Source organism: Carcharhinus amblyrhynchos, chromosome 6 (genome assembly GCF_965287045.1).
Source record: "Carcharhinus amblyrhynchos chromosome 6, sCarAmb.v2.hapA, whole genome shotgun sequence".
NCBI classification, from domain to species: domain Eukaryota; kingdom Metazoa; phylum Chordata; class Chondrichthyes; order Carcharhiniformes; family Carcharhinidae; genus Carcharhinus; species Carcharhinus amblyrhynchos.
In genome coordinates this window covers 62,915,577-62,987,665 of record NC_137329.1, presented here as the reverse complement: position 1 = coordinate 62,987,665, position 72,089 = coordinate 62,915,577, and the positions used below count along the sequence as shown (strand labels likewise).

General features: G+C 42.4%; 1 protein-coding gene across 1 annotated transcript; it reads left to right on the top strand.

Annotated features, from left to right (window-relative positions):
* Positions 1-18,507: 18,507 nt before the first annotated feature.
* LOC145344345 (intestinal mucin-like protein) lies at positions 18,508-53,739 on the top strand. Its single transcript, XM_080191473.1, has 18 exons — positions 18,508-18,615; positions 19,630-19,804; positions 26,251-26,501; positions 28,381-28,564; positions 29,690-29,942; positions 32,673-32,854; positions 33,009-33,078; positions 33,209-33,318; positions 33,785-33,816; positions 33,924-34,101; positions 41,547-41,651; positions 41,776-41,816; positions 42,246-42,368; positions 42,453-42,551; positions 45,031-45,159; positions 45,296-45,335; positions 46,577-46,694; positions 53,529-53,739. The coding sequence occupies exons 1-18, from the start codon at positions 18,508-18,510 to the stop codon at positions 53,737-53,739; spliced, it is 2,409 nt and encodes an 802-aa protein (XP_080047599.1).
* Positions 53,740-72,089: the final 18,350 nt, after the last annotated feature.

Here is a 72,089-nt window from a genome sequence, read left to right as displayed (position 1 = left end):
CACTAGTCACGCTGGAATTCTGACATTTTAGTGCGGTCTGACATTTATCACAATTGGCTGCAGTAATCCAGATTATTCAGGCAAAATTCCAGTCCTCCCCATTACATTGTTTTAACCAACTGGATGCTCGTCTTAAGCATTCGGGATAAGTTTGGAGAATGACTTGTCATGAATCTTCTCATCTCTCCACTAACCTCAGTGATCTGTCTGCTGTCTTCGTGTACAAAAGAGAGATTTGGAACTTTCAGAAATTGACAATTTCCGGCTGTGCCGTTTTAAAATTATCATTCCAGATTTTGAATTCACATGACAAATTAAACAATGCCAAAATTTTCCATACAATGTTCCAAGGCAGTTAAAATTCTCATATCCATGACGATTCACTTGAATCGGAATCAATTATTAATTGTTCAGACCCAGCCATCTTCTCCACTCTTAAGTCTCGAAATAAATTTGCATCATAAGTGAGATACCTAAAATGTTTCATTGCCTTTTGTCTTCCAGGGCAGGCTGTAGTCACTTCAAGTAAATCAGGCCTCTGTAATTTCACTCTCTGTACTAAGAGTTGTGACGTTTTGAAGTACACGGGAAAATGTCAAACCACTACAGCTCCCACCACTACACTCGAAACGACAACAACAGTCACAGTAACTCCCAGCACACCAGTGACAACAAGTTGCACCTGCACAGCCAATGGAGAAATATTATCACCTGGTAAGTGTATTAGATACTGACAATCTGCTACAATCACGCGTCACGCTGCAAAACTGATCACAATTGGCTGCAATGATCCAGACAGATAATGAAGGCAAAGCACCGCTCCTCCCCATTAGGTTGTTTTACGCAATCTGGATGCTCGTCTTATGCTTTCTGTACATGATTGGAGAATGACTTGTCATGAATTTTCTCATCCCTCCATTTGCAAAATTGATCTCTCTGCTGTCTAAGTTCCAAAAGGCATACTGAGAACTTTAGGAAGTTGACATCTTCCTGCTCTGCCCATCTGAATTCAAAATTCCAGATTTTGCATTCACGTGCCAAAATTAGACAATACCAAGTCATTACACACAATGTTCTTACATTGATTTTGTTTCCCGTGCCCCATTAATTAAAAGGAAAGCAACAAACTGTCAGTGACTGACGCTGAGCGAGGTCAAACATACCGTGGTCGAACTCAGATTTGTCATTGTTTCATAGGTTACTGCCTGGTCACAATTCATGACACAAATATAAATAAGATAATAGGATTTCCTCAAATGTATTTTTTCAGCCATATGCTTTGCTTCATTTATTTGAATAAATATCGCTCCTTGATGGCCGCATCCAACATTTCCATTTGTTTTTTTGGACAGAGACGTAATACTAGTTGTAAAATTGGTCGAACATTTCCTCTGTTACAGGTTTTTCTGTTTTGCTCCCTTTGGTGTTCTGCAAGAATGGGTCAACATGCAGCACCTGTTTAGCTCTTCACCTCTTCCCTTAAGCCTGTTTGCATTCTTCTGTCTGCATTGGTAAACCAAACACAAAGACCAGCATGAAGAGTTCACAACATAACTCAAATACAAGAATAGTGAATGCGATAAGAACAAATTAACTATTGAGATTCTCATATTCCCAGTATATTTCACATATCCATGACCATGAATTTGAATTGGAGTCTTCTTTCATTGTTCACATCCAACACTGTTCTCAGCACCTTACTCTCAAAATATGAGGTGCTGTCATCTTTGCACTTAACTGTGGATAAAAATATCATCCTCATGAAGACTTCCAGACTGACAACTAAACTGTTCAAATGCATTTTTTCTTACAGGGCAGGCTGTAGTCACTTCACGTAAATCAGGCCTCTGTAATTTCACTCTCTGTACTAAGAGTTGTGACGTTTTGAAGTACACGGGAAAATGTCAAACCACTACAGCTCCCACCACTACACTCGAAACGACAACAACAGTCACAGTAACTCCCAGCACTCCAGTGACAACAAGTTGCACCTGCACAGCCAATGGAGAAATATTATCACCTGGTAAGTGTATCAGATTGTGACAATCTGATACAATCACTAGTCACGCTGGAATTCTGACATTTTAGTGCGGTCTGACATTTATCACAATTGGCTGCAGTAACCCAGATTATTCAGGCAAAATTCCAGTCCTCCCATTACATTGTTTTAACCAACTGGATGCTCGTCTTAAGCACTCGGGATAAGTTTGGAGAATGACTTGTCATGAATCTTCTCATCTCTCCACTAACCTCAGTGATCTGTCTGCTGTCTTCGTGTACAAAAGAGAGATTTGGAACTTTCAGAAATTGACAATTTTGGGCTGTGCCGTTTTAAAATTATCATTCCAGATTTTGCATTCACATGACAAATTAAACAATGCCAAAATTTTCCATACAATGTTCCAAGGCAGTTAAAATTCTCATATCCATGACGATTCACTTGAATTGGAATCATTTATTAATTGTTCAGACCCAGCCATCTTCTCCACTCTTAAGTCTCAAAATAAATTTGCATCATAAGTGAGATACCTAAAATGTTTCATTGCCTTTTGTCTTCCAGGGCAGGCTGTAGTCACTTCAAGTAAATCAGGCCTCTGTAATTTCACTCTCTGTACTAAGAGTTGTGACGTTTTGAAGTACACGGGAAAATGTCAAACCACTACAGCTCCCACCACTACACTCGAAACGACAACAACAGTAACAGTAACTCCCAGCACTCCAGTGACAACAAGTTGCACCTGCACAGCCAATGGAGAAATATTATCACCTGGTAAGTGTATTAGATACTGACAACCTGCTACAATCACGCGTCACGCTGCAAAACTGATCACGATTGGCTGCAATGATCCAGACAGATAATGAAGGCAAAGCACCGCTCCTCCCCATTAGGTTGTTTTCCGCATTCTGGATGCTCGTCTTATGCTTTCTGTAGATGATTGGAGAATGACTTGTCATGAATTTTCTCATCCCGCCATTTGCAAAATTGAACTCTCTGCTGTCTAAGTTTCCAAAAGGCATGCTGAGAACTTTAGGAAGTTGACATCTTCCTGCTCTGCCCGTCTGAATTCAAAATTCCAGATTTTGCATTCACGTGCCAAAATTAGACAATGCCAAGTCATTACACACAATGTTCTTACATTGTTTTTGTTTCCTGTGCCCCATTAATTAAAAGGAAAGCAACAAACTGTCAGTGACTGATGCTGAGCGAGGTCAAACATACCGTGGTCGAACTCAGATTTGTCATTGTTTCGTAGGTTACTGCCTGGTCACAATTCATGACACAAATATAAATAAGGTAATAGGATTTCCTCAAATGTATTTTTTCAGCCATATGCTTTGCTTCATTTATTTGAATAAATATCGCTCCTTGATGGCCGCATCCAACATTTCCATTTGTTTTTTTGGACAGAGACGTAATACTAGTTGTAAAATTGGTCGAACATTTCCTCTGTTACAGGTTTTTCTGTTTTGCTCCCTTTGGTGTTCTGCAAGAATGGGTCAACATGCAGCACCTGTTTAGCTCTTCACCTCTTCCCTTAAGCCTGTTTGCATTCTTCTGTCTGCATTTGTAAACCAAACACAATGACCAGCACGAAGAGTTCACAACATAACTCAAATACAAGAATAGTGAATGCGATAAGAACAAATTAACTATTGAGATTCTCATATTCCCAGTATATTTCACATATCCATGACCATGAATTTGAATTGGAGTCTTCTTTCATTGTTCACATCCAACACTGTTCTCAGCACCTTACGCTCAAAATATGAGGTGCTGTCATCTTTGCACTTAACTGTGGATAAATATATCATCCTCATGAAGATTTCCAGACTGACAACTAAACTGTTCAAATGCATTTTTTCTTACAGGGCAGGCTGTAGTCACTTCACGTAAATCAGGCCTCTGTAATTTCACTCTCTGTACTAAGAGTTGTGACGTTTTGAAGTACACGGGAAAATGTCAAACCACTACAGCTCCCACCACTACACTCGAAACGACAACAACAGTCACAGTAACTCCCAGCACTCCAGTGACAACAAGTTGCACCTGCACAGCCAATGGAGAAATATTATCACCTGGTAAGTGTATCAGATTGTGACAATCTGATACAATCACTAGTCACGCTGGAATTCTGACATTTTAGTGCGGTCTGACATTTATCACAATTGGCTGCAGTAACCCAGATTATTCAGGCAAAATTCCAGTCCTCCCCGTTACATTGTTTTAACCAACTGGATGCTCGTCTTAAGCATTCGGGATAAGTTTGGAGAATGACTTGTCATGAATCTTCTCATCTCTCCACTAACCTCAGTGATCTGTCTGCTGTCTTCGTGTACAAAAGAGAGATTTGGAACTTTCAGAAATTGACAATTTCCTGCTGTGCCGTTTTAAAATTATCATTCCAGATTTTGCATTCACATGACAAATTAAACAATGCCAAAATTTTCCATACAATGTTCCAAGGCAGTTAAAATTCTCATATCCATGACGATTCACTTGAATTGGAATCATTTATTAATTCTTCAGACCCAGCCATCTTCTCCACTCTTAAGTCTCGAAATAAATTTGCATCATAAGTGAGATACCTAAAATGTTTCATTGCCTTTTGTCTTCCAGGGCAGGCTACAGTAACTTCAAGTAAATCAGGCCTCTGTAATTTCACTCTCTGTACTCAGAGTTGTGACATTTTGAAGTACACGGGAAAATGTCAAACCACTACAGCTCCCACCACTCCAATCGAAACGACAACAACAGTAACAGTAACTCCCAGCACTCCAGTGACAACAAGTTGCACCTGCACAGCCAATGGAGAAATATTATCACCTGGTAAGTGTATTAGATACTGACAATCTGCTACAAGCACTCGTCACGCTGTTAAATTGATCACAATTGGCTGCAATGATCCAGACAGTTTATGAAGGCAAATCACTTCTCCTCTCCATTAGGTTGTCTTATGGAATCTAGATGCTCATCTTAAGCATTCTGTAGATGTTTGCAGAATGACGAGTAATAACATCTCTAATCCCTCCATTTCCAAAATTGATCTGTCTGCTGTTTTAGTTTCAAAAAGACATATTTGGAACTTTAGGAAGTTGACATCTTGCTGCTCTGCTTGTCTGAATTCATAATTCCAGATTTTGCATTCACATGCCAAAATTAAACAATGCCAAGTCTTTACACACAACATTCTTACACTGTTTTTGTCTCCTGTGCCCATTGATGCAAAGAAAAGGAACTCACTGTCAGTGACTGACGCCAAGCAAGGTCAAAGTTGTTGTGGTCGAACTCAGATTTGTAATTGTTTCATGGACTACTTCCTGGTTACAATTCATGACACAAATTAAAATAAGACAACAGGATTTCCCCAAATGTATTTTTTTAGCTGTGTCTTTTGCTTCATTTATTTAAATAAATATCAGTCCTTTATGGCTGCTCCAACATTTCCATGTGTTTTTTTGGGCAGAGAAGTAATATTAGTTGTAATATTGGTAGAATGTTTCCTCTGTCCACAGGTTTTTCTGTTTTGCTCACTTTTGTGTTCTGCAAGAATGGGTCAACATGCAGCACCTGTTTAGCTCTTCACCTCTTCCCTTAAACCTGTTTGCATTCTTCTGTCTGCATTTGTAAATCAAACACAAACACCAGCACGAAGAGTTCACAACATAACTCAAATGCAAGAATCATGAATGCGATAAGAACAAATGAAATATTGACATTCTCATATTGCCAGTTATATTTCAATATCCATGACCACGAATTTCTAATGTAGTCTCCTTTCATTGTGCACATACAGCCCTGGTCTCAGAACCTTACTCTCAAAATATAAGATGCTGTCACTTTTATACTTAATAGTGGATAAATATATCATCTTCATGAAGATTTCCAAAGTGACAACTACATTGTTCAAATGCCTTTTGTCTTCCAGGGCAGGCTACAGTAACTTCAAGTAAATCAGGCCTCTGTAATTTCACTCTCTGCACTCAGAGTTGTGACATTTTGAAGTACACGGGAAAATGTCAAACCACTACAGCTCCCACCACTACACTCGAAACAACAACAACAGTAACAGTAACTCCCAGCACACCAGTGACAACAAGTTGCACCTGCACAGCCAATGGAGAAATATTATCACCTGGTAAGTGTATCAGATTTTGACAATCTGATACAATCGCTAGTCACGCTGGAATTCTGACATTTTCGTGCGGTCTGACATTTATCAGAATTGGCTGCAGTAACCCAGATTATTCAGGCAAAATTCCAGTCCTCCCCATTACATTGTTTTAACCAACTGGATGCTCGTCTTAAGCATTCGGGATAACTTTGGAGAATGACTTGTCATCAATCTTCTCATCTCTCCACTAACCTCAGTGATCTATCTGCTGTCTTCGTGTACAAAAGAGAGATTTGGAACTTTCAGAAATTGACAATTTCCGGCTGTGCCGTTTTAAAATTTTCATTCCAGATTTTGCATTCACATGACAAATTAAACAATGCCAAAATTTTCCATACAATGTTCCAAGGCAGTTAAAATTCTCATATCCATGACGATTCACTTGAATTGGAATCATTTATTAATTGTTCAGACCCAGCCATCTTCTCCACTCTTAAGTCTCGAAATAAATTTGCATCATAAGTGAGATACCTAAAATGTTTCATTGCCTTTTGTCTTCCAGGGCAGGCTACAGTAACTTCAAGTAAATCAGGCCTCTGTAATTTCACTCTATGTACTAAGAGTTGTGACGTTTTGAAGTACACGGGAAAATGTCAAACCACTACAGCTCCCACCACTCCACTCGAAACGACAACAACAGTCACAGTAACTCCCAGCACTCCAGTGACAACAAGTTGCACCTGCACAGCCAATGGAGAAATATTATCACCTGGTAAGTGTATTAGATACTGACAATCTGCTACAATCACGCGTCACGCTGCAAAACTGATCACAATTGGCTGCAATGATCCAGACAGATAATGAAGGCAAAGCACCGCTCCTCCCCATTAGGTTGTTTTACGCAATCTGGATGCTCGTCTTATGCTTTCTGTAGATGATTGGAGAATGACTTGTCATGAATTTTCTCATCCCTCCATTTGCAAAATTGATCTCTCTGCTGTCTAAGTTTCCAAAAGGCATACTGAGAACTTTAGGAAGTTGACATCATCCTGCTCTGCCCATCTGAATTCAAAATTCCAGATTTTGCATTCACGTGCCAAAATTAGACAATGCCAAGTCATTACACACAATGTTCTTACATTGATTTTGTTTCCCGTGCCCCATTAATTAAATGGAAAGCAACAAACTGTCAGTGACTGACGCTGAGCGAGGTCAAACATACCGTGGTCGAACTCAGATTTGTCATTGTTTCATAGGTTACTGCCTGGTCACAATTCATGACACAAATATAAATAAGATAATAGGATTTCCTCAAATGTATTTTTTCAGCCATATGCTTTGCTTCATTTATTTGAATAAATATCGCTCCTTGATGGCCGCATCCAACATTTCCATTTGTTTTTTTGGACAGAGACGTAATACTAGTTGTAAAATTGGTCGAACATTTCCTCTGTTACAGGTTTTTCTGTTTTGCTCCCTTTGGTGTTCTGCAAGAATGGGTCAACATGCAGCACCTGTTTAGCTCTTCACCTCTTCCCTTAAGCCTGTTTGCATTCTTCTGTCTGCATTTGTAAACCAAACACAAAGACCAGCATGAAGAGTTCACAACATAACTCAAATACAAGAATAGTGAATGCGATAAGAACAAATTAACTATTGAGATTCTCATATTCCCAGTATATTTCACATATCCATGACCATGAATTTGAATTGGAGTCTTCTTTCATTGTTCACATCCAACACTGTTCTCAGCACCTTACTCTCAAAATATGAGGTGCTGTCATCTTTGCACTTAACTGTGGATAAATATATCATCCTCATGAAGATTTCCAGACTGACAACTAAACTGTTCAAATGCATTTTTTCTTACAGGGCAGGCTGTAGTCACTTCACGTAAATCAGGCCTCTGTAATTTCACTCTCTGTACTAAGAGTTGTGACGTTTTGAAGTACACGGGAAAATGTCAAACCACTACAGCTCCCACCACTACACTCGAAACGACAACAACAGTCACAGTAACTCCCAGCACTCCAGTGACAACAAGTTGCACCTGCACAGCCAATGGAGAAATATTATCACCTGGTAAGTGTATCAGATTGTGACAATCTGATACAATCACTAGTCACGCTGGAATTCTGACATTTTAGTGCGGTCTGACATTTATCACAATTGGCTGCAGTAACCCAGATTATTCAGGCAAAATTCCAGTCCTCCCATTACATTGTTTTAACCAACTGGATGCTCGTCTTGAGCACTCGGGATAAGTTTGGAGAATGACTTGTCATGAATCTTCTCATCTCTCCACTAACCTCAGTGATCTGTCTGCTGTCTTCGTGTACAAAAGAGAGATTTGGAACTTTCAGAAATTGACAATTTTGGGCTGTGCCGTTTTAAAATTATCATTCCAGATTTTGCGTTCACATGACAAATTAAACAATGCCAAAATTTTCCATACAATGTTCCAAGGCAGTTAAAATTCTCATATCCATGACGATTCACTTGAATTGGAATCATTTATTAATTGTTCAGACCCAGCCATCTTCTCCACTCTTAAGTCTCAAAATAAATTTGCATCATAAGTGAGATACCTAAAATGTTTCATTGCCTTTTGTCTTCCAGGGCAGGCTGTAGTCACTTCAAGTAAATCAGGCCTCTGTAATTTCACTCTCTGTACTAAGAGTTGTGACGTTTTGAAGTACACGGGAAAATGTCAAACCACTACAGCTCCCACCACTACACTCGAAACGACAACAACAGTCACAGTAACTCCCAGCACACCAGTGACAACAAGTTGCACCTGCACAGCCAATGGAGAAATATTATCACCTGGTAAGTGTATCAGATTTTGACAATCTGATACAATCGCTAGTCACGCTGGAATTCTGACATTTTCGTGCGGTCTGACATTTATCACAATTGGCTGCAGTAACCCAGATTATTCAGGCAAAATTCCAGTCCTCCCCATTACATTGTTTTAACCAACTGGATGCTCGTCTTAAGCATTCGGGATAAGTTTGGAGAATGACTTGTCATCAATCTTCTCATCTCTCCACTAACCTCAGTGATCTATCTGCTGTCTTCGTGTACAAAAGAGAGATTTGGAACTTTCAGAAATTGACAATTTCCGGCTGTGCCGTTTTAAAATTATCATTCCAGATTTTGCATTTACATGACAAATTAAACAATGCCAAAATTTTCCATACAATGTTCCAAGGCAGTTAAAATTCTCATATCCATGACGATTCACTTGAATTGGAATCATTTATTAATTGTTCAGACCCAGCCATCTTCTCCACTCTTAAGTCTCGAAATAAATTTGCATCATAAGTGAGATACCTAAAAAGTTTCATTGCCTTTTGTCTTCCAGGGCAGGCTACAGTAACTTCAAGTAAATCAGGCCTCTGTAATTTCACTCTATGTACTAAGAGTTGTGACATTTTGAAGTACACGGGAAAATGTCAAACCACTACAGCTCCCACCACTCCACTCGAAACGACAACAACAGTCACAGTAACTCCCAGCACTCCAGTGACAACAAGTTGCACCTGCACAGCCAATGGAGAAATATTATCACCTGGTAAGTGTATTAGATACTGACAATCTGCTACAATCACGCGTCACGCTGCAAAACTGATCACAATTGGCTGCAATGATCCAGACAGATAATGAAGGCAAAGCACCGCTCCTCCCCATTAGGTTGTTTTACGCAATCTGGATGCTCGTCTTATGCTTTCTGTAGATGATTGGAGAATGACTTGTCATGAATTTTCTCATCCCTCCATTTGCAAAATTGATCTCTCTGCTGTCTAAGTTCCAAAAGGCATACTGAGAACTTTAGGAAGTTGACATCTTCCTGCTCTGCCCATCTGAATTCAAAATTCCAGATTTTGCATTCACGTGCCAAAATTAGACAATGCCAAGTCATTACACACAATGTTCTTACATTGATTTTGTTTCCCGTGCCCCATTAATTAAAAGGAAAGCAACAAACTGTCAGTGACTGACGCTGAGCGAGGTCAAACATACCGTGGTCGAACTCAGATTTGTCATTGTTTCATAGGTTACTGCCTGGTCACAATTCATGACACAAATATAAATAAGATAATAGGATTTCCTCAAATGTATTTTTTCAGCCATATGCTTTGCTTCATTTATTTGAATAAATATCGCTCCTTGATGGCCGCATCCAACATTTCCATTTGTTTTTTTGGACAGAGACGTAATACTAGTTGTAAAATTGGTCGAACATTTCCTCTGTTACAGGTTTTTCTGTTTTGCTCCCTTTGGTGTTCTGCAAGAATGGGTCAACATGCAGCACCTGTTTAGCTCTTCACCTCTTCCCTTAAGCCTGTTTGCATTCTTCTGTCTGCATTGGTAAACCAAACACAAAGACCAGCATGAAGAGTTCACAACATAACTCAAATACAAGAATAGTGAATGCGATAAGAACAAATTAACTATTGAGATTCTCATATTCCCAGTATATTTCACATATCCATGACCATGAATTTGAATTGGAGTCTTCTTTCATTGTTCACATCCAACACTGTTCTCAGCACCTTACGCTCAAAATATGAGGTGCTGTCATCTTTGCACTTAACTGTGGATAAATATATCATCCTCATGAAGATTTCCAGACTGACAACTAAACTGTTCAAATGCATTTTTTGTTACAGGGCAGGCTGTAGTCACTTCACGTAAATCAGGCCTCTGTAATTTCACTCTCTGTACTAAGAGTTGTGAGGTTTTGAAGTACACGGGAAAATGTCAAACCACTGCAGCTCCCACCACTACACTCGAAGCGACAACAACAGTCACAGTAACTCCCAGCACTCCAGTGACAACAAGTTGCACCTGCACAGCCAATGGAGAAATATTATCACCTGGTAAGTGTATCAGATTTTGACAATCTGATACAATCGCTAGTCACGCTGGAATTCTGACATTTTCGTGCGGTCTGACATTTATCACAATTGGCTGCAGTAACCCAGATTATTCAGGCAAAATTCCAGTCCTCCCCATTACATTGATTTAACCAATTGGATGCTCGTCTTAAGCATTCGGGATAAGTTTGGAGAATGACTTGTCATGAATCTTCTCATCTCTCCACTAACCTCAGTGATCTGTCTGCTGTCTTCGTGTACAAAAGAGAGATTTGGAACTTTCAGAAATTGACAATTTCCTGCTGTGCCGTTTTAAAATTAACATTCCAGATTTTGCATTCACATGACAAATTAAACAATGCCAAAATTTTCCATACAATGTTCCAAGGCAGTTAAAATTCTCATATCCATGACGATTCACTTGAATTGGAATCATTTATTAATTCTTCAGACCCAGCCATCTTCTCCACTCTTAAGTCTCGAAATAAATTTGCATCATAAGTGAGATACCTAAAATGTTTCATTGCCTTTTGTCTTCCAGGGCAGGCTACAGTAACTTCAAGTAAATCAGGCCTCTGTAATTTCACTCTCTGTACTCAGAGTTGTGACATTTTGAAGTACACGGGAAAATGTCAAACCACTACAGCTCCCACCACTCCAATCGAAACGACAACAACAGTAACAGTAACTCCCAGCACTCCAGTGACAACAAGTTGCACCTGCACAGCCAATGGAGAAATATTATCACCTGGTAAGTGTATTAGATACTGACAATCTGCTACAAGCACTCGTCACGCTGTTAAATTGATCACAATTGGCTGCAATGATCCAGACAGTTTATGAAGGCAAATCACTTCTCCTCTCCATTAGGTTGTCTTATGGAATCTAGATGCTCATCTTAAGCATTCTGTAGATGTTTGCAGAATGACGAGTAATAACATCTCTAATCCCTCCATTTCCAAAATTGATCTGTCTGCTGTTTTAGTTTCAAAAAGACATATTTGGAACTTTAGGAAGTTGACATCTTGCTGCTCTGCTTGTCTGAATTCATAATTCCAGATTTTGCATTCACATGCCAAAATTAAACAATGCCAAGTCTTTACACACAACATTCTTACACTGTTTTTGTCTCCTGTGCCCATTGATGCAAAGAAAAGGAACTCACTGTCAGTGACTGACGCCAAGCAAGGTCAAAGTTGTTGTGGTCGAACTCAGATTTGTAATTGTTTCATGGACTACTTCCTGGTTACAATTCATGACACAAATTAAAATAAGACAACAGGATTTCCCCAAATGTATTTTTTTAGCTGTGTCTTTTGCTTCATTTATTTAAATAAATATCAGTCCTTTATGGCTGCTCCAACATTTCCATGTGTTTTTTTGGGCAGAGAAGTAATATTAGTTGTAATATTGGTAGAATGTTTCCTCTGTCCACAGGTTTTTCTGTTTTGCTCACTTTTGTGTTCTGCAAGAATGGGTCAACATGCAGCACCTGTTTAGCTCTTCACCTCTTCCCTTAAACCTGTTTGCATTCTTCTGTCTGCATTTGTAAATCAAACACAAACACCAGCACGAAGAGTTCACAACATAACTCAAATGCAAGAATCATGAATGCGATAAGAACAAATGAAATATTGACATTCTCATATTGCCAGTTATATTTCAATATCCATGACCATGAATTTCTAATGTAGTCTCCTTTCATTGTGCACTTACAGCCCTGGTCTCAGAACCTTACTCTCAAAATATAAGATGCTGTCACTTTTATACTTAATAGTGGATAAATATATCATCTTCATGAAGATTTCCAAAGTGACAACTACATTGTTCAAATGCCTTTTGTCTTCCAGGGCAGGCTACAGTAACTTCAAGTAAATCAGGCCTCTGTAATTTCACTCTCTGTACTCAGAGTTGTGACATTTTGAAGTACACGGGAAAATGTCAAACCACTACAGCTCCCACCACTCCACTCGAAACGACAACAACAGTCACAGTAACTCCCAGCACACCAGTGACAACAAGTTGCACCTGCACAGCCAATGGAGAAATATTATCACCTGGTAAGTCTATTAGATACTGACAATCTGCTGCAATCACTCGTCACGCTGTTAAACTGATCACAATTGGCTGCAATGATCCAGTCAGTTTATGAAGGCAAATCACCTCTCCATTAGATTATCTTACATATCCTCGATGCTGGTCTTAAGCATTCTGTAGAAGTTTGGAGAATGACTAGTAATAACATCTCTCATCCCTCCATTTCCAAAATTGATCTGTCTGCAGTCTCAGCTTCGAAAAGACAGATTGAGTACTTTAGGAAGTTGACATCTTCCTGCTCTGCCTGTCTGAATTCATAATCCAGATTTTGCATTCACATGTCAAAATTAAACAATGCCAAGTCTTTGCACACAACGTTCTTACATTGTTTTTGTCTCCTGTGCCCCACTGAAGCAAAGAATAGCAACACGCTGTCAGTGATTGACGCTGAGCAAGGTCAAACTTATTGTGGTTGAACTCAGATTTGTAATTGTTTCATATTACTCAGACTTGTAATTGTTTCATATGCCACTTCCTGTTCCTTAAACCTGTTTGCATTCTTCTGTCTGCATTTGTAAACCAAACACAAAGACCAGCATGAAGAGTTCACAACATAACTCAAATACAAGAATAGTGAATGCGATAAGAACAAATTAACTATTGAGATTCTCATATTCCCAGTATATTTCACATATCCATGACCATGAATTTGAATTGTCGTCTTCTTTCATTGTTCACATCCAACACTGGTCTCAGCACCTTACTCTCAAAATGTGAGATGCTGTCATCTTTGCACTTAACTGTGGATAAATATATTATCCTCATGAAGATTTCCAGTGTGACAACTAAACTGTTCAAATGCATTTTGTCTTACAGGGCAGGCTGTAGTCACTTCAAGTAAATCAGGCCTCTGTAACTTCACTCTCTGTACTAAGAGTTGTGAGGTTTTGAAGTACACGGGAAAATGTCAAACCACTACAGCTCCCACCACTCCACTCCAAACGACAACAACAGTAACAGTAACTCCCAGCACTCCAGTGTCAACAAGTTGCTCCTGCACAGCCAATGGCAAAATATTATCACCTGGTAAGTGTATCAGATACTGACAATCTTCTACAATTACTAGTCACGCTGACAGTGCTGTCTGATATTTATCACAATTGACTGAATGGTTGACCCAGATTATTAAGGCAAAGCTCCAGTTCTCTCCATTACATTGTTTTACACAAACTGGATGTTCGTCTTCAGCATTCTGTGCATGTTTCAAGAATATTTTCATCTGGTATATGTTTCAGTTGTTAAAACATTCCTGTTGTTAATCATGATTTTGGTTGAGGGATGTTTATTTATTTTAATGTGAAAATATATAACTGGAAAGGCAAACCTTTATTGGGTCATTGCTTTTTTTTACCTTTCCATTTTATTCCATAAAAATGAACATAGAAATATGCATTGAAAATAGAAGCAGGAAAAGCCACTCAGCCCTTCCAGCCTGGTCTACCATTCATTTTGATCTGGCTAATCATCAAATTGAATACTTTGATCTCACCTTCCCCCGTTTTTTAGCCGCAAGGGCTATGTCTAATCCCTTCCTGAAATCAGATCATATTTTGGCATCAACTAATTTCTGTGATAGTGAATTCCATACATTCACCACCCTCTGGGTGAAGAAATTTGTCCTCATCTCAGTCCTTATCCTCAAACTATGACCCCTCGTCTTCCCCATCATTGGGAACATTCTTTCTGAATCTACCCTGTCTAATCCTGGTAGAATTTTATAAGTTTCTATGTGATCTCCTCTCAGTCTTCTCAACTCCAATGAATACAATCCTAACTGACTTAGTCTCTCCTCAGATAACAGTCCTGCCATCCCAAGGTTCAGCCTGGTAAACCTTTGCTATACTCCCTTTTTAGCAAGAGTATCCTTTCTCAGAAAAGGGCACCAAAACTGCACACAATAGGAGCCCTCATCAACTCCCTACATAATTGCAGTAAAAATCTCTATTCTTGTTCTCAAATCCTCTCGCAGTGAAGGGCAACATACCATTTGCCTTCTTTACTGCCTGCCATACCTGCACGCTTACTTTCAGTCACCGATGCATGAGGACACCAAGGTCTCACTGAGTACCTACCTATCTCAATTTACACCATTCAAATAATTATCTGCCTTCTGATTTTTTCCACTGAAGTGTATAACCTTATATTTATCCACATTGTATTACATCAGCCATGCATACGGTCACTTATTCAGCCTGACTACATCATGCTGAAGCATCTGTGCATCCTCCTCACAGCTCATCTTCCCACCCAACTTTGTATCATCTGCAAGTTTAGAGAATATACATTCAGTTCCCTCTTCCAAATCATTAATACATAATGTGAACAGTTGGGGTCCTAGCACAGATTCCTGCAGTACCACACTAATCATTGCCTACCAATCAGAAAAAGACACATTTATTCCAATGCTTTGCTTCCTGTCTGCTAACCAGCTTTCGATCCATCTCAAGACATTATCTGCAATCCAATGTGCTTTAACTTTGCATAGTAACCTGCTGTGTGGGACCTTGTCAAAAGCCTTCTGAAAATCTAAATAAACCATATCCATTGATTTTCCCAGGTCAACTCTACTAGTTATCTCCTCAAAGAATTCCAGTAGATTTGTCAAACATCATTTCTCTTTTTTAAATCCATGTTGATTTTGTATGATTATACCACTGATGTCAAATGCTGAGTTATGAAATCCTTGATAATGGACTCTAGGAACTTCCCTAATACTGACGTTAGGCTCACTGATTTATTGTTCCCTGTTTTCTCTCTACCTTCCTTTTTGAATAGCAGGCTTACATTAGCTACCATCCAATCTGCAGGAACCAGTCCAAAGTCCAAAGAATTTTGGAAAATACTCACCAGTGGATCTACTTTTTCCAGGGCCACTTCCTTAAGTACTCTGGGATGAAGGTTTTCAGGCCCTGGAAATTTACCCACCTTCAATCCCATTAATTTCCCCAAAACCATTTCTCTATCAGTGCTGATTCCCTTCAGCTCCTCACATATATGCATTGTTCAAGACTTAACATTGCCAAGTTAGTTCTTCTTTAGCACTCCCAATGTACGCTGAAACTGCATTGTGATTGATGAAATACATCCTCCAGTTATGTCCCTTGCTCATTGCCTGATCTGTAGTTATTTCATCACAGAGTGACAATTCTTAAACAATTAATTTCTGAAGTGAACAGTGTTTATCACAAAATATTTTCATAGTTACAGGTGGATCTTTTCACTGTTCATGGTTTTTGTATTTCTTGTTTACATTTTATGCTCCACCAACTACATTTTCTCAGACAAGCAGACATTTTGTTTAATTCTGCCAAAACCTCTCTCTTTGTATAATATGTAGAATCATAGATACTACAGTCTCTCACACTACAAACCGATCAGGCTAAGAGTAGTTGCAATAACTGAACTGCCAATCTTATCCCTCTTCTCAATGTGGAGGGAGAAGCACCTGATAGGCAGCATAGGTAAGATTTACAACTTGCAGGGCAGTTTCTTAACCCTACCAGGATATAAGTTGACACATGGGTGAGGACATAAAATTAGCACAATGCCATGGGTGCTGTTTCTGATGCCTACCTGCCTCCCCTGAATTTTACACAGGAGTTGGTGGATGACATGTTCTGCCTGTTGGCCAATTAATGCTCTTAAGTATCCAACTAATGGCTACCTAAAGGCCTCTCCCCACCTCCTCCATTGTTCTCTCCATGTCAGAGAGAAGCCTAGGCCAAGTGTAATGGCAGGCAGCTTTCACAGTTTGTGTTGGTAGGGGAGCAAGGGGGAAATCACCTCCTTTGCAGGCCTCTAGGTCCATCACGGGCCTCCTAAAGGTCTTGGTGCCAATGCTCCCCTTCCCCATTTTTTGCTTCATCCCTGACTGCTCAGCACAGCCCCAAGTTCCCTCAGTGGGACATGCCTCCTTAGCCCTGGCAAGACCCCATCCATGTACCTACACCTCCGGGCATATGACAATTACTGTTGGGGACTTGATGTAGTCCCAGCATTGGCCACCACTCTGATTGACCAGCAGTTCATGAGGCAGGTCTTCCTTCCGAGATGGGGGCAGAAGTCTCGCCCAAGTTACTTTAACAACTTACTAACCATTGAATGGCTTTCAGAAAAGGTGTCAGAGTGGGGGCAGACTTGCCTGTAACATTTCTGTCTTGGATGGTGGGGATCCTCTCTGTGTGTGAAACTCCTAGTGCAGATCTACAACATTGGATCCATGTTCCAATTGTAAAATGCAAGATTTGACAGTGAACTAATAACAAAGAACAAAGAACAACACAGCACGGGAAACAGGCCCGTCAGCCCAATGAGCCCACGCCGCCATCTTAACAATGTGTTTTTCCTCCTCCACACTTGACTCATGTCTATGCTTATGGTACCCCCATTGGAAACCAGATTAAGGGGAGAATAATTTAGGGACAATTTGTTACACCAATCAGCCTAAGAGCACATCTTTGGTGTGTGGGAGGAAACTGGAGCACCCGGAGGAAACCCACGCAACCACAGGGAGAATGCGCAAACTCCCACAGACACTGGCCCAAATCCATGTATCTGCACAGCAAACAGTGATAGTCACTGAGCTGTCGTGGTGCCCATCTGCTGGTCCAGTTTTAAGCATACACAAACAACGCGAAGTACTAGGCTACTCTCAAAACATCCAAGAGCAGCCCATGCACGACCCACCGTGTGCATGCCCCTCGTTAGACAACAAGGTGGACCGACGCACCTGTGGAGTAAAAGAGGAAAAACATCAACACATGTAACAGTTGATTTCCAGGAACGTCCCGAGGCTCTGATCCTTATTTAAACCAGTATCCTATAACCCTCCACCCCTGTTTCGCTCATGTGTCTATCTAATTAAACCTTAAACAAGTCCAGCGTGCCTGCCTCCACCACCTTACTTGGCAGTTCATTCCATACCCCCACAACCCTCTGTGTGAAAAACCTCCCTCTAGCATCCAAATTATACCTCTCCCCCCTCACCTTAAGCCCATGGCCCCTTGTGATATTTGTCTCCAACCTAGGAAAAAGCCTGCCACTGTTTACTCTATCTATACCCTTCATTATTTTATATACCTCTATCAGATCCCCCCGTAATCTCTATCTTTCTAAGGAAAAGAGCCCCAGTTTACCCAATCTTTCCTCATAACCCAGTCCTTCCATACCCTAGACAGCATCCTGGTAAACCTCCTCTGCACTCTCTCCAGGGTCTCCACATCCTTCCGGTGGTGAGGTGACCAGAACTGGATGCAGTACTCCAAATGCGGTCTAACCATTGTATCCATTCAAAACTTATAGCTGAAGATCTCCATTTGTATTTGTTTCCAGGACAGATAATATACAATTCCACAGACAAAGCAGGCTGGTGTTATTATGCATTCTGTTCTAAAGACTGTAAAATTGTGAAATACATGGAACCATGTAGAAGCACCACTTTCGCTCCACTAATCAACCAGACATCCACAGCAACAGCAGCACCACCACCAGCAGGTTGCCCAGCTCTGCACCCTCCAAAAACTGTAAGTAATGGACATGCCAGTCATAATGACTTCTCAGTAATCTATACTACTATACCTTAATGAATTTGTTGTGGGAAAATATTGGGAATAATTGGATTGCTATTCGAGTCAGTGATTGGGCAGTATTATTTTAGGGGGAGTTTTAAGAGAAGGCAAGGGAGGGAAATGTGGTGTGTGGAGTGACTGAGTTAGATGGAAATTTCAATTTCCCAACATTTTCATTGAGGTGCAGAGATGAAGTCAGCCACATGTCTGCAGCCTCATGCTATCCTTGGCATGTTCCGACTTGTGGCACGTTTGCATTGCATGAATATTCATCAGCAGACAATCTTTTTTAATGAGGTTATATCTTCAGGTTATGTCTGAGACCAGTGGTCTGGCAGGAGAATGGCAGCTTGCATGGAGGCTTGGGGTAGTAAGGGTCAATCAGAAATGAGGGGAGAGGATGGGACCCAGGTTCATTTCCTGCCTTGGGTCACTGTGCAGATTAGGAGGATTGGCCATGGTGAATGTATGGGGTTGTGGGACAGGGCGGGGGGGTGGTCCTGGGTCATATGTGCTTTCAGAGATTCGGTGCAGATCTGTTGGACCAAATGGCCCCCTGCTGCACTATAGGGATTCTATGGTTCCATGGTGGAGTAAGGACTGATGTCCTGGATGAGCGGTAGGTGTGTAAAGTAGTTAGGACAATCAGTCAAGGGGCTTAAAAGGAAGTGACGGCACTGTCCAAATGTGGGTTCATATCAAGGTGTCAACATTTACTTAAGGGATTTGACCCTATATTCCTCAAAAGGAACCGAAGGAACTAATGTGAACTCCACAGAGGAATCTCCCGGGAATTCCCCTTGGTGGAGTGGGGTAGATGGAAGATCAGAACAGCCCCCGTTGCAAAGATCTGGTCTAAAGGGCACATTGAAATCCATATCCTGGGCTTCTGTCTGTCTTCAGTCACAGGAATTCAATAAATTGTATGTTACGAAAATCATATTTGCCTTTTGTTTCCGCAAACCACAGGTGAATGAAACTTGGAAACTTGACAATTGTACAATGGGAATCTGTACAGGGAACAACACTGTGTCTGTAATACCACTGAAATGTCCACCTGTTACTTCAATTACCTGTGAAAATGGACTGCAACCCAAAAAAGTCTATGACCAATCTGGCTGTTGCTATCAGTATGAGTGTGACTGTGAGTATTGGAAGAATTGCACTGCCAAAATTAAATAGTGATGCAAAAGGTACAGAGATGAAGGATATTGTAGCAGTAACATGTGATTCACTATTCCACAGCAGAAATTGCATATTCTGCAATATTAATATCAATATTACTTAATATTTATGAGAAAGAGAACATAACATGTCCAGTGATATATATTTTTCATATTTATGGGACCTGGGCTTCTTTGGTTGGCCAACATTTATTGCCCATCCCTAGTTGCATGAGAACATTTAAAAGTCAACCACATTGCTGTGGGTCTGGTGTCACATGTAGGCCAGACCAGATAAGGACGGCAGATTTCCTTCCCTAAAGGACATTAGTGAACCAGATGGGTTTTTCCAACAATCGACAATGGTTTCATGGTTGTCAGTAGATTCTTAATTTCGGATATATTTTATTGAATTCATATTCCACCATCTACTGTGGCGGGTCCCCAGAACATTAGGTGAGTTACTGGATTAATAGTCTAGCGCTAATACCACTAGGCCATCACCTCCTCCCACCCCCAAATATAGAGACCAATCAGCTTTATATCACTGGTAGGAAAGATAATGGGGGCAATTCTCCCATCCCAACGCACTACTTTTCTAGTGCGTCAGGCCGGGAGAACAACGTTTGGATGGTTTGTGGGATTACGCATGCATCCCTGACGCACAAGCATCTCCAAGAGCTGGATATCCAGCATGGTCGGGACCACACTGGAAACTGGAGGGACCAGTAGGTAAATAATTTTAATCTTATATTAACATTATTTAAATATCATTATTGGGCCCAGGACTGAAGTCTCCAGGCCCGATAGCATCTCCCACCCGATCTGTACAATTTCACTCTAGCAAGATTTAGAGTAGATCCCCACTTTCGAGGAACTAGTGGGACACCCTGCTGGAATGAGGAGGCAATCGTGGCTCCCCAGGGGCTGGGTGGCAGGGGGGTTGTGCCCCTTGGGCATAGGGACCTGGGCAGTGCCAGCCTGTCCCCCTGGCACTGGCTAAGTGACAAAGTGCCCATGCCCAGAGGGCACCTTGGCACTACCCACTGGGCATCAAGCAGTGCGAAGGGGATGGAGCCAACAGGCTGTGGTCTGAGGGCAGAGCTTAGGGATGCCACTCTGCCTTGGGATTGTTCAGGGCTGGAGAGATGCCAGCAATTGGGACAGCTGGAGTGGGGGTGGGGGGGGGTGTTTGGATGTCAGCCTCCCGCCTCCCATGAGGTGGGGGGGGGGGGGTCTGCTGCATGGGGGTAAGTTGGGGAGTATCATCACTACTGGAGAGGAGGGGGGATGCTGGAGATCAGAGCACTCCTGGATGAGAGGTGGGTCAGGGGCTGGCTCACAAATCCTCGTGGGGGCCACAATCGGGCTGAGGGGAGGCTGGAGAGGCAGCACTGTGGAGGTCCTGGGCTGACCAGCAAACTGTAGGCTGACCGATTAGAGCCGCTGTGCATGTGCAGAGGCCAGATATGTCCCACCCCCGAGCTTTATTCACAATTGCATGGACTATGGGAGATTAGAGTGTGAATTCCCACTGAAGAAACAGGAGCGATTCTCCCATTGAGACCTGTAAATTTTCTGGCGGGTCCGGTTGGAAGAATCATGTGTTGGCCATTCCACGGGATTCACGCATGCGTTCCTAATGCATGCGCATTTCCCAGAACCGGCGAACAGTTGCAATCGAGACCGTGCTGGAAACCGGTGGAAAGAAAGGTAAGTCATTTGAATCTTTTTTAATATATTTTAAATATAGATTAAATGTGATTATCCGGCCAGCAGGGTTCAGACTAGCTCCCCATGTTAAGGGAACTAGTGAGAAACCCCACCGGAGTGAAGCGGAGACAATCGGGGACCTGGGAGGGGGGTGGTGCCCCTTGGGCATGGGAAACCTGGCAGTGCCAGCCTGTACCCCTGGCAGTGCCTAAGGGGGAAGTGCCCGTGCTCAGGAGGCACTGCCTAGTGGGCATTGAACAGTGCCAAGGGGATGGAGCCTATTGTGGGCGGGGCCTAGGAGCGATTGGTGAGAGTAGGGATGTCCTGCTGCCACTCTGTAGGGGGTGGGGTGGGATCTGCCTTCCGGCTGGGGGGTCAACAGGGTGGGGAAGGAGTCTGCCAGGGTGAGAGGGGTAGGGGGATTGCCTCTGCTGGTGGGGGTGGTGGTGGGGGGGGCGGGGGTGGTGTTGGGCTGGACATCGGGGCACTCCAGGGTGGAAAAGGGGGGGTTAGGCCTGGCCAGGGAATTGTTTTGGAGGCCGCTATTGGGCCATGTGGGGTAGTGAAGGGGATCCCAGACTGGCTAGCAATTGAGCTGACCAACAAACAGGGAGACTGACAGATTGGGGCCACTGCACATGTTTCCCCCCCACCTGCCCCCAAGATTTTTAATGAGACTTGCAATTGAGACCTCTGCATTGCACAGACTGGGGAGGTCCAGATCTGAAGCTGCACTAAAAAAAAGCTGTGATCTAGACCAGTTTTCCTGCCAATTTAACACTTCTGGGAGAATCACCCCCAACCTGATTGCATCGTTTTGAGGAGATAATAGAGAGAAGACAATAGATGTAATTGAACCTGATTTTCAGAAGACTTTTGATAAGGTACTCCATATTGAACTAATGAATAAGGTCAGAGGATGTTGAGTCAGAGGACAAGTAACTGAATTGCTAGCTGCTTGAAGGCAGAAAGTAGAGAGTGAGTGTAAAGGGTAGTTATTCAGAGTGGCAGAGGTGGGAAGTAGTATTCCACAAAGATCAGTGCTATATCCATAGCTATTCATAGTTCATATAAATGATTTGGACTTTGGAATCAAAACACTAAATTTGTGGATGATATCAAATTTTGGTAGGGGAGAGTCAATACAAAGGGTGTGGGCAACAAACTAAAGGTGGACATTCATAAACTTATTAGAAAAACTGCAGCAGCCTCAAGTACCAGAGAATGAAGGAGTTATTGGAATTGCAACCAAAGCCAGTGTACACATGCAGGAACTCCTGTAGTAGAACCTCAGTGGAATGTTGAGGGAATGTCTTACTGTTGATGAATCTCACTGGCTGGTTAGTCAGTGCCTTGATGACAACATGGATGTAATTGATGTCACTTTGCTCCTGGGAAGGTGACTAGAACTGCTAGTAAAGCCCCTTCTGTCTGGAATTGAAAACACTGTCCAGCTCTCACAAATATAAAATCAGTGACCTTGGAGATGCAATGTTTTGAAGTTTATTTATTAGTGTCACAAGTAGGCTTACATTAACACTGCAATGAACTTACTGTGAAAATACCCAAGTAGCCACACTCTGGTGCCTATTCAGTACACTGAGGGAGAATTTGGCATGGCCAATGCACTAACCAGCACGTCTTTCTAATTGTGGGAGGAAACTGGAGCACCCAGAGGAAACCCACACAGATACAGGGAAAATGTGCAAACTCCACACAGACAGTGACCCAAGCTGGGAATCAAATCCAGTTCCCTGGCGCTGTGAGACAGCAGAGCTAACCACTGTGCCACTGGGTTTGCAGCCTTTTGCAAGGGGCCACCAAGGTCTGTTGTTGCTCCTTGGAGAGAGCCAGAGGAGAAGATATTCAAAGCCATAGTGACTCATTAGCTGGGCGTGATGAGCAGTTCTGTGAAGAGTGAGATCCTCTGCCATGGGGCAGGAATCTCAGTGAGTATCTGCCTGGATATTTGCAGTCTCATGCAGCACTAGTTCTTCAAGATATCCAGGTAACTCCACCTTCAGTGGTGCAGCCTATATTGAAAGTGAGGACTCCAGTGCGTTCTGCACCTTTCCTTCCCTTCTGCCGTCCTCATGCCCGGGTCTCTGCTCTCCTACAGAGGATGTTGCTCCCAATTGTGTCTGGAAATTTTGCCCACACCTCGTATGGCCCCTGGGTGACCAAGTGCTTAATGATCACTCTTCTCACAACTTGCACAGACCTGATCGCATCTGTGTGGCAATGGCCAACTCACCATTTCTCCCTTTGTGCACCTATCAAATTTGTTGGGTCTTCCCTCTGTGTATCCACCTCCATGCATACAGTCTATCTCTGACCCAATTTGAGCAGAGCTGTCAGTGAGCTTTCAGAGAACTGCAATGATCTTAATTGGATTTATTAATGGATGGATGAGTTCTCAGAGGCATCCACCCTGATCAAACTTACCAGCAGTGGGATTGGTGATGAAAATCATGTACACTGGCCATTATTTTCTCACCTGCCCACTTCTAAATCTTGTCTCAAAAGTTCTTTCACTAATCCAAAATTGAAAGACCAACATTTGATATAATGTTTGTATCATATGTTCCTTCTGCTGAAAAGCAATTAAATAAACAAGCCCTTTAATTCCCTGACTGAAAGAAGAGTTGAGACAAATGGCAAGTGTTAGCTACATGAATGCCTGAGAGAGACAGCAATACTACCTGCTTTCATGCTTCATTTCCTGACACCAAAGCAGCAGTTGCTGAAGGTTGTTTTCTCAGAGCACAGCTAGAAAAACCAAAAGATAGCACAAATTAGGAAACCTTTGCAGGGTAATGCAGTCCCTACCTTGCTTGATTATTCTTGAACTGCAATCTTAGAAGCCCTCTTCCTACTGCATTAATTTCACACTTTCTCATTTAGTGTAGACTCTATCTCATTGTGTCTGTGAGTGACAAAGGAAAAAAGAATTTGAATTTATATGGGGTAGACTTCTCTGATCTATTCCATGCCTGCCCTGCTGCAAGTGGAACGGAGAATTTGGCATTGCAGACAAAACTGTGTTCACTTTCAGTGGCACCCGAGAATCCCAGCCACCAATGAGGATGGATGCTTTCATCCCACAATTTTAGTTTCTCACAAAACACATCACAGCCAGCAAATTGATTTTTTAAGTAAAATCATGTTTGATGTAAGTAGTAAACAAATATGGCAATTAATTTGCACAAAGAAAGATCTCTACAAACTGAAAATGTGTTAAATCGCCAGTTAATATATTTTAGTGGTTTTGCTTGAAGACTCAAATTTACAGGACCACCCTTCAGGATCCTTTATGCCAAACGGACAGGTGGCACAGTGGCCTAGTGGTTGGCACTGCTGCGTCACAGCGTCAGAGACCTGGATTTGATTCCCAGCTTGGGTCACTGTCTGTATGGAGTTTGGCCTTGGAGGGAGTGCAGAGGAGGTTTACTAGGCTGATGCCGGAGTTGAGGGGGTTGAGCTATGAGGAGAGGCTGAATAAATTAGGCTTGTACTCGTTAGAGTTTAGAAGAATGAGGGGAGATCTCATTGAGACGTATAAGATGATGAATGGGATGGATAGGATAGAGGTAGAGAGACTCTTCCCGCTCAGAAAGGATGGTAGGACTAGGGGGCATAGCCTCAAGATAAAGGGGGGGGGCGGTTTAGAACGGAGTTGAGGAGGAACTTCTTCACTCAAAGGGTGGTGAATCTCTGGAATTCTCTGCCCGTTGAAGTGGTGGAGGCTACCTCGCTAAATATTTTTAAGACGCGGGTTGATGGGTTTTTGATAAGAGAGGGGATTAAGGGTTATGGGGAGAGGGCGGGAATGTGGAACTGAGCAGCGACAGATCAGCCACGATCTTATTGAATGGCGGGGCAGGCTCGAAGGGCTAGTTGGCCTACTCCTGCTCCTATTTCTTATGTTCTTATGTATGTTCTCCTTGAGTCTGCATGGGTTTCCTCCGGGTGCTTCTGTTTCCTCCCAAGTCTGAAAGGCATGCTATTTGGAGCATTGGCCATGCTAAATTCTCCCTCAGTGTACCTGAACAGGTGCCAGAGTATGGCAGCTAGGGGATTTGCACAGTAACTTCACTGTAGTGTCAATGTAAGCCTGCCTGTGACACTAATAAATAAACTTAAACAGATAGATTGGGTCTCATTCTAATGTCAGTTTAGTATCTCATCTTAAAAGTACCACCTCTGACAATCTGGCATTTCCTCATTGATACATTGAAATGTTAACCTCACAGAGGCTTGATGTCATACTTTGTTTTACAATGCTCCTGTGAAGTGCCTTGGGATTATGTTGGGATAATGTTTGCCATACTGTTAACTGTTTTCTAAAGTGTAGAGTGGGCCTTCAATCCAAGGGTTTCCTATTCTGAGGCATGGGTGCAACCACCAGAGCCAAGCTGATTCTGCTACTGTATTGCCAACTTAAGGAACGCAATCAAGCCAGTTGGGAAGTAGATTGTTGCTGTCCAGATCCTTTCACAACTCACTGAACAGGCAAATACAAAGAGGATACTTCCCTCCATTAGCCTGGGTTGGTCTATGACTGAGTTTATACATGGGTCCAAGTAAGACTGTTTCCCTCTCTGAGGAAAAACATGACTGATGCATAACTTGTTTCTTTATTAAGAATTTACATCTGGCTTAACTTAAATTAAGCATTTCCCCAGAAACTCAGAATGTGACTTTGAAATTCCAGGTGTCTGCACTGGATGGGGAGGCGATCACTACCTCACATTTGATGGAACTAATTACACATTCCAAGGAAACTGCACTTATGTTCTGGTGAAGCAGATAAAGGAAATAATCCATGGATTCAAAATTATCATAGATGATGATATCTGTGATGTTGCGAAAGAACAATCATGCCCCAAAGCCATCAAAATATTTTACAAATCTTCAGTAGTAACACTGATTCGGATGACTGTCAACAAAATGGTAAAAACCAAGGTATGGACTGCTGCACTCCCATTTATGGCGAAACAATTAGACAGCTCCCCTAGCGATTTAAAGTATTTGCATTTTCACATGTACCAAGTCCTCCTGTCCAGCAGGTATCACTATTGGATTTCAGCTGGCAATGGGGTCTCTAACATATTGTTCTCTGGACCATTGCTAAAGCAGTGTTTGGCTGTGAGATTCCATTATAGAAAGCACTTTATTATTTACCAATCTTAGATATGAGAAACATTGCTTTAGCCAGCTACCAGAGGACTGCAAGAACCATGCAGAGTACTGAACCATGAGGTCAAGAGACGACAGCTAAGAATTAAAAGCAAAATATTGCAGATGGTGGAAATCTGAAATAAAAACAGAAAATGTGGAAAATACTCAGCAGATCTGACAGCAACTGTTCAGAGAGAAACGAAGTTAACATTCTGAGTCAAATGACCAGTTCTAAAGAAGAACCAAAGTTTATTCAAAAAGCTAAAAAGTAAACTTGGACACAAAACACAAAAGAAGTAAATAGTACGTTCTAGATTGTATGCAAACTAAACTTTAAGGGATTCATTTTCCTCCCTGTGTACAAGTTAGGTACAGTGCATAAGAACTGCACATTGTCTCACCTAACCTGAATAGGCCTGAAGCTCCATCACTGTAAAGCCATTCTTTAGTGGGAACTTGTGGCTGGACATGGGTAAAAAAAAATGCAAAAAAAGGCTCTTATCATTGGCATTAGCTGCTAACTGCAGGACTTCACAGCTGCTATCCAGAAACAGCTATGAGAATGTTTTTGGTCAGCCAGGAATGTTTTTTACTCAGGGAAAGATAAACTTATTGGTCAGTCTCACTCAGTTTACAGCCTCACTTCTGCTCAGATGCTCAGACCTGAGTGGAGTGTGCAAAGTATAAGACCCATTTTCTGTGGGTTAACCTCCTTTGGAGCTTCTGCCAAGCAGAGATCCCTGGAAAAAATGAGCAGCAAATTGTTTTGAATGTTGGCCAGAATTTTCCAAATCTCCATTCACTGCAATGGGACCAGAGAATCCAGTGTGAATTCTGGCATGAATGGCTGGAAAATTCCAGCCGTTATTTCTTTAGAGTTTTGATGTTTGCACCTGTTGCAAATATATTCCTCTACCTAAGATAATCTGCCCAGAAATCCAAGTGCAACATAAAGGATAGAGAGATCCACTGGGTTTGATATTCTGGTCGCGCTCACCCCAAGATCAGAAAATCTCGCCCAAGGTTAACAGGCCTTTGCCTGTGGTGAGCGGGATGGGAAAATTCCAGCAGTATTTTAAATTTCATCCCTTTTCTCTTGCTTTACACCAGTGAAATTAATATTAATCAGATGTGTAGCTGGACAAAACTATTTTTCAGGTTTTTGAGCAGCAAAGATATTCCTTACGTTCTGTACATTATTATCTGTAAACCTAGGTAACTATAAATCTACCGCATTACTGCTTGGAAGCAGAGGAAGTTAAGTTGTTCAGGTACAATCCTGATTGAGACACAGTGTTACAGTTTCATCTGAACATCAAAACTTGTTAAAATTGTAAGCTTTAGACTTATATTAAGTAATGGAGATATTTGTATTAAACATATATCCATTACTGCTGAACTCTAAACTTGGACACCACTGTACTGTCCAGTAACTAGCAAAATTGAATAATGTCTATAATTTATTAATAACATTGAGTATCTGTGTCAGATTACTAATTTTAATCCATACTGATATTTTCAAAATGTTCATAATAATTTCATGAATAAAGATTCTTTTTAAAATGATGACAAAGTTAACAGCTGTTTCCCCGAGTTTAGAAAGTAGAGGCATGACAGGAATAAGATCGTAGTTGACTGAAGAATTTTACCTCTAATTATACAGGCACTGGTCAATGGACAGGAGGTTATACCACCTTATTACCATGACGGGATAAGGATCAGTTCCTCAGGGATCACAGTAAAGGCTGAAATTGTGGCCATTAATTCTACCATTACTTTTAATGGCATGGACTTTACAATAGACATTCCCTACAAGATCTTTGGGAAAAATGTTGAAGGACAGTGTGGTATGTAACATTTCAATTATCATTTTTACTCTTAATTTTCAAATTATAAAATACTGCCTCTGACTAGAGGTCACATCATACATTGACACCCATGGATTTAATTTTCTTTAAAGCTAATGGAGATTTTTTATGGTAGTTTCTACTGTGGTCAATCCTTTCCTTCAGGAGATAAATAAATAGAGGCATTTACCTAAGGCAATACAAATTGTAGATGATCTGCTGAAAGTCAGTACAATAAATTTCTTTAACCTTTGTTGATTTCATTTTTCTAATTTCCTATTTTCATTGTGAAAGTTATGGTTACATAGATGTGTAACAAATCATCCAGAGTGTTGTTCTAAACATTGTAACTAGAATAGGTTTACACTAAAGAGAGGAACATTTAAGACCAATCTGTAAATTATTCACATAAACATAGAAACATAGAAAATATGAGCAGGATTAGGCCATTTTTCCCACTGAGCCAGCTCCACAATGCAGTGTGATCATGGCTGATGCTCTATCTCCATCACCCCACCCCCTTCTCCCCATTCATAATGTCTAGAAATGTATCTACTTATTTCTTAAATACACTCAGTAACTGGGCTGCCACAGCATTCTGTGGTAGAAAATTCCACGTTTACCCCCTCAGACTGAAGAAATTTCTCCTAATCTCAGTTCTAAATGTCTTATCTTATATCCTGAGACTGTAACCCCTTATTCGAGACCAGCCCCCTGCCCCCCTCCCCAACCCCAGCCAGAGAAAATAACATCCCTGCATCTAATCTGTCCAGCCATGTCAGAATTTTATACTTTTCAATGAAATCCTCTTCCATTCTTCTAAACGGCAGTGAACAGAGACCAAATAGACCCAATCTCTCCGTATACAAAATCCCTGTCATCCCTGGGTTCACTGCACTCCGTCTATGGCACTCAGAAGAAATCTCCAGATAGAGTGGTGGAGAGATGATCATGGTTCCTTTTAAGAATCCATTTGAGAATCAATTTGATGGTACAATAGAGTAACTTTATGATCAGTCTAGATGGATGGATCAAAGTGCATTGAATAACCTTGTCTATCCATATCTATCTTGTGATTTTAGTGATGAACTTCAAGTATAATGTTACAAATTTCCAATTCCCTAGGTACCTGTACAAACAACAAGAAAGATGACTGTACTTTGCCTGATGGAACCGTAGTGTCTTCCTGCTCTCACGCAGCACCTAAATGGCATACTAAAGATGAGAATAAACCACACTGCGATACAGAGATCTCAACCACAACTCAACCACCAATGCATCATTCAACTCTCCCACACATGGAAACAACAACCATCATGACAACTGTGCCAACCACACCATGTGCAGCATCAGATATTTGCAAGCTCATTTTAGGCCCGTATGTTATACCTCAGTGTGAAAATCTGAAACTTTTGCATATAGGAATTAATCAATGTGTCAGTATGTTTGTTTAGCAGGAATGTCACTGTGTTACCATGGACTGTCAATGTGGACTGTTAGTGTGTTAGTGTGGATTGTTACTGTCTTAATGTGGACTGTCAGTGTGGACTGTCCGTGTGTCAGTGTGGACTGTCAGTGTGTCAGTGTGAACATTCAGTGTGTAGTGTGGACGGTTAGTGTGGACTGTTACTGTGTTCGTGTGGATTGTCGATGTGGACTGTCAGTGTGTCAGTGTGAACTGTCCGTGTGTTGGTGTGGACTGTCAGCATGTTAGTGTAGACTGTCTCTGTGTTAGTGTGAACATTCAGTGTGTTAGTGTGGTCTGTCTGTGTGTCAGTGTGGTTGTCCATGTGTCAGCGAGGGCTGTCTGTGTGTCAGTGTGGACTGTCCGTGTGTTAGTGTGGACTGCCAGTGTGTCAGTATGATCTGTTGGTGTGTCAGTGTGGGTTGTCTGTGTGTCAGTGTGGACTGTCCGTGTGTCAGTGTGCACTGTCCCTGTGTTAGCGTGGATTGTCCATGTGTCAGTGTCAACTGTCAGTGTGTCAGTGTGCACTGTGCCTGTGTTAGTGTGGACTGTCCATGTGTCAGTGTGAACCATCAGTGTGTCAGTGTGGACTGTCCATGTGTTAGTGTGGACTGCCAGTGTGTCAGTATGATCTGTCCGTGTGTCAGTGTGGGTTGTCTGTGTGTCAGTGTGGACTGTCCGTGTGTCAGTGTGGACTGTCAGTGTGTTAGTGTGGACTGTCCATGTGTCAGTGTGAACTGTCAGTGTGTCAGTGTGGACTGTCTGTGTGTTAGTGTGGACTGCCAGTGTGTCAGAATGATCTGTCCGTGTGTCAGTGTGGACTGTCTGTGTGTCAGTGTGGACTGTCCGTGTGTCAGTGTGGACTGTCTATGTGTCAGTGTGGACTGTCTATGTGTCAGTGTGGACTGTCAGTGTGTTAGTGTGGACTGTCCGTGTGTCAGTGTTCACTGTCCCTGAGTTAGTGTGGACTGTCCGTGTGTCAGTGTGCACTGTCCCTGTGTTAGTGTGGACTGTCCATGTGTCGGTGTGAACTGTCAGTGTGTCAGAGTGGACTGTCAGTGTGTTAGTGTGGACTGCCTGTGTGTCAGACTGCACAGTCCCTGTGTTAGTGTAGATTGTAAGAAATCTCACAACACCAGGTTAAAGTCCAACAGGTTTATTTGGTAGCACAAGCCACAAGCTTTCGGAGCGCTGCCCCTTCATCGGGTGAGTGCGAGTTGTGTTCATAAACAGGGCATATATAGACACAAATTCACTTTACAAAATAATGGTTAGAATGCAACTCTTTACAGGTGTGTTCATGTCACACTATCTGTAACCCCCACAACTTGTCTAGGCTTACAAAATCTCACTAACTGTCCTGTCTGGAGACAATACACATCTCTTTAACCTGTGCTTAACCCTCTCTCCACTCACATTGTCTGTACCTTTAAGATTTGATTACCTGTAAAGACTCGCATTCCGATCTTTTTTTGTAAAGTTTGTGAACACAACTCCCACTCACCCAATGAAGGGGCAGTGCTCTGAAAGCTTGTGATTTGTGCTACCAAATAAACCTGTTGGACTTTAACCTGGTGTTGTGAGACTTCTTATTGTGCTTACCCCAGTCCAACACCGGCATCTCCACATCTTAGTGTGGACTGTCAGTGTGTTGGTATGGACTGTCAATGTGCTAGTGTGAACTGTCTGTGTGTCAATGTGAACATTCAGTTTGTTAGTGTGGACAGTTAGAGTGGGCTGTCTGTGTGTCAGTGTGGAATATTGGTGTGTTAATGTGAATTGTCCATGTGTCAGTGTGGACTGTCCGTGTGTTAGCGTGAACTGTCCGTGTGTTGGTGTGGACTGTCCGTGTGTCAATGTGGATTGTCCAAGTGTTAATGTGAACTGCCTGTGTGTTGGTGTGGATTGTCTGTGTGTTAGTGTGGACTGTTTGTGTGTCAGTGTGGACTGTCCGTGTGTTAGTGTGGACTGTCAATGTGTTAGTTTGGACTGTCAGTGTATGGTGTGGACTGTCTGTGTGTCAGTGTGGACTGTCCATGTGTTAGTGTGTGTGTTGTCTGTATGCACATGGCAGGATTCACGTATGTGCATGGTATGTGCTTTCATTGCGTATGTGGTATCAACTGTAAGCTTGGGTATAAGGTGAATTTTTAGTGCCTTTATACTGTGGGTTTTAAATGTGATATTTAAGTGTATGGGACTGACATTCAGTACTGTACCTGGTTTAAACATGACAGTAAGCAACCTGAAAGTGGTTTTTGCATAATTTACTGTGCCATTTTAACCAGTGCTCTTGCTGCTGCCACCGTGAGCCGTTGCCTACTGGAGAGTTTGCCTGCTTCAGGCATGTGAGCATTTGCATTATGAAAGTTCATCTCTGATGTTTGGAATTTCCTGGCTCCCTCCTGGCATGCTTTCTGGTGGTGGATTGCCATTGGCTGCCAGCAGAATGATTATGGCATTCTGCATGGCCGCCCCATCCTGACACCGGGGTCCCCACCGTGGAGTTGCTGTGGGACCGACCCAACAAGCCCATCCAATGATACTTTAGACCAACAAATATACTTACACTGTCAAATGAACTGGAAGTGGAACAGCTCAACTCAACTTTACAAATCTGTAAAATAATCTTTGTTTCTTCAGTGCCTTTTCAAAATGTCATGACATAGTTCTTCCAAAGCCATATTATGAAGCATGTGTACATGATGGATGCCACAACAGGAATAAAACAGTAACATGTTCCAGTTTAGAAACGTATTCTAAAATATGCCAATCCAAAGGAGATATCTGTGTCAACTGGCGAGAACATACCAATGGAACATGCCGTAAGTAATTCATCCATCTTCATAGAATCTGGATATTTTCAAACATTGATGAGTAAGCAATATGTCAATCATTATCTCAAGCAGTAAATGTTTTTATAGGATTAGGTTTGTTACACCAGTTCTCAAATTATCTTCTTGAATTTAACACTCACAGAATATCACTGCCCTGCAACAATGGAATATAAACCATGTGAGTCAAAGGCACAGCCTACTTGTAGCTCAAGGTTTGTTGTACATATTTTCAAACAATTCTCAATGACAACAATTGCAAAGTTCTTTCTCTCTTCTTCATTCGCTCTTTTTGTGCCCTCACCTCTTTTACTGTATATAACTGATACTCTCTTTAATAATTAGGTATACTGACAAAAATACCCTGAATGACAGGACTGGTCATACTGAGGGCTGTTTCTGTCCGGCTGGGAAGTTCCTTTATGCACCATTAGACACTTGTGTGGACATCTGTGGTAAGCATATTTCTCAGTTACAATTTTTACAGCGTATAGTCAGGTCACTGCCAAGTTCCAGGGATTGAATCTTGCCACGAAAACTGCATTGTTCACCAGCAGGCTGCGCGTATCTCTAACTTGTTTGCTACTTGGGGAGACATTTGCATCTGAGAACTGCAGACAAAATTACACACGTTGGGGATTGTGTAATATACAAAGATAGAATAAATTTCATGGAAACAACTCGAAACAATATTTCAATACATTTCAATCATGCAGGTTTTTTTTGTATAATATCCTTGTTTGCTACTGGCTGACCACTTCTTGAAGTCTGTTCTGTTTCTTGTTTGGTAATCGCTTATTCTCATTCGCTACTCTGAATAGGCTTTGTTTTCTTCCTCTCTATTGATTATTTAGATTTTACTCTGTTTTACTGCTGCATCAGTTTATGAAACATAATTTATGATTTGTTTTAATCTACTAGAGTGTATTGGACCTGATGGGAAACCAAGACAAGTAAGTTCTTTAGATGAACAGATAATAGTTGTCAGCACACTTCACATTCATTTCAGTTTTAACCCTCAATAAAGATCTCCTGACAAGTGTTTTTGTGTTTATGACAGATTGGTGAAAAATGGCAAAGCAATTGTCTGGACTGTTTCTGCAATAATGCAACATTAAGCATTGTCTGTAAGCCTCACCAATGCCCACCATTGTCACCAGTAAAATGCAACCAAGAAGGATTTGTGCCAGTAGTTCAAAGAAATCAAAGTCAACCTTGCTGTACCGAAATCATTTGCCGTAAGTGAGACATATTATACATTATGCTTCATATAAATATTTCACTGTGCAGTTGCAGGATGAGATATGCCAGTACCCAAATATATTCAATACTTCTGCCTGTTTGCGGTTTTGTCTATTTATGTAATTACTTTGATAAAAGTTAAATTAAATTCATAAAAGGTTAAGTTCCAGCAATACACAGACATGCTTGGATGTTCATCAGGACAATTGTTGAAGTACCATATAAAACAACCAGGTGATGACACGGTGGCACAGTGGTTAGCACTGCTGCAGGGACCCGGGTTCAATTCCCGCCTCGGGTCACTGTCTGTGTTTGCACATTCTCCCCGTGTATGCATGGGTTTCCTCCGGGCACTTCGGTTTCCTCCCACAATCCAAAGATGTGCGGGTTAGGTTGATTCGCCATGCTAAATTGGCCCTAGTGTCAGGGGATTAGCAGTGTAAATATGTGGGATTATGGGAATAGGACCTGGGTGGGATTGTGCTCAGTACAGACTCGATGGGCCACATGGCCACCTTTGCACTGCAGTGATTCTATGATTTTATTGTTTGTTAAGGTTACACAACCTCACATACACCAACAGTTCTAAGGCCATCAGACGTCAATAAGCACACCCTGCATCTTTTAATACAAGATTTTTTCTCAATATGCCCAAAAGGGCTCAGATAAAGCAAACAATGTAATCATCATAGTCCCATATCATTACTACAGATTTCTCATTGAACTCGTTAACTTTGACAGCCAAGAAAACCACTTTTCAATAGAGAGATCTGAGGGAGGGACCACTCTTTGTCTTCCTGCTGGGGCTATCAGTTTTGAACAGTATGCACAGTATGACAAAGTCACTATGCAGGTACACAGAAAATTGGGACAGCAAACGGAATGTTAACCTTTGTGACAAAGGGGATGGTGAAAGTTTAAAAGTAGGGAAATCTTGCTACAACTAGCACATTGCTGAGACCGCAGCTAAAGAACTGTATACAGTTTTGGTCACCTTACATGCTTGCATTTATAACATGCGATTTAAGCACAAGGACTGCATGAAAGGTTTCTTTATTCCACTATAATCAAAACTGTATAAACTATCAAGGGAAAACATAACTCCCAGCAACAGCTATTTACCGAGGATATTCACCACTGATGCTCTAGATCTCTATCCTAGTCAGAACCTCAGCACCTCAACGCAGCACCCACCTACCCATTTGGCCTGTTTCTCAGCTTCACTGCAATTCTGCTCGCCTCTCTCTGTATGAAACTTCTCAGACTAAAGAGTGCTGCCAGTCAGTCTGACTAGGTCCCAATGCCTTGTCCTGCCTCCACAGCTATCCTCAGGGGCTTCAAGCTGTGCTAGGAACCTGCCACACTGCCATTCAAAAGCCTTGGCTTGGTCCTGATTGTCTTCTCCCTCACTTCACAATCTCTAGCTCTGCCCCTCAGCTTGTCAAAGACACTGATTCCTGCAGGGACGAGCCACATGGACCGACAGGTTCTGCTGCTGGGCTCTCTCGCCACTATCGTCAACTGCAGGGAGTAGCAGGGTAAATATGTGGGGTTACAGAAATAGAGCCTGGGTGGGATTGTGCTGAGTGCAGACTCAATGGGCCATATGGACATCTTTGCACTATAGTGATTCTATGATTCTGTTGATTGTCAAGGTTACACAACCTCACATATTCCATCAGTTTTGAGGTCATCTGGCGTCAATAAGCACATCCGGCATATTTTAATACAAAATTTTTTATTAATATGTCCAAAAGGCCTTGGATAAAAAAAAAATGCAATCATCGTAGCTTCCACTGAAAGCAATTTAGAATTAACATAGAACACTACAACACAAACAGGCCCTTCGGCCCACTAGTTGTGCCGATCACTTCTATACCTACTAAGCCATAGACTTATCTATAACTCCCAATCCCATTAGATCCCATATACTCATCCAGAAGTCTTTTAAAAGACCCCAGCGAGTTCGCCTCCACCACCACCAACGGCAGCCGATTCCATTCACTCACCACCCTCTGAGTGAAAAACTTACCCCTAACATCTCCTCTGTACTTGCTTCCCTGCACCTTAAATCTGTGTCCTCTCGTAGCGACCATTTCAGCCCGGGGAAATAGCCTTTGAGAATCCACCCTATCTATTCCTCTCAACATCTTATAAACCTCTATTAGGCCACCTCTCAACCTTCGTCTCTCCAGGGAGAAGAGTCCCAGCTCCCTCAACCTATCTTCATAAGGCATGCCTCCCAATCCAGGCAACATCCTTGTAAATCTCCTCTGCACCCTTTCAATAGCTTCCACGTCCTTCCTATAGTGAGGCGACCAGAACTGCGCACAGTACTCCAAGTGGGGCCTGACAAGGGTCTTATAAAGTTGCAGCATTACCTCCCGACTCCTAAGCTCAATCCCTCGATTAATGAAGGCCAGTACTCCATACGCCTTCTTTAGAGAAGGTTCACTAAGCTGACTACTAGGATGAGGGGATTGCCTTATGAGGAACTATCGATCATGTTGGATCCATATTCCTCAGAATTTAGAAGAATGAATGGCAATCTTTTTGAAACATTAAAGATTCTGAGGAAGTAAACTCTAAGAGGGGAATCTAGAACTAGGATCATAGCTTAAAAATAAGACTCATTTAAGGCAGAGAATGAGGAAGAATTACTTATGGCCAAAGGTTATGAGTCTTCCCAGTGAACAGTGTTGGCTGTGTCATTGTATATTTTCATGGCTGGGTTAGACAGATTTTTGATCGACAAAAGAGTCAAAGGCTATGGAGGGCAGGGAGGAAAGTAGAGTTAAAGTCACAATCAAATAAACCTTGATCTTATTAACTAGTAGCATAGAGTTGATGGCCCAAATGGTCTACTTCTTATGGGAATGTGATATTGAGAAAGACAGCAAGGTGAGATGCCAGATTGAAGCATGACTGTCTACTGTCTATATTAGAATTTATTCAATATTTAATTATTTAGTAAGTCAAAAGGGGATCAGTGCATGGAGGCAGAGGGGCATGACTGAGGGATTGAGTGAATGAAGTAATTAAAAAGGCACATAGGATCCTGAGTTTTATGTGTAGAATCATAGAAGTAATAGTAAGGCAGATACAATGAACTCTTATAAAACTATGGTTTGGTCTTAGTTGGAATATTGGCTGGTACTTTCTGGCCATTTCCCTTGGCAGGACCAGAAGGCCAGTGAGTGGCACATTCAACAGACAACCCTGGGGACATCAGCGGGAGCTGAAAACCCCACCACCAGTCAATAACAGACTGTCTCCCATTGCCACAAAACATGCAATGAGGTACATCTCACCCATTGTATCCAATTCTGGACAATGCATTTCCAGAAGGAAGTGAAGGCTTTAGAAACAGTGCCAAAAAAGATTGACAAGAATACTTCCAGAGTTTAGGGACATCATTTACATGAATAGATTGGAGAGACAGGTTGTTCTCCTGAGAGAAGAGCAAGTTAAGAGGAAATTTCCAATTTCTAAATCATGAGATAGCTTAACAGAATAGATAGAAAGAAACCGTTTCAATTGGAGGAAGAATCTAGAATGGGCGGGCATTAATTTAAGATGATTGACAAAAGCAGCAACAGCAACATGAAGACAACCTCTTTTAGTCAGTGACTGGTTCGGGTCTGAAATGTATTTCCTGAGAGCATGTTGTAGCCATGATGTGGAGATGCCAGTGTTGGACTTGGGTAGGCACAGTAAGAAGTCTCACAATGCCAGGTTAAACAGCAGGTTAAATCACGAGCTTTTGGAGTGCTGTTCCTTCATCAGGTGAGTCCTGATGACCGAAATTACTGACCGGTTAGTCTAACCTCAGTGGTTGGTAAACTGATGGAGAAGATCCTGCGAGATAGGATTTATGAACATTTAGAGAAGTATAGTATGCTCAAAAGTAGTCAGCACGGCTTTGTCATAGGCAGATCATTCCTTACAAGCCTGGTTGAGTTCTTTGAAAATGTGAGTAAACACATTGATGAAGGAAGAGCGGTAGATGTGGTTTACATGGACTTTAGCAAAGTGTTCAATAAGGCCCCCATGCAAGACTTCTTGAGAAAGTGAGAGGGCATGGGATCCAAGGGGTTGTTGCCTTATGGATCCAGAACTGGCTTGCCCGCAGAAGGCAGAGAGTGGTTGTAGATGGTCTTTTTCTGCGTGGAGGTCGGTCACCAGTGGAGCGCCCCAGGGATCTGTTCTGGGACCCTTGCTGTTTGTAATTTTCATAAATGACCTGGTTGAGGAAGTGGAGGGATGGGTTGTTAAGTTTGCTGATGACACAAAGGTTGGTGGTGTTGTGGATAATTTGGAGGGATGTCAGAGATTGCAGCGCGACATAGATAGGTTGCAAGACTGGACAGAGAAGTGGCAGATGGACTTCAACCCAGGTAAATGTATAGTGGTCCATTTTGGCAGGTGAAACGGGATGAAGGAGTATAATATCAAGGGTAAGACTCTTAACAGTGTAGAGGATCAGAAGGACCTTAGGGTCTGGGTCCACAGGAGTCTTAAGTTATCCTCGCAAGTAGAGGATGTGGTTAAGAAGGCGTATGGTGTACTGGCCTTCATCAATCGACGGATTGAGTTTAGAAGTAGGGAGATAATGCTGCAGCTTTATAAGACTCTAGTCAGACCCCACTTGGAGTACTGTGCTCAGTTCTGGTCGCCTCATTACAGGAGGGATGTGGAAGCTATTGAAAGGGTGCAGAGGAGATTTACAAGGCTGTTGCCTGGATTGAACATAAGAACATAAGAAATAGGAGCAGGAGTAGGCCATCCAGCCCTTCGAGCCTGCCCCGCCATTCAATAAGATCATGGCTGATCTGTCGCTGCTCAGTTCCACTTTCCCGTCCTCTCCCCATAATCCTTAATCCCCTCTCCTATCAAAAACCCATCAACCCGCGTCTTAAAAATATTTAGCGAGGCAGCCTCCACCACTTCAACGGGCAGAGAATTCCAGAGATTCACCACCCTTTGAGTGAAGAAGTTCCTCCTCAACTCCGTTCTAAACCGCCCCCCATTTATCTTGAGGCTGTGCCCCCTAGTCCTACTGTCTTTTTTGAGCGGGAAGAGTCTTTCCACCTCTATCCTATCCATCCCATTCATCATCTTATACGTCTCAATGAGATCTCCCCTCATTCTTCTAAACTCTAACGAGTACAAGCCCAGTTTATTCAGCCTCTCCTCATAGCTCAACCCCCTCAACTCCGGTATCAGCCTAGTAAACCTCCTCTGCACTCCCTCCAAGGCCAAAATATCTTTGCGCAGGTGCGGCGCCCAAAACTGCACACAGTACTCCAGCTGCGGCCTCACCAATGCCCTATACAGCTGCAGCAAGACCTCCCTACTTTTATATTCAATCCCCCTCGCTATGAAGGCCAGCATCCCATTCGCCTTCCTGACCACCTGCTGCACCTGCAAGCTGGGTTTTTGCGACTCATGCACAAGGACCCCGAGGTCCCTCTGCACCGTCGCCTGCTGCAGTTTTTCGCCCCGTAAGTAATAATCCTTCCTACCATTCTTCCTACCAAAGTGGACCACCTCACACTTGCCAACATTAAATTCCATTTGCCATTTCCTGGCCCATTCACCCAGCCTATCTAGATCCTTCTGTAGACTCTCCACACCCTCCGCACAATTTGCCGTTCCCCCAATCTTGGTGTCATCAGCAAATTTCGACACTCTACACTCGGTTCCCTCCTCCAGATCATCTATATAAATGGTAAAAAGCTGAGGCCCCAGCATCGACCCCTGGGGCACTCCAATAGTCACCATCCGCCAATCCGAATAGCACCCATTGACCCCAAGGTTGAGGGAGCTAGGTCGTTTCTCCTTGGAGAAACAAAGGATGAGAGGTGACCTGATAGAGGTGTATAAGATGTTGAGAGGTATAGATCGGGTGGATTCTCAGAGGCTTTTTCCCAGGGCTGAAATGGTCGCTGTGAGAGGATACGGGTTTAAGGTGCTGGGGAGTAGGTACAGAGGAGATATCAGGGTAAGTTTTTCACTCAGAGGATGATGGGTGAGTGGAATTGGCTGCCGTTGGTGGTGGTGGAGGCAAATTCGATTAGGTCTTTTAAGAGACTTCTGGATGAGTGCATGGGACTTAATAGGGTTGAGGGTTATAGGTAAGCCTAGTAGGTAGGGATATAATCGGCGCAACTTGTGGGCCGAAGGGCCTGTTTGTACTGTAGTTTTTCTATGTTCTCTATGTTCTATGTTGTAAGCAGTTGCAATCAGGACTTTCAACAGGGAGCCGGACAAGCATCTGAAGAGATTAAAAAAAAGCTACAGGGCTACAGGGTGGGCAGTAGGATGAGCTGAATCGGTCTTGTAGAGAGCTGGCATGAACACAACAGACTAAATGACCTCCTTCTTTGCAGTAACCATTCCAGAATGCTATGAACTGTTGAGGCATTAAGTTTGATTACTTTGATTATTGTCTCAAAGACTTCCCCTACTTTGAATTTCTGCAATCAAAATCACATGAAATTGACAGATTTTCTAGTTGTCTTCTTTGACATAGCTGCTGTTTCCAGTAGTTCAATATCCTCCTCTCAGTGGAACGCAGCGTGATTGTGTTGCTATTTTTGGATTCCCCCTCTTGCTGAATACCATTCAGGGCACCTCATGGATTATATTCCTCCCAAGATCCTATACACCATCTTCCCACTGTAACTGTGATATGGTGGGTTCGAATTATACTGTCTTGTCCATCTTAAATCATTCAAATAGAAGTTCTGGTGATCAATACTGAAGCAAAATTATGGTATTAGTCAGTACACCACATACAATGATCAATTGTGTACCTGGAATTTTGACACTAAGGTCTCTCGTATACTATTTATCAACAAAGTATTCTGCAAAATGCAAAATGAAGGATGTCATAATGACTGGTTTATAACACTTCCTTTGGATTTTCATTGAAGCATCTTTTCTGTACCGCAATTCCACTCAAACATCATATACAGTTAATTGTAAGTCTTTCTGATGTTTTCTAAAGTCTAATTTATGGCTGCTTCTTCCGGGAAAAAAAACTGAGACACCATGTAAGGGGACATGCTTTTAAACAGAATGTCAACAGAAATCCGAAACCATCATTACATTTAGACCAAAGTGTGTTAGAGAGAAATATCATAGTTTTTTTCCTGCTATTAGCTGTGCTTAGGATCATGTATTATTTCTTCTATTATGGAGTAAAAGAAAAGCCTTACAAAAAAAGTAATCACATCATACTCTTTTAATTCTTCTGAGCTGCTCAAGTAACACAATTGAAATGCTACAAATGATTAATTGACTTGCAGCAGCAATAGAAACTACGTTTGTTCAGTATGAATAAAACCTCTCTCATTAACATTGCCTCAGATCAGAAGTACTGAGATGAAGGAATGACTTCAAGCTTTTTAACCAGTGCCAAATTTTGTTCACTCAGAATGTAATAGGACCCATTGTCCCTCTGTGAAATTTGATTGCAAACCTGGATATAAACCAGTGCTCACTACTCATGAAGACAAGTGTTGTCCAGATTATACATGTGGTGAGTCATGATTTCTCTTTAATCTGAGGTAACGGTTTACTGTTGTCACCATAACAATTTTAACATCGTGTATACAGGCTGTACCTTAACTATTACATTACTGACGTAATCTTCCATTTTCCAGAGCCAAAGCCAGTGTGTGTGTACAATGATACTGAATATAAGGTAAAGACCATTGTGACATTTTGAGATACAACTTGTCATTTTGTACCTATTCCTCATTTTCTTCAATATATTGTTTTCATGCTTCTGTCTTAGTTTTCAAAATTTTGACTTCAAGAATCGCTGGTGCTCAAACTCACTTTAAAGACAGAATAGTACAGCATAATGTAAACATTCTAAAACTGGAATGGTGCACTTCTCTTTCCATTGCAATATTAATTTAAAATGCAAGAGATGACAATTAAAACTAGAATTTAGTTGAAAGAAATGCGTTAATATCTGTCTAAAATAATGCACAAGTAGATTTTGTGCAAACTATAAAGAATCAGGTGAAACTAAACCTTAGAATCACTCCAATCCATTTCATTATATCAAAAGAAAACCACAAGATTTTAAAATGTGTTTCATTTGAAGTATTACCTTTCTTTACAGCCAGGAATGACTATTCCTCAGGGCCTATGTAAGAATTGCATATGTACTAATCAAACTGATCCATCAACCAAGCACAAAACTATTGAGTGTACGACCACAAAGTGTGATACTCATTGTCCACTGGTAAGCTTACAATCCACAAACATTTAATGATTCCATTCTAGCTGGCAAAATGAGAGTAATAGTTAATGTTTTGTTTCTCCACAGGGCTTTAAATATGAGGAGGTGGAAGGACAATGTTGTGGACGTTGTACTCAGGTTGATTGTATAATTGATTTACCAAATAGGCCGCCAATAATCCTACAGGTATTCATTTACATTCCAAAAGTCAACCACCATAATTATCGGCATCTGTTTAACATGTTGAGGGGTTGGTTTTCAATGCACCATTCAACTATTTTGCTCTGCAGAAACTGCTTGAAAGATTTAGTGGATTCATCCTTGAACCACATCATGAATTATATCATTACTCAAAATAAAGAAATATGTTTGTTTGTTCAAAATTGTAGATTTAATCAAAGAAACTGATTTTTTGAAAAAAAACAAAATGCACCATTTGGATCAAGTGAGGAACAAGTTGATGAGGTTGAGAAAAATGCGACATGACCATAAATCAAACATTAAAAAATGAGTAAAAATTTGGAGATATGGTTATTGCTAAGGGTATGGGATAGGCATATAAATTTAGATGGCTAATTATGGTGTATCATTGAAAGGTTGCAGTAGAATGAGGCCATTCAGCCCTTCAACTTGTTTAAGTCTCTCATCTTTGAAATATTCTTGTAAATCTTTTGAAATATTCTTATAAAGCTTTTTCACACCCTCTCTAAAAGCTTCACATTCTTTTTAAAATCCAGTATCCAGAATTGGCCACAAAGACTCCAGTTGAGGCCATACTAGCATTTTATTAAGGTTGACTAAGCATATTATAGCAACCAACTGTAAAGTGAAACCAACACAGTTAAAAAGCCCTTTGTTTGCCATTTCATTGGACAGCACAATTATCTTATTTATGCAATAGCGAAGTGCTACAGCAAGTTCCTAGAGTGCTGTCCACAATTTGATAGAAAACATTGTTGTACTTTAAATGTGCAGACGACTTCCTGAAATATGTACCAGAGTCCCTTGATCCCAGCAGTATTGAGGCCTATATCTTGGGAAATATGCCTTTTGCTCTATTTCCTTTACTTGTACAAATATCACAACTTGCCTCCATATTACAGGGATCGATCAATAACATAGTGCTAATGTTACTGGACTAGTAATCCAGGGGCCCAGGCTAATGCACTAGAGATAGATTCATAAAATTATAGAATCCTATAGTGCAGAAGGAGGCCATTCAGCCCATCCAGCCTGAACCAACAACAATCCCACCCTATCCCCATAATCCCACATATTTACCTTGCAGGTTTCCCTGACACTAAGGGGCAATTTTGCATGACCATGTGGGAGGAAACTGAAAGGAAACACATGCAGACACAGAGAGAACATCCAAATTCCACACAGACAGTCACCCAAGGCTGGAATTGCATCTGCTTAAATTAATCTGCGTCCCTGGCACTATGAGGCATCAGTGCTAATCATTGTGCCATCATGCCATTCAAATTCTACCATGTTAGCTAGAAGAACTTAAATTAATAAATATCAAATACAATGTTAATCTTTTTAGTAATAATTATGAAATTACTGAATTGCCATAAAAACCTATCTGGTTCACTAATGAACTGTCCCTGTCTACACGTGACTCCAGACCACTGGTGGTGTGGTTGACTGTTAACTGTCCTCTGAAGTCCTATAAAATCACTTGTTCCACTGCAGTGTATTAAACCACTAGAGAAAAGTTGTTGAACAAAAAAGGCTGGATGGACCATCTGGTTTCTAGGCACTGGGGAACTCCCTCCCTAACAGCACAATAGGTATATCTACATTGCATGACTGCAGCAGTACATTAAGATGTCTCATCACCACTGCTGAAGGGAAATTAGTGAAAAGTATTAAATGTTGGCCTTGCCAGGAATGTCCACATCCCAGAAATGAATCAAAAGAAGAAAATATACCCACACCTAAATTCGATACAGACCAAATGTCTGCGCCTGTCTTATATTGCAGCATTTTATAGTGATTTGAGGTGGTGTTGCCTGGGTGCAGCACTGAAGTTATAAACGCCAAATACCTCAAATGGTTCTGCCTTGATTAGATATGATTCCATTACAGAAGTGTCAAGCGCTTAGTAAAATTAGAGGATTTATTTAATAAAATCAATCATCCTTTTAAACACCCAGATTAACACCTGTTTCACTGGCCTTGGTGCAGAATACAGACTTGATCAAATTACTGTATTACTTTTCTACGTGTGTTATATGAAGGGTTAGTTCAGAATTTTAATATCCTTTTTACAATATGACAGAGTAATTACAATAAAAACTTATGGACTGTATAATACTATTAGTGTAAATTACATGGATGTGGCAAATAAGCAAATCTGTAACTTTTATTCACTGTCAACAGGTGTTTAGCATGTGATGGAAGGTGCTTGTTACACAGGAAAAAGTTGTTTTTCATAGTACATTAGCAATTGTAACTTAAATTGTTAGAGAAATTCATGGTTTTACAGTTTAAGAAGAGTTGATAGTAATTATATCAGAGATTCTTATGTGAAAAGAATGATAAATCATCCTATCCATGTTGCCGCAGCAGAAATAAGGATTGATGCACTGTCAGGGCCCATAGCTCCAACAGTTTTATGTAATTATTTGAAAACTTTTCTTCTCCTATTATTGCACAGCCTGGAGCTAACATATCAGATTCAAAGAACAACTGCATTAAATATGAGTGTGAGAAAATTGGACCTCACTTCATTCCAAACATTTATCATAAAAGATGCCCCCATCTGGATCGTGATCATTGTGAACCTGTGAGTACAAAATAATTACATATTCATTTCTTCAAATAGAACAAACAAAATCTATTTGGCATAATCAAATATCCAAAGATTTTCTTAGATTTGTGTTCTCAATTAACAATTTTGAATGTTTTACTCTCTGTGACAGGGAACAATTCACATGGACTCAGATGGCTGTTGTCAGACATGTAAGTAGTATATTTAAACTACTGCAACACCTTTCTGGAGTTTTCAATTAAGATTGGGACATCATTTACCCAAATTGGGACCAAGTGCCCATACCAGCAGGAAAACAGGAGTTTTCCACAGACATTAGGAATCCCTAGGGACAGTTTTGCTGCCCTCATCTAAGAAAGGATATAGTTATATTCGAAGCAGTGTTGAGAAGGCTTACTTGAATGATTACTGTGAAGAAGATGATGTTACTGAGGAGAGGTTGGACAGGCTGGGCCTATACCTATTGAAGATTAGAAGAATGGAAGGCAATCTTATTGAAACATGTAAGATCTTGACGGGACTTGACAAGGTAATGCTGAAAGGATGTTTCCTCGTGTGAGAGAAGACTAGAACTGGGGAACTCTATTACAAGGAGGTCTTCCATTTAAGTTTGGGATATTTTTCTCTGAGGGCTGTGGAGGCTGGGTCATTGAACATTTTGAAGGCTGAGTTAAGGGAAGTGCAATGGCACAGTGGTTAGCACTGCTGCCTCACAGTGCCAGGGACTTGGGTTCAATTCCTGACTTGGATCACTGTCTGTGCAGAGTTTGCACATTCTCCTCATGTTTGCATTGGTTTCCTCCCACAGTCCAAAGGATGTGCTAGGTAGGTGCATTAGCTGTGCTAAATTCTCCCTCAGTGTACCCAAACGTGATGACTATTGGATTTTCACAGTAACTTTATTGCAGTGTTAATGTAAGCTACTTATGCTACTAATTAAAAAAAAAATACTCTTGATTAACAAAGGAGCCAAAGAGTATTGAGAGTAGACAGGAAAGTAAAGGCCACAGTCAGATCATATCAAATGACAGAGCAAGCTCAAGAAGCCAAATGGCCTGCTCCTGCTCCTAATTAGCATCCTTGCATGTGTTGGGGACTTTCATGGAGGCTTCAGGCCTGCACATATCAGCCCATCATAAGTTTAAACTTACAGGATAATTTTAGTGCATGTGTGTTTGTGTGTGTGTGTGTCAGGACTTTCACAAGAACCTGTCGTGCAACATGGACTTAAGTGCAGATTTCACTGACTGGATATCAGATGTAGTCTTATCTCAAGCTACAATTTTAGAAGTTTATGTTTTTCACTACAAAATCATGCAACATGTTGAACTTAAAATTTTATTCTCATTTTATTGCTTACTTTAATCTATGAAAAATGATCTGAATTCACCTCACTGAACTCTAATGAGTTTAAAAATGTTTCCATTTGCAGGTATTCCAAAGAAGTGTATCGTTTCACAAACCACAACCTACATCAACCACCAAGGATGTCGATCGAAACAAAAAGTGCCAATGACATACTGTGAAGGACACTGTGGGAGCAACTCTATGTATGTATAGAGAAAAAGTTAGAGGGAGTTCAAGCAGGGGAATCATAAGAGAAACACTAAAATGAAAAAACATAGTCCGGGAGAAAAACCATACAGAGAGAAAGATAATCTGCAGGAACATAAAATGATGGCAAATATTCAGAGAAACATGAGAGAAAGTACATTTCTGAAAGAAACATCAGGAAAAGAGTGATCCTGGAAGAAATGGCAAGAGGGAGACAATATCAGTTCAGAAAGGAATATCAGAATCATGGAGGCCACAGTATGTGAGGAAAACATTGGGAAGAGAGGGATGATTGAGCAGAAACAGAGAAAGTCAGTTATTCATAGAAAGCTAAGAGAAAGAGGCCCTGAGCCTGATTTTCAAAAATCAGAAAGAAACTAAATCCAGGATATACATCAGAGCTAATCTGGCAGATACTTATGATAGAGTCAAATATTGAGAGAAACTTCTGGGTTCAAATGGGAGAGAAGCAAAACTGGAATTGAAAGGCAGGGAATTGATGACCGGGTGTTAAAGGCAGAAAAAACAAATGCTAGAAAATAGACTATAAAAGAGCTTGGCAGAGTATGATGGTATATATTCTAATGCAAAGAATCCAGTGAATAAAGCAATTGAGCACTTGGAAATAAGATGTCATTAGCTATTACTAAAATATTGATTGAAGAAAGTCAGTATTGGCAGCACAAGGTTTTCAGATAGGATAGAGAAATAAAAAATATTGAATAATCAATTACAGTTGTGGGGAGTAATATATGTGAGAAGGATCATTAAACAAAACCATGTATGATAAGACTGTTTAAGACTGTAGTGGGAGCTGTGTATAAGCCCCCTGCTACCTGCTGTGATGTGGTAGATTGTGTAAGTGTAAACATTAACCAAACATGTATTAAAGGCATTGTGCTTTTAATAGGGGAGTTTAACTTTGATACAAATTGACACCAGGCAGATTAGTATGTGCCAGAAAGGTATATTTCTTGAATGTGTCTGAAACGGTTTCACATAAAAGGAAAATCTCATATGAGATTCAGTGATCAGATTTAATTAATAGTCTAATAATGCTTGAACATTAATATAATAGCGAGCAGAATGTCAGAAAGTTCAATATTTGAAAGGGAAAAATGCAGAACAGCTACTAAGATACATAATTTAATTACATTAACTTCATTATAATGAGACAGAAGTTGCCGTCAATAATCTGGACAAGCTTGTTATTGGGTAAAATGCCAGAAGATCAGTAGGAAGTGTTTACAAAAGAATCTAATATGATACAGAACAAGTTTATATACCTTGAGTAAGGAGTATTTGCCACACAGAAATGGCCATTGATAACTAAGAGATAACATAAAACAAAAAGAAAAACGTATTAAAAATACAAAAAAAATTGCCTTGTATTTATATAGCCCCTATAACATAATAGTATGTTCCAAGGCACTTCACAGGAGTGTTAGAAAGTAAAACCAGAAAAGACAGATAGCTAAAAGCTTGGTCAAGGACCATCTTAAAGGAAGGTGGAGAGGTGGGGAAATTTGAAGAGATAATTCCAGAGATTACAGACTAAGCAGCTGAACACACAACCACCAATTATGGAGTAATTAAAGTCAGGAATTCTCATGAGGCCATAGTTAAATGGGCAGCCTTCACTGAGCATTATGGTGCAGGAGGACACTCCAAAGGAAGGGTGAAGTGAGGCCATTAAAACAAATTTGCAGTGGCACATCAAAATCAATACAAAAATATTTTATATTGGGGTAAAAGGATAGTTTGTGGCAATGTAAACACTCTGAAAACTGGATAAGAATATACACTCAATGAAAATCAAGAAATCGCAGACATGTTAAATAATTACTTTGTGTCAGTATGTATGGTAGGCAAAGAGGTTAACAGAAATCCCAACAAAATCAATATTGAATAAAAAAATCATCAAAATTTCACTCAAAGAGTGGTGAATCTCTGGAATTCTCTGCCCGTTAAAGTGGTGAAGGCTACCTCGCTAAATATATTTAAGTCACGGGTAGATAGGTTTTTGATAGACAGGGGAGTTAAGGGTTATGGGGAGAATGCGGGAAAGTGGAACTGATCCACTTCAGATCAGCCATGATCTTATTGAATGGCGGGGCAGACTCGAAGGGCTAGATGGCCTACTCCTGCTCCTATTTTTTATGTTCTTAAAATCAATGAAAGCAGTATGACAGCAATTAAGAAAATAATGACAAATAGTGACAAAGCCCCAGGAATAGATGTTTCCACCTCCAGGTTTTAAAGAAAGTCAATGAGAACATTGTAAATACTTGAAATATAATCAACCAAAGCTTTCTGGATTCAGAAATTTCAGATTAAACAATCGCATATCACTCCACTAATTTCGAAAGAGAGAGAAAAACCCAGAAATAGTAGACCAATTAACCTAACGTCAGTTGTGGAGAAATTATTAGAGTCTATAATTAAAAATAGACTGAACACATTAAAAACTTTCAGCTGATCAGAGGGAGTCAACATGGTACGTCATGCCTGACAAAATGGATCGATTTTTAAGAAGGCAACTTCTTAAGAAGTAGTGGATAGAGAAATGTCAATGGATGTTATATGGATTTCCCGAAGGTGTTTAATAAAACTCCTCATAAGAGATTAGCTGAAGCTCAACAATTGAAAAGAAAAAAAACTTACATTTATATAGCGCACAACCACAATACAAGAACAATTACCAGAGATGGTACAGAGGCAATTGACATAGTTGACAGCACTGGCTATTTGGGAAGATTGGATAGGCTAGGGGAGGAAGGGTTGTTCATGGGATGTAGGCATTGCTGGCAAGCCCAGTGTTTATTGGCTATCCTGAATTGCCCTTGAGAAAGATGTGGTGAGCTATTTCCTTTGGATCAGCAGAAGCTGAAGGGAAATTTAAAATTGAGGTCAATAAAGTTATGAGTGTCTTAGATAAAGGCGTAGAAAAAATCTATTTCACTTAGCAGAGAGGTTAATAACAGCGCATTGATGTAAAGTAATTGAGAAGAATTGAGTAGCACTGAAAAGAAGTGCTTTCACATAGAGGGTGGTGGTGATCGGTAGCACCTTACATCAAAAGCATTGTGGAAGCAGAGATCTGATCACATTCGAAAGTATGTTGATTTGCTCTTGAAGGGCCATGGCTGTAAGGTTTCAGATCAAGAGCTGGAAAGTACCTGGTAGCTCTGCTCTTACCTTCCACAGGTAGAATGACCAGAATAGCCTCCTTCTGTCCCTTTGAGAAAACATCATTTCCAAGAGAAAAAGCTGTGAGAGCCCAGAATCTGAGAAATGAAAGAAAGAGAGAGGAAGAGAGAGCATAAATTCCAATAAACTATAGGAAGTGAGAGGGAAACGTAGTCTGAGAAACGAGAGAGGGAGGGAGAACATAATCTGAGAAATGAGACAGGGAGGGAGAACATTGTCTGAGAAATGAGAGTGAGAGCACAGAGTCTGAGAAACAAGACAGAAGCACAGAGTCTGAAAAACAAGAGAGCGCGAGAGAGAGAGAGACGGCAGAGTCTGAGAAACAAGAGAGCGAGAGAGAAAGGGCAGAGTCTGAGAAATAAGAGCGAGAGCACAGATTGTGAGAAATAAGAGAGAGAGAGCACAGTCTGAGAAACAAGAGAGAGAGAGAGCACAGAGTCAGAGAAACAAGGCAGACAGCACAGAGTCTGAGAAACAACACAGGGAGCACAGAGTCTGAGACACAAGACAGAGAGCACAGAGTCTGAGAAACAAGGGAGAGAGCACAGAGTCTGAGAAACAAGAGAGGGAGAGAGTAGAGTCTATGAAACAAGAGAGAGAGAGAGAGAGAGCGTACAATCTGAGAAACAAGAGAGAATATACTAACCACTGTGCCACACTTTTACTATTGTGCCTTCACTTTTACTGTATCTGAATATTCAGTTATCCAGTTCTAATGAGTACACACATAAATGCAGAAAAATAATAGTCCAGATCTTACAATAACAGTAAACCATACAAAGTACACCTCTGACAGTATATGCCATTAGTTTGCCTTCATCCTGTGCTCTTCAACTCATTTTTTTCTACTGCATAACTTGTTAGAATTACAAGCTGATAGCAACACTGCAAAAGCAATTGAACATATGGGACTTTAGTCAATGGCAGGAACGGCGGTTTCAAGCTTGAGAAAGAAGCAGGGTCAATAGAGAAGGAGAGTGAACTGGCATGAATTGAAGATGAATCAAATCAAAAAGGAGAAGAAAGTGAGGGAAAGAATAATTGGATTGAGGGAAAAAAGCAGAAAGGAAAAATAGAGAAAACAAAACTAAAACTTTATATTTTTACAACCTTGAGCAACAGTAGCACATGCAGAAATGAGATTGAGCAGTTTAGATTGTTAGCTTTTTAGGTCAAGGGGATTGATTGCCATTGCAATAGTAATTATGACGTAGTACAAAAAAGTTATTCACAGTAACGGTGAGGTTAAGAATGAGACACTGTTGTGTAAAACAAACAGGAATATAAATTAATCAGCAATCTCTAAAGATTCAGAGTTCTCTGTTTTTCACACAATGGGCCTGATTTTACCATTACATTGCACCCATTTTGAGATGCGAAAATTTAATAAGTTGGGCATGAGGTGAGTAGCGCAATCCGCGTCCGTCTCTGAGCTTGTTCCCCCTTGCGTATCTAAATTGACTTAAAGGACGGCAGGCCCAACTTTACCAGCACTTCCCCCTTTACCACTGCATTCGCCCACCAGGAATTGGCGTAGAACAGACATGCTCCATATAAGTACGATTTGGGTGCTCCATCAGTGAGAGTTAGTAAGGAGGTAAGTGCTGAGCATCAGACGGCTCTCTACTTGAGATCAGTGGGGAGAGGGTGTGAAAGCCTGTCCGCTGCCACTCTGCCTGTGATCAGTGGGGGTGAAAGGGGGGTCTGCTGCCACTGTGCCTGAGATTGGGGTGTGCAGGAGGGCCACAATCGGTCTGGGTGGCAGGTGGGGGGGGTCAGGGGATAAGGTGGTCAGTAATGTTGTGGAGATGGGACAGAGTCTGTGGGGGCAGCGGGAGGCATTATCTGGTTTGGGAGGCCTATGGCAGCAGAGTGTTATATCTTTTTTTTCTGCGCATGCGCAGTTGGAAGCGGCAATTGGGGCTATAAAGTTTTGGCTGTGTTAAACCCTGCCCACTGAAATTTTTGCAGGTGGAGTGCATTTCGGGGCACGTCCGAATGGTCTAAATGTCAGATATGAAACTCCCAGTTTCAAGTGCAGCATTTAGAATCAAAATGGTAAAATAGGGCCCAATGTCTTATTAATTAATTCCAGCATGCATTGTTTAAAAACTATTGTTTTCCAGCAAGGTTCAACCTCATGGAAGAGTTTATGTACAGCCAATTTACAAGTGTAGTCACTAAAAAAAAGGAAGAGAGTGACTGGACCAGGGAGTGCAGTGAAATTCAGTAAACACTTTAAAGTAGTTCATACCTTTTTTATTTTGATACTTCCAACATAAATTTCTGTGCAATATTTATAATGAAAACTGCCCTATATAAACTTGTCAAAACATTTTGTGGTGACAGTGCGATACAGTCACAGCTACATAGATTATTTCCATTATTAATGTGGATGTAAGAAGGTAATGAAATAAAGTTGACAGGAAATGCTGCAGACATATTACCCGTTGAAGGGCTGCTCATGCTCACATGTGACAAAAGTCTGACTGAGTGAGCTGAAGGACTAATGCAGTGAAGGTGTCTCCTGACATCAGCCAACAGTATGAAGAGAGAGGATAAAGTTTAAATATTTCTACATGTTCCCTCGCATTAACTTTGCAGTTTGGGTGGCACAATAGCACAGTGGTTAGCACTGCTGCTTCACAGCTCCAGGGACCTGGGTTTGATCCCCAGCTTGGGTCACTGTCTGTGTGGAGTTTGCACATTCTCCTCGTGTCTGCGTGGGTTTCCTCCAGGTGCTCTGGTTTCCTCCCACAGTCCAAAGATGTGCGGGTTAAGTTGATTGGCCATGCTAAAATTGCCCTTTAGTGTCCTGGGATGTGTAGGTTAGAGGGATTAGCGGGTAAATGTGTAGGGGTATGGGGATAGGGCCTGGGTGGGATTGTGGTCAGTGCAGACTCCATGGGCCAAAGGGCCTGTTTCCGCACTGTAGGGTTCTATGTTCATTATTGTGAATAGTAGGCATGGGAATAGGAACACATCTTGTTAATTTTCTCAGAGCTGTTCCCCTTCTGCTGCTGTAAATTTGGTAAAAGAACAGCAGAAAATGGGCTTACACATGTCAATTGAATTTCTGTCTCACTTTTGCTAAAGTTGGAGTAGCTGACCAGTTTGAATCAAGCCCAGGTGTAGTCTCTAGGTGAAATGGAACTTATGATTAGGAAACGTAGGACAGTTCTCAGTTTGAAGTTACATATTCTCTCTTTATCTTCATACATTTCTATAGTAAATTATCTATGAGCATACTTAGAAACTGCGTATGCTTCAGCTGCCCCCTGGTGGCAGCCAATCCTCAGTTTAAATGCAGACACTTTTTTATATTTCGATTCCAAAGTTCCTTGTGATGTTGATAATGTTTTTTGTGAATTTGCATACTGATGATGCTGCAATGTTTCTACTAGGTCAGTGAGTAAAGACACGAATGACAATTTGGCATAGACAGTTTAAATGTGAAATTAGAAATTTTTAATTAAAGAAGTTGACAAGAAATGCATGCAGATTTACTGACCACCTTTGTCTCAAGGAAAATACTTTAACATGATTGCTGAGAGTTCAATAATTTGTATTTCTCGAGAAGCCAATAATCAAAGTGATATGTCTTCTTGGTTCTTTGACAGGTATTCTGCTGAAGCAAATATGATGTTACATAACTGCACCTGCTGTCACGAATTAGCTACTGGCAAGCAAGATATTATGTTACTTTGTCCAGATGGCAAGTCGATTGCGTTCACCTACACCTATGTAAAAAATTGTGGCTGTGTACCTATAAAATGTGAAGAAGCCACTAGGCAGTTTCGAAAACCTCCAGCTCAACAAGTTGAAGAATAAAGTTTAGGAAATATAGAAAATTCAGGACTCTCAAAAGCCCAGATAAATGGGGAAAATCATTTTATCTTTCAGAAAAATTTTAAGACAAGTTCTAATCTAAGCATGAATGCCAAGGACATGGTTTCTATTTTCTTTAAATAAATAGCGCAATATATTTTTCTCATCATTTCATCTTCTTGCAGTAAATTCAAAAGAGTCCATAAAGAAATTAAATATGTACTTAATCTTCGCTGGAAAATAATTCAATACTGCTGTATTGTTGATCACTGCAAACAGTTCTACATTAAAAAAAACAGCAAACTGCTATTTCTGATCTTTCTCATTTGTGTCTTAGTTTAACAACAGTGTTTCTAGTTATTGCTTCCTAAAAAAAATATGCATTTGTTCAGAACAACAGGAACACTAGAAAAGTAAGAGTAGCAAAGTTATGGCAATTTCCAGCAACCCCACACGCAACTACCAACTCAATAAATTACTTTAACTTTCTCCTTGAGACAAAGGTGGTCAGTAACATGAGGACTATATGACTACATGGTTCACAGTTTATTATTGACCCTTTGGGTTGTGGGTTGTGGGTCTAACCCTTGCATTTCAAGTTTAGTGTTGCTGTCTGCATTCTGGTCGTATATAAATCTCTTTTCTTTGGGCTTTACCACAAACTTTTCTTTTTGTTGTAATAATAATTGTCTATAAAGGGGAATCACCTGAATTTATTGTTTTGAGTTGTTTTGTTGAATTGAATTGTTTTAACTCTGACTCCAAATCCTGTCTTGTATTTAACAGTGGATTTAACATTAGATGCACACAAGATAATGATGATCTTTTCCTGAAGTTTCACTTTCAGACTACTGATCATTAAGAGAGAAATTGTTTTGTTCAGGTCTTAATGTTGGGTCATGTTACAGCAATAAATTAAAATATTCCAGGCAGCAGGCTTTAAAAAAACTAAATACTCCTGTGAGATGAAAATCTCTTTCTGCTAGTTGAGAGAATGAAACTGGAGCTTCTTCAATTTCTCTTTATTAGAGTGTAGACAGCTGGTCAAATAAAATATGTTTGTAAAATGGGTTAACAATTAAAATCCAGGCCACACACTTACCTTCACACTATGCCTCTGTTAAACCTGACAAAGGATGCCAGCTATACTGTGCACAATAACATCTGTTTTCTGTTGGAAGATATTCAAAAAATAACCCTGCTATTAAAACACATGGCATATAACTACAATCTTTGTTGTCGATATGCGCGATCTTCTTGGAGATCCTCTCCACTTGGGCCGGCAGTTTGTGGTGTTGATGGTAGTCATGATGTGGAGTTAGCACATCATATAACTACAAGCCAGACCCCTCAAAAAATAAATAACTTTACTCTCTGGTAACATAGGAAAGGAAAGTGAAGTTTGATAACAGTTCAGCTGAACTAGCAATGTTGTCCTGTTGTCCTGGATCAAACATTATCAGAATTGTCCCCACACAGAACTTTTCTCCTGGTGTCTATTACAATATCTGTGGAGAATGTTGAATGGGCTCCGAAATAACCACTTTACAGCATTCCGATATTCACATGTTATCAACGATGGGAGTTGAATATCTTGTAACCTTGTTACCAACTCTGAAACTGTATACCTGAACTTAGTATTTAGCGAAAATCTTGTTACCTGGCAATTCTCCATCTATAAATGTATAAAAAACCTTAACCATTAATAATCTTTGAAATTTTGTACCTTACCATGTTCCCAATGATTGATTGGACATTATTATTTTTAAATGCTTTACTTTTTATAATTCAGATCTACTTGAGTAAAATTACCAGACATACGGAAAGAAACTTGCATTGTCTGGGGTTGACTACATAAGGGATCTAACTAAGGTGAATTTGTGGAAGCTTTATCACTTTGAGTTATCATGAGTTGAACTAGTTCTCTTCGACAATCCTGGTTGTCCGCATTCTGAAGATTAGCATAGCAAAAGCATAGTGTGGTCCACACCCTCCATCATTGGAGAAATAGTCAGAAGATCCCTTTGGATGAAAGGGCCGGGAATCTGTCCATTGCTTGGGTAATACAATGGTAAAATTAATCCACATTTAACCATTTCTATGCTTCGCTCAGGGATGCCTAATAGAGCAAAGGTAGGTTAACTCTTGATTATCAAGGGAATCCTCGATGGGATAATGTGAACACCCTTACTTTGCATCCACCCTTTGCTATGCTTGGCTTGGACACCTCAGTGAAATATTGGGTATTTCATCCTTTCATATCTTTTTAACATATTTAATACATGCAGTTTCACATGGTCTCAGCTGACAATAACCTCCTATACAGCGAATGCTCCCTCATCCATTTAGAATTAATAGGCTAGATGTCACAAGAATTTGAATGTCTCACCGTACAGATTTTGCACTGTGTATATACGTTGTTCCACAATATGTTGTTCTTCATTCATGCAGGATAGATCAGAAATTCTATTTGGTTTACATCTAAGTTACATAGGTATGATTATCACAAACAAGGGATTATTCTATGAACTCTCTCTTCCATAGATCATTACAGTCTTGATGGTGGATTTTTTAGAGTTCCTTTTCTACTTTTCTACTGACTAACCAATTAAGCCTGCTTGGGGCGGCACAGTGGCATAATGGTTAGCACTGCTGCCTTACAGGGACTTGAATTTGATTCCTGCCTTGGATGACTGTCTGTGCACTCTGCACGCTCTCCCTGTGGGTTTTCTCCGGTTGCTCAGTCTCCTCCCACAGTCTGAAAGATGTCCTGGTTAGGTACATTGGCCATGCTAAATTCTCCCCCCAGTGTACCTGAACAGGTGCCAGAGTGTGGCGACCTAGAATTTTCACCGTAACTCCATTGCAGTGATAATGTAAGCCTACTTGTCACACTAATAAATAAACAAAGAACAACAAGAACAAAGAACAACACAGCACGGGAAACAGGCCCCTCGGCCCAACGAGCCCACGCTGCCATCCCAACGATGCGTTTTTCCTCCTCCACCCTTGACTCATGTCTATGCTTATGGTACCCCCATTGGAAACCAGATTAAGGGGAGAATAATTTAGGGACAATTTGTTACACCAATCAGCCTAAGAGCACATCTTTGGGGTGTGGGAGGAAACCGGAGCACCCGGAGGAAACCTATGCAACCACAGGGAGAATGTGCAAACTCCCACAGACACAGGTCCAAATCCATGTATCTGCACAGCTAGCAGTGATAGTCACTGGGCTGTTGTGGTGCCCATCTGCTGGTCCAGTTTTAAGCATACACAAACAACGCAAAGTACTAGGCTACTCTTGAAACGTCCAAGAGCAGCCCACGCACGACTCACAGCGTGTATGCCCCTCGTTAGACAACAAGGTGGACCGACGCACCCGCAGAGTAAAAGAGAAAAACATCAACACATGTAAAAGTTGATTTCCAGGAACGTCCCAAGGCTCTGATCCTCATTTAAAACAGTCTCCTATAACCTTCCATCCCTGTTTCGCTCATGTGTCCATCTAAGTAAACCTGAAACAAGTCCAGCGTGCCCGCCTCCACCACCTTACTTGGTAGTGCATTCCATACCCCCACGACCCTCTGTGTGAAAAACCTCCCTCTAGCATCCAAATTATACCCACCCCCCCCCCTCACCTTAAGCCCATGGCCCCTCGTGATATTTGTCTCCAATCTAGGAAAAAGCCTGCCACTGTTTACCTATACCCTTCATTATCTTATACACCTCCATTAGATCGCCCCTCAATTTCCGTCTTTCTAAGGAAAACAGCCCCAATTTACCCAATCTTTCCTCATAACCCAGTCCTTCCATACCAGGCAGTATCTTGGTAAACCTCCTCTGCACTCTCTTCAGGGTCTCCACATCCTTCCAGTAGTAAGGTGACCAGAACTGGACGCAGAACTGGAGTAGTGGAAAGGTCCACTACTACTCTCTGTCTCCTGTTACCTAGCCAGTTCTCAATCCATCTAGATACCTGTCCCTGTATCCCATGAGCCTTAACCGTTTCAACCAACCTACCATGAGGGACTTTGTCAAACGCCTTACTGAAATCCATATAGACAACATCAACGGCTCGTCCTTCGTCAACCGTTTTTGTCACCTCCTCAAAAAATTCTGCCGGATTCGTAAGGCAAGACCTCCCCTTAACAAAGCCATGCTGCGTATCCCTAATCAGATCACAATGCTCCAAATGCGTATACATCCTATCCCTAAGAATTTTTTCCAACAACTTTCCTACCACTGACGTCAAACTCACCGGCCCATAATTACCAGGGTTATCCCTTTTTAAACAGCGGTACCACATTCGCTATCCTCCAGTCCTCACCTGTGTCCAAAGAAGAGACAAAGATTTCTGTCAGAGGCCCAGCAATTTCATCTCTCACCTCCCTAAGCAGCCTGGGATAAATGCCATCAGGCCCCGGAGCTTTATCAGTTTTTATGCTGCCTAAAAACCCTAACACTTCTTCCCTCGTAATGGATATTTCTTTCAACTGGTCTACAGCTCCCTCCAAGACAGTACAAGACACCAAGCCCCTCTCCTTCGTGAATACTGACGCAAAGTATTCATTCAGGATCTCCCCCATTCCCTCGGACTCTAAGCAAAGTTCCCCTCCTCTGTCCCTAAGAGGACCGATTTTCCCTCTAACCACCTTTTTGCTCCTAATATAAGAGTAAAATGCCTTTGGATTTTCCTTAATCCTATCTGCCAAAGCCACTTCATGCCCCCTTTTCGCCCTTCTAACTCCCCTTTTGAGCTCACTCCTACTCTCTCTATATTCCTCCAGTGCTCTCTCTGTTCCCAGTTGCTTAGACCTAACATATGCCTCTCTCTTCTTCTTGACCAAGTCCTCAATATCCCCTGTAATCCACAGCTCTCTAATCCTGCCTTTCCCATCCTTCCTCTTAACTGGCACATGTCTTCCCTGCAATCTTTTCAGTTTGTCCTTGAAAGCCTCCCACTTGCCGAACGTGGACTTCCCCAGAAACAACCTCTCCCAATCAGTGTCCATCAGCTCATGCCTAATCCGGCTGTAACTTGCCTTCCCCCAGTTCAGCACCCTCCCCTTCGGGCAGCACTCATCTTTTCCCATTATTATCCTAAAGTAGACAGACTTGTGGTCACTGTTAGACACATGTTCACCTACTGCAACCTCAACCACCTGACCCGGCTCATTACCCAAAACTAAATCCAGTATAGCCCCCTCCCTAGTCAGGCTGGTTACGTACTGCTCCAAGGACCCTTCCATCACACATTTTACAAATTCCTCCCCATCCGAACCCCCAGCTCTAGGCACCTTCCAATCAACTCCAAGAAGATTAAAATCTCCCACTACAACAACCCTATTCTTTCTGCACCTATTTGAAATGTCTTTACATATGCCTTCTTCCACTGTCCGTGGGCTGTTGGGTGGCCTATAGTACATCCCTAGCATAGTAATCGCTCCCTATTCCTCAACTCCACCCACAGCGACTCAATCCCTAACTCCTCCATATTATCCTCCCTCTGCACCGCTGTGATGTGCTCCTTAACTAACAACGCCACTCCACCACCTCTCTTCAACCCTCCTCTATCGCACCTAAAACACTTACACCCAAGAATATTCAGCTGCCAGTCCTGCCCTTCCTTTAAACACGTCTCTGTCACTGCCACCACATCTAAATTCCTCATGCACATTAAGGCCTTAAGCTCATCTGTTTTACCCGTTACACTCCTCGCATTAAAACAGATGCAATCCAAATCTCCAGGCCCACTCGGATCCTCCTTCCGCAGGATAATTTTCCTCTCAATCAAACCTACCCTGTCACCCAACTCGCTCCCAATCCCAGTGCCTACAGAGCTATCAGTCTCATCTCCACCCCCCCTCCATATTAGTTTAAACCCTGCCAAAACACTCCAGCTAACTTCCCAGCTAAGATATTTGCCCCCTTCCCATTCAAATGTTCCCCATCCCTTCTGTACAGGTGCCCTTCTCTCACAAATACTTCCCAGTGATCAACAAAAGTAAAGCCCTCTGCCTTGCACCAATCCCTCAGCCACGCATTCAGCTGTAGGATCTCATTATTTTTGGCCATGCTGTTACGAGGCAGCAGCCCAGAGAACGCCACCCTGGAGGCCCTGCTCTTCAGCTTGGCCCCCAACTCTCCGAATTGCCTACGTACATCCCCCCTGCTCTGCCTTCCTACGTCCTTCTCTGCTATGTGTATAATTATGTCAGCCTGGGTCCCTTCACCCTTCAAAATCCCCTCTACCCTCTCCGACACACCCTGTACCCCTGCTCCAGCGAGGCAGACTACCATCCTGGAGTCCCGCTTTTGCCCACAGAACCGCCTATCAATTCCTTTAACCCTCCCATCCCCCAACACTATCTCACAACCAGCCCCCTTCCTTCCCTCTGAGGCATTCTGGTCCTCCTGTCTTACCTTTTGTACCCCTGTTGATGCCTTTTGGGGGACCACTGGATTAGTCTTTGGACCAGGACTATTCTTCTTTTTCCCCTTCCTAACGGTTACCCACCTGTCCCTCCCCAAGGCCCTGGGATCTCCACTTGTCGATGGTTCATAGCCATTATCTCCTCGTTCTCCCTGACCAGAAATGCATCCTCTAAACGCAGCTCTAATTGCCTGACCTAGGCCCTCAGATGCTGCAGCTTTAAACACTTGACACAGATGTGGGCCTTCGGGAGATGTGTTGACTCCAGGAACTCCCACATATAGCACCTAACATAGCTGAAGCTTCTCCCCATAGACCCTGCCATTTACCTGACCACCCTTGGAATTATGAATACAGAAATTGAACACAGGAAAGACGGAACCAGTAACTCACCTTGCCTAAGCCTGCTCTCCCCTAAGCCCAGTGAGCCAAAGCCCTTATAGCTCTCACTCTGCTCCCAGCCCACTCCGCTGCCTGCTCCCGACACTGCCCGCTGTCTACTATTGCCTTCTTTTTATACCCCCCGCTCTCCCTCCCCGGCTACCCCCTCGCCTAACTTCCGCTACGGTAATAAAAAACAAACAAAAACCCCGCAAACCAGAAATACAGAGAAGAAGTTCCAAAGAAAATCAACCACTCACCACAGCCACCAGCACTCTCCAGATACACTGCTCTGGAGAACAAAGAAAAGTACAACACAGGAACAGGCCCTTCGGCCCTCCAAGCCTGCGCCGATCATGATGCCTGTCTAAACTAAAAAGTGTGCACTTATGGAGTCAGTATCCTTATATTCCCATTCGTCTAGTTGCCCCTTAAATGCTGCCATTGTACCTGCTCCCACTACCTCCCTGAGCAGCACATTCCAGGCATTCATCACCCTCATGTAAAAAACTTGCCTTGCACATCTCTAAACTGTTCCCCACGAACCTTATATCTATGTCCTCTAGTTGATTTTACACTGGCGAGTTTTCGACCGATGGGATTTTACACTGGTGGATATTACACTGGCAGATTTTACACTGAGGGGATTTTACACTGAGGGGATTTTACATTGGCGGATTTTACACTGGCCGGTTTTACACTGACAGATTTTGAACTGATGGGATTTTGAACTGATGGGATTTTACACTGGTGGATTTTACACTAAGGGAATTTTACCCTGAGGGGATTTTACACTGGCTGATTCTACACTTGCGGATTTTACTTTGGCAGATTTTACACTGGTGGATTTTACACTGAGGGATTTTACACTGGCAGATTTTACACTGGTGGATTTTACACTGGCAGATTTCACACAGGTGAATTTTATGGTCTTGCCAATGTTAATGGACTTGTGTAGCTTGCTGCTCCTGCCCTCGCCTTGCTAGTCTGGTGAATTCCATGCTTGGTGTTTGGCGCCTGAATGTTTGCCTCCACATGGCTGCCCTGTCACAGGAGCCCAGAGTCTGGGAGCAGCTGATCATCCACCCGAGAATGTCATCCTGGTCTGCTCCTTCAAAGTCTCTGCTTGTTCAGGTTCCAGAATCAGGTGACTATGACTTGCTTGAGGAACTCCAGATATCTGGCAAGATAGGAATAACAAAGACTGGTAGCAAAACATGTGTCCCTTCTTTCTGAGAAAGGACAGTTAGAACTCTCTGAGGCAGGAATGCTTCTAGTTTGTCTTCAAGAAGTAATTCTTTCACTGTGTCTATAATCCGCTGTTTCAGCCTATTTCTATTTATGAATATCGATAGCTTTGTTGCTTTGAGTCCTCTCTGAAACAGTAAGCGACCTTATGGTCAGGGTCATTGTACTGGCCACTTGCCAGACAAAGGGGCAAGTTCACCTTTTACACATTCTCCATCAATTTTGTCACCTTCTCTTGTAAACGTATGCATTCAAATCTACCCATGAAGCTGCACCAGCATTGTAATTCAGGGCCAAGTAGTACTTTCCACTCACTTTATTTATTACCATAATGAAACAAATGGTTTCAGTGATTGCAAATGATCTTGTTCCATTCCACAGAACAAAAGGAACATATGACAACTTTCATGTGCCAGGTTTAAGCAAGCTTTCCCACATTCATCACATTAAACCATATGCCCAAGTATTGGCATAGGTTCAGGAATTACAGCAGCATTTATCGATGTAACATAACTAACTTATTCCCACCGTCTCTCACTCACTGAATCAATAAGTTATGTGCGTAAAATCTCCATTCAGGACTTCCTAACCTAGCCTAGAGGTCAGTGTGTAACATCTGTTAGAAATATTCCCTTCCACTAAAGTCAAATCATTTGAATGATGTGAAATGAGAAAAGCTGACAGCTCGCTCCATGTCCTGTTGGACATTCCCACTTTAACCATCAAAACAGATTAATGGATTATTTACCCGGTTACTGATGGTGTATCCTGTTGTAAGTAAGATGATTGTCTTTTGTGTTTCAAAATAAATATTTGTATTTGAAGCAATTTATTCATTCATGGGATGTAGGCATTATTGGCTGACCCAACATTTATTATCCATCCCTGAGGACATTTAAGAGTCAACTGTGTTGCTGTGAATCTGGAGTTACATGCTGAGAAGACCAGGCAAGCACAGCAGATTTCCTTCCCTGAAGGACATCAGTAAGAAGTCTCACAACACCAGGTTAAAGTCTAACCAGTTTATTTGACAGTAAACCCACAAGCTTTCGGAAACACTGTTCCTTCATCAGGTGTGTGGAAAGTTGGAACAGCATTTCTGAAAGCTTGTGGGATTACTATCAAATAAACTGGTTGGACTTTAACCTGGTGTTGTGAGACTTCTTACTGTGTTTACCCCAGTCCAACACTGGCATCTCCACATCATGGACATCAGTAAACCAGATGAGTTTTTAGCGACAATCCACAATGGTCATCATTTGACTTCTAATTCCAAAAATTTCATTGAAGTCAGGGTTTGTGGTGAAATTTGAATGCAAGTCCCCAGAGCATTATTCTGAATCCATGGATTATTGATCCAGCAACAATACCACTAAACACTCCTCCCCCTTACCTTCAGCTCCTGTCTTGCAATGAGTTTACCATGACGAGTTTCCAAAGTTTACGGACGATGTTAGTACTGTGATGTGGGGTAAATTCAATGTTCACCAGGTATCAACTGAGCAGCAGTTGTTTGAAGTCAATGTAAAGAGGAATCAGGCAGGGTATATAACATATACCCTGTGTTAGATATTCTTGAGGGTTTGAAAATAGATAAGTCCCCTGGGCCGGACGGGATTTACCCTAGGATTCTCTGGGAGGCAAGAGAGGCGATTGCAGAGCCTCTGGCTCTGATCTTCAGGTCGTCGTTGGTCACAGGTATAGTGCCAGAGGATTGGAGGATAACGAATGTTGTCCCATTGTTTAAGAAGGGGAACAGAGACTTCCCCGGGAATTATAGACCGGTGAGTCTTACTTCTGTTGTGGGCAAGGTTTTAGAAAAAATTATTAGGGATAGGATTTATAGTTATTTAGAGAGTAATGAATTGATTGGAGATTGTCAGCATGGTTTTGTGGCGGGCAGGTCGTGCCTTACTAACCTTATTGAGTTTTTTGAGAAAGTGACCAAAGAGGTGGATGGGGGTAAGGCAGTTGACGTGGTATATATGGATTTTAGTAAGGCGTTTGATAAGGTTCACCATGGAAGGCTTCTGCAGAAAATGCAGATGTATGGGATTGAGGGTGATTTAGGTAATTGGATCAGGAATTGGCTAGCAGATAGGAGACAGAGGGTGGTGGTTGATGGTAAGTATTCGTCATGGAGTTCAGTTACAAGTGGTGTGCCTCAGGGATCTGTTTTGGGGCCACTGCTGTTTGTAATTTTTATAAATGATCTAGATGAGGATATAGTTGGGTGGATTAGTAAATTTGCTAATGACACCAAAGTCGGAGGTGTGGTAGATAGTGAGGAAGGGTGTCATAGTTTGCAGGGAGACTTAGACAGGTTGCAGAGCTGGGCCGAGAGGTGGCGGATGGAGTTTAATGGGGAAAAGTGTGAGGTAATTCACTTTGGCAGGAATAACAGATGTGTAGTGTATAGGGCTAACAGTAGGACTCTGAATAGTGTGGATGAACAGAGGGATCTAGGTGTATGTGTACATAGATCCCTGAAAGTTGGGAATCAAGTAGATAAGGTTGTTAGGAAGGCATACGGTGTCTTGGCGTTTATTGGTAGGAGGATTGAATTTAGGAGCCGCAGCGTCATGTTGCAACTGTACAAAACTCTGGTGCAGCCGCACTTGGAGTATTGTGTGCAGTTCTGGTCCCCACATTATAGGAAGGATGTGGAGGCTTTGGAGAGGGTGCAGAGGAGGTTTACCAGGATGTTGCCTGGTATGGAGGGGAGGTCCTATGAGGAGAGACTGAGAGATTTGAGGTTGTTTTCGTTAGAAAGAAGGTGGCTAAGAGGGGACCTTATCGAAACATATAAGGTGGTTAGAGGTTTAGATAGGGTGGACAGTGATAGCCTTTATCCTCGGATGGAGAAAGCTAGCACAAGAGGGCATAGCTTTAAATTAAGGGGGGGGTAGTTATAGGATGGATGTCAGAGGTAGGTTCTTTACCCAGAGGGTGGTGAGGGATTGGAATGCCCTGCCTGCTGCAGTTGTAAATGCGCCTAGTTTGGGGGCGTTTAAGAGATCCGTGGATAGGTTTATGGATGGAAAGGGATTGGTTTAGGTTAGAGGGTCATTGCTTTTTAACTGGTTGGCGCAACATTGTGGGCCGAAGGGCCTGTTCTGCGCTGTAATGTTCTATGTTCTATATAGGTAGATATTTATGGATAGTAAGGCATGCTAATTTACTTGCTCCAACTTCCCTCTCAATGACATAGTTGAAACCAGCTCAGCAAGTACTATTGAATATTAATTTCCATTAGTAAGTCAGCTTTGCAGAATATTTTGGATTCTCATTGCAAGCTGGACCTCCTTGAGCTCCTCAGGCCAGCGATGGAAAAACATTGGCATCTGATGTGAATGTTGTTGAGATTGAACATCAGAATCAGGTATTTTTCCAGTACCATTTATTCTCTCTCCACACTGCCATCCTTCCTGTGCTGATGAGTCGCAAAAACCCAGCTTGCAGGTGCAGCAGGTGGTCAGGAAGGCGAATGGGATGCTGGCCTTCATAGCGAGGGGGATTGAATATAAAAGTAGGGAGGTCTTGCTGCAGCTGTATAGGACATTAGTGAGGCCGCAGCTGGAGTACTGTGTGCAGTTTTGGGCGCCGTACTTACGCAAGGATATTTTAGCCTTGGAGGGAGTGCAGAGGAGGTTTACTGGGCTGATACCGGAGTTGAGGGGGTTGAGCTATGAGGAGAGGCTGAATAAACTAGGCTTGTACTCGTTAGAGTTTAGAAGAATGAGGGGAGATCTCATTGAGACGTATAAGATGATGAATGGGATGGATAGGATAGAGGTGGAGAGACTCTTCCCGCTCAGAAAGGACAGTAGGACTAGGGGGCATAGCCTCAAGATAAAGGGGGGGCGGTTTGGAACAGAGTTGAGGAGGAACTTCTTCACTCAAAGGGTGGTGAATCTCTGGAATTCTCTGCCCATTAAAGTGGTGGAGGCTGCCTCGCTAAATATTTTTAAGACGCGGGTTGATGGGTTTTTGATAAGAGAGGGGATTAAGGGTTATGGGGAGAGGGCGGGAATGTGGAACTGAGCCACGGCAGATCAGCCATGATCTTATTGAATGGCGGGGCAGGCTCGAAGGGCCAGATGGCCTACTCCTGCCCCTATTTCTTATGTTCTTATAAACAATATATGGAACCAATCTAACAAATGATTAATAGGCTACCAGTGTCCACCCAAATGTGGAGGCTCATTGTTCAGGAAGTCCCTTCTTGTGATTTTATTCAGGGCTTCTCCAGCTCCGATGTTATAATTTTGGTGGACACACAATTTCATTGATAAATGAGGTTTATACAAACGCACCATTGAAACATCAGCAGCAGAAAACATCTGGAGTCAATGGCAATCGGGGGAAAGCTCTCTGCCAGTTGGAATCATACCTGAAACAAAGAAGATGGTTGTGGTGGTTGGAGGTCCATCATTTCAGCTCCAGGATATCTCTGCAGGAGTTCCTCAGGGTAGTGTCCTCAGCCCAACTATCTTCAGATGCTTCATCAATGACCTTCCTCCCATCAGAAGGTCAGAAGTGGGGATGTTCCGAAATGACTGTTCATCTCCAACAGTGTTCAGCTCCATTCACAACTTCTCACACTGAAGCAGTTCAAGTGCAACAAGACCTGGACAATATCCAGGCTTGGTTTGACAAGGGGCAAGTAACATTTGTGCCACACAAATGCCAGGCAATGACCATCTCCAACAAGGAAGGATCTAACAATCTCCCCTTGGCACTCAATGGCATTATCATTGTGGGAGTTACCATTGACCAGAAACTGAACTAGAATAACCATATAAATACTGTGGCCACAAGTCAGAGGCTAGGAATCTTGGAATTTTAACTCACTTCCTGACTCCTCAAAGCCTATCCACCATTATCTCTTTTGTCAATTAATCTCTCATTCATCCCACTCTATCACAAAATTTTCTTTTTGACCTTTTGTCAGGATGGTGAGTGGATTGGAAGGGAGTATCCAAGTGTTTGAATGTGTCAGCTGCTCTTGTCCTTCAAAGATTATAGGTTTGAAAGGTGCTGCCGAAGGAACCTTGGTGAGTTCCCGCACTGCATCTTGTAGATCATACACACGGCTGCTATTATGTGTCAGTGGCGGAGAAATTGAATGTTTGTGGAAGGGACAGCGATCAAGTGGCTGCTTTATCCTGGATGCTGTTGAGCCTTTTTAGTGTTGTTGGAGCTGCATTTATCAAGTCAACTGGAGAATGCTCCATCACACTCCTGACTTGGGTCTTGTAGATGGTGGATAGGCTTTGAGGAGTCAGGAAGTGAGTTAAAATTCCAAGATTCCTAGCCTCTGACTTGTGGCCACAGTATTTATATGGTTATTCTAGTTCAGTTTCTGGTCAATGGTAACTCCCACAATGATAATGCCATTGAGTGCCAAGGGGAGATTGTTAGATCCTTCCTTGTTGGAGATGGTCATTGCCTGGCATTTGTGTGGCACAAATGTTACTTGCCCCTTGTCAAACCAAGCCTGGATATTGTCCAGGTCTTGTTGCACTTGAACTGCTTCAGTGTGAGAAGTTGTGAATGGAGCTGAACACTGTTGGAGATGAACAGTCATTTCGGAACATCCCCACTTCTGACCTTCTGATGGGAGGAAGGTCATTGATGAAGCATCTGAAGATGGTTGGGCTAGGACACTACCCTGAGGTACAACGCTTCCCTGCAGAGGACTAACATTGTGCTGACATGCACAACCCCAGCTTGTGGCCATTCCCTCTCTTGAATGAAATCCTTGAGTATTGCACCCCCCCCTCCACTATTGAATGGCAGCCAATCAGCACCCTGAGGGATGTATGACACTCAACTGAATGCAGTTTAGAAGGATGAGGGGGGGATCTTATAGAGACGTATAAGATGATGAAGGGGATGGATAGGATAGAGGTGGAGAGGCTCTTCCCGCTCAGAAAGGACAGTAGGACTAGAGGGCACAGCCTCAAGATAAGGGGGGGGGGCGGTTTAGAACGGAGTTGAGGAGGAACTTCTTCACTCAAAGGGTGGTGAATCTCTGGAATTCTCTGCCCATTGAAGAGGTGGAGGCTGCCTCACTAAATATTTTTAAGACGCGGGTAGATAGGTTTTTGGAAGACAAGGGAATTAAGGGTTATGGGGAGAAAGCGGGGAAGTGGAACTGATCCACTTCAGATCAGCCATGATCTTTTTGAATGGTGGGGCAGGCTCGAAGGGCTAGATGGCCTACTCCTGCTTCTATTTCTTATGTTCTTATGTTCAGCCTTCAAAATTTCTCACGAGTATTTGTTGCCAACAGGTCCTTGACGGGCCACACTCACTGCATCTGCATCCCCTAATAAACCAGACCTGTGTGTAAGCTGCAGGAATGGACACCCACACACACACAAAGATGTCTGCGTGCAAACCTGAACCCAGTTTCACAGAGGCCGACCAGGAGCACCTGTCAGATGCTGTGGAGCAGTGGTGTGAGCGGATCTTCCCCAACCAGGGCCCTCACTCAAGGGGTACATCCACCATGGCATTGTGGGAGGAGGTGGCAGAAGCAGTGAATGCCAGGAGCCCGATCTCGCGGTCTGGCCAACAGTGTCAGAAAAAATTGTACGACCTTGGCACAGATCCCAAACCATGCTTAGACACCTGAAGGGCATGCAACAAGTGACTCTTCCCCCAGGAACAGAATCTAATCCCTTTCCCTCACCCCTCAACGAGCCCCCTTCAGTCATGACTGCTTTCCCCAAAACTGTCAACACAATGCCCAAGACACAGACACGCATCCTGCACCAAGCACTGCAATATATTAATGCCACAGGAAAAAAGCATTCACAATGTACGGGAGATGACACAGACTGGTGGTGGTGTGCCTGACCTGCGGCAGCTGACCAGCATTGAGGAGTGTGCCATGGAGTTAACAGGAGTTGATGGGCCTTCCCGATTGGTCACAGACAAGCCAGAAACACACCCTCAGCTTAGGTCCTCCTGGAAGTAAGTGTGATGCTGCATAGAACGTTTTGCCTCCCTCGCCCTAATGTGTGTTCTTTTCTCCAGCTCTGGACCCAGAGGAAGCCAGTCCTTCGGGTGTTGCTGTTGCCTCTGCTGCTCTGGAGCAAACTGCCCACGACCCCCTGGATGGCACCTCAGAGGAAAATGCTGAGGAATCCTCTGAGGGCAGCACCATTGAAGCACCACCAGCATTTACCACACAACTCACCAACACAGAGGCTTTCACCATGGGAGGGGGGAGGTACCTTTAGTGTTGAGGCTTCTGGGTCACGGAAAATGAGCACACCGCAAACTGACGTGCACATCGGGTGGAAGTGGTCACATCCGAGGGCTCGGCATACAGAGGCCTAGATGCATTTGCCCCTTGATCCCTCAGCTCTGGCTCTCTGAGACTGGACCAAACTCCAGATCCCCACCACTACAGCAAGCCAGACTCTCAAGCCCCTCAGCATTAGCCCTCTGAACCTGGGCTAAGTTGTCGAGGCTCAAAGTCACAGCCTGCTGTGTCTCCAGAATGCCAGCAAGACTCCCAGCCATGGCCAGCAGTGCCTCCAACATGCCCCGGCACCCACGGCCATCGAACACTGTGCCAGAAACACACTTGCCCAGTGTTTCATGAGTACAAGAGAACACGGGCTGGTCTTCAAAGACCCCAACGATGTCCAACTGCCAGATCACAAAGCTGTTACGGACACTCCCTGGATGGCGTGCATTGACCTGCATGATCTTCAGCTGATGGTCACAGACAATTTGGACGTTCAGGGAGAGGAATCCCTTCTGGTTCAAAGATTTCTGCGGCCTTGCATGTGGGGCCCTGCAAGGCGATGTGTGTCCCATCCAGTGCTCCCTGGACATTGGAACAACAATGGAAGCGACGTCGAGAGCCTGGTCTCCTGCTGTGCACGGCCCACATCGAAATTAATGAACTGCTCTGCCCGAGCTCACAGGGCATCTGTGACCTGCTGCACAGATCTGTGCACTGAAGCCTGGGAGATCCCAGCTAGGTCACCACTGGGAGCATGGAATGACTCAGGGACATGGAAATTCAGGGCTACTGTCACCTTCACGTTAACAGGGAGCGGGTGGCTGCCCCTCCCTGAGGTGCCAAGTGTGCAAGCACCTCACAAAGGTATTGCACTTGTGATCTTGGAGAGCCACAGCTGGCCACGGCACATCTCCTCCAACAGGGCTTTGAATGAATTGCGGGGCCTGTACCTCCTTGGCTTCGGCACCCTCTGCCTTCTGTGCACCCTCTCAGGAGCCTGCTCACCCACCTCCTGGCCCTCTGCGACATCCCCCTGCCGTCCTTCCTGAGGGTCTGTTGGTGGCTGCTCTTTTGGAAGGAGGGTTTGGAAAGAGCATAGAATGACGGATTATTATCATTGGCTGCATAGACCTAGCACCACCCCGAACATTCACTTCGACCGGCATCCCCACTTGTGGGGAGCTGGGAATCTCACACAATCCATGGTGCCATGCGTAGCCTGATTAGGGTTGTGTGAGATTCCCATCATGACAAATGCTGGCACAGATTATGCAGGTCAGTGGGCAGCCGTGGGCAAAGTGCACCCTTGAGCCATCGCTATGTGTGCAACTGCAGCATCTGTTACAAGCATGTGTTGCTGGTCCGTGTCACAGGGCAGGGACAGACTGCAAACCAGCATCAGGTATGTGCCCAGTGACAGCAGATTCCATGCAGTCCTTTCTGAACCTCTGCACCCCGGCCTGGAGCAGCAGCTGCTTCTTCTGGTTAGACTTCAGTCAGCACATGGTACAGTCCTCCCCCACCCCAGAACACAAACACTTAGTAGAATCCCTGACCACACCCTGCAGTAAGACAGTGCCACAGCAAAGTATCGAGGAGGAGAAGGGTGAGCAGGACTCCTTGATGGGGCCTCCCACACTGAACACTGTGAAAATAGAAGCCCCCCCACCCCTCCCCACCCCAGATATCAGTGGTCCATGGGCCAGCACCTGAGGACAGCAGGAAGAAGCCCACCAGGACCCGCCTGCAAGACCCCCCACTCTCCACGAGCAGTACTTACCTCCTCACATCAGTCCGACACTGCCATGCCAGATTGAGACTTTTATATATCTACTCTGATTCACACCAAAGTGATGCCACACCAAAGACATGGGAGATGAAAACGTAGGCAGAAATTGCCGTGTCGATCCTGATAATGGCATGCTAAGGTACAGAAAGTAATGCAAATCAGCGCATGCTGGTTTTCAGTGCAGTCCTGGCTGCACCATTTTTTTTCTAGTCGGTTCATGCGCGCGGGGAACCCGCAAAATGGTTGACATGTGCATCTCCCAACCCAACTCGCTAGAAAAGTTACGGGTCATGATGGAGAATTGCCCCTGATGAGTGCGTTTCTTGGGGTTTGGAAGATGTAGAACTTTTGTATTTGTAGATGTAAAACACACAGATATCAGTGTAAAACATTCAAAGTCTGTTGGCTACCCTGATTCCAGTTTAAAGTTAATTCCATGTTTCAATGCCAAACACTAACAGCACTTACTGAAACCTGAAATTGTTGCTAAAACTTGAGAATTATAAAAGTGGGCATTGGATTATATTGAATTGAAAGTCACGCACTCAGCAACGTTGCACAAAGGAATAGGAACAGCCAAAATTGTCTTCACATCAACCGTGAGGAAATGCCACAGTTTTTTATAAGCACTTGAAATCTGGTGAATAAAACGTGTCCAATATTAAACAGTAAATGAACATTAGTCTCCTCTTTACTGAACTCCCTGACAAAGCCAGTACCTGTCTTCTGTGATATGTGTGGCTATAAAAGAACATTTCTACACATTGATGAGATCGGTGTACAAGTACATCATGTACCAGAACATTAAGAGTCTCACTTGGTTAAACCAGGAACACTGAAAACATTCCCAAAGGTTCTCAGGGTGATTCCTCCTCCTATCATTTGTGGTACAATCAGGTGTACAATCTTCCAGAAAATTTTTAAAAATGTTAGGCACAATCACAGATCCCTGGGGCAAACATTTCCACCCATCCTGCCTCCTGCGACTGTACACACCACCTCCTCTCAACAAAAGTCCCATTTTCCAAGGAACTTTTCTCTGGGATGGGTTTATGGAGCCTGGACTTGTCTCAACTGATCCAGGGACACTGGTCTCTAAACGTTAACTCTGTTTCCCTAGCCATAGAGGCTAGCAAGTCACAGAGAGAATAACACCTGTAGCACGTTACAGAGAGGGTAAGAGTCAAACAAGTTACAGAAATGGTAAATGTTAAACAAGTTACAGAGAGGGT

What these genes read in the sequence shown, in the direction of transcription:
- LOC145344345 (XM_080191473.1), top strand. Translation starts at nt 18,508, where the DNA reads ATGGAACCATGTAGAAGCACCACTTTCGCTCCACTAATCAACCAGACA. An exon ending in CTCTGCACCCTCCAAAAACT is followed by an intron (nt 18,616 to 19,629) that starts GTAAGTAATGGA and finishes CGCAAACCACAG; the next exon opens with GTGAATGAAACTTGGAAACT. An exon ending in ACAAAATGGTAAAAACCAAG is followed by an intron (nt 26,502 to 28,380) that starts GTATGGACTGCT and finishes CTAATTATACAG; the next exon opens with GCACTGGTCAATGGACAGGA.